The 58816-nt window shown below is 40.7% G+C and overlaps 1 protein-coding gene across 2 annotated transcripts; it reads left to right on the top strand.

The window, feature by feature from the left end:
- The first annotated feature begins 1395 nt into the window (after positions 1 to 1395).
- On the top strand, positions 1396 to 37455 carry noxa1 (NADPH oxidase activator 1). 2 transcript variants are annotated; one of them, XM_060907386.1, is made up of 16 exons: positions 1396 to 1543; positions 7356 to 7566; positions 7661 to 7743; positions 7940 to 8048; positions 11303 to 11434; positions 12042 to 12149; positions 12257 to 12316; positions 18180 to 18217; positions 20761 to 20899; positions 21014 to 21082; positions 21522 to 21600; positions 23943 to 24025; positions 28221 to 28363; positions 28466 to 28571; positions 31998 to 32121; positions 36945 to 37455. In XM_060907386.1, exons 2-16 carry the CDS (start codon positions 7393 to 7395, stop codon positions 37070 to 37072), a joined length of 1575 nt encoding a protein of 524 aa, XP_060763369.1. In that variant the 5' UTR covers positions 1396 to 1543; positions 7356 to 7392; the 3' UTR covers positions 37073 to 37455. The 2 variants fall into 2 exon arrangements, with proteins under 2 accessions (XP_060763369.1, XP_060763370.1); XM_060907387.1 differs by having other exon boundaries at positions 1413 to 1499.
- Positions 37456 to 58816: the final 21361 nt, after the last annotated feature.

Genomic DNA, 58816 nt, shown 5'->3' with positions numbered 1-58816 from the left:
GTTCTTGATATAATAGGGTTTACTACAGTTGTGGAATAGGACTATTTACTGTATTTTTATTGTTTATTATTTACTGTTTGATCTAAAACACATTAAAGTGCATATCCTGGACCAATTTCATTTTTTTTAATATGAAAGTATGTCCCTTTACACACTCATCCAGAAGGGTAATTTTGCACAAGGCCATCTGTCTACAGCAGAAAAAAAAAAAAAAACTCGTCTGGAAAAATCCCAACGGAGTCTGGAGCCAGATTTGTGACGTCACCTGCGGAAGCGCCAGCAGGCTGCGTGAGCTTTGCACGGTTTCAGTGCACAGCCTGTGTAGACCAAGTGCTCCCATTTCTCTCTCATTGTCTGGTCTTTTGGAAAACGATGAGTACTAATCCCATCATAATTGGTGTTGCTACACCCTCCTACGATACATCTGTTAACCATTTTAATAATTACATGATAACGTTGAAGAAATTTGCAGAAAATGTTATTGATTCCTTGGACCAATAGACAGTAGACGAAGCAGTACAAAAGCATCAGTGATCATATTTTTGCAGTGGGTTTTGGGGACTTTCTCTGTATGCAGTCCTCCTTTTCTCACCAATCATGGTTATGATTTTAATAGCCCAAACGTACAATTTTGGTCTTATCTGAGCACAATATAAAATTCCAATTGGATTTCCAATGGTGTGAAAGTTTGTACGTTGTGCTCAGAAAGAGTTTCTATCATGGAGTCCTTGCAGCTGGTTTCTTATAGTTGATTTTGGTTGGTTTCCCAAAGGTGAACGGTTTTACATGTGTCCAAATCCCAACGAAACAGGAATCAACTGTTCAAATGTACTGTATAAGTTGTTTTCAGAAATGTTTGACAGTGAAACATGTATATTTTAGGAACAAAGGGATGGAAATGTTTCTGGTTTTGGATGAATGGGTAACTGAGTTACAGATATGTACAGATACATCTTGTATGTAATGTCATAATACAGATACAGCAGTCACTGTGTTCAGTATTACACATGTACGTCAGAACAATAACAAAAAAACCACTCATACTCAGAGGACAAAAAAATCCTTGTCAAGAGAACTGTTAGACCAAGAACAGCTTTTTTCCCCCTTCCACCAGGTTGGTTGGTATATTCACACTTGAATCAGAAGTCATGTAGATAAAACCTTTCACCTATCAACAAGGAGAGTCTTTGTTTTGAGAACAACCTGTTTATTCTGAATAAGGTTCGCCATTGAACAACGGCATTCTTTGTTTTGTTCTGTTGATCTTACACTCACACACTTCACACACACACACACACACACACACACACACACACACACACACACACACACACACACACACACACACACACCCACTTGGGAATGTCACAGGCAGAGTTTCCTGTTTCCCTGAGAGGTGTGGGCGGGAAAAACAGTCTTGCTTTTCTCTCAGGTAGGAGAGACGGCATAAATGACCTGCTGTGTAACTCTGGACAGCTCCAGATCAGCTTTTCAACGAGGTGAAGACTTTTCCTACCTTCCTTTTCTCTGTCCTTGCCTGCTGGTGAGTAACTTGTGTTTACTGATATTAAAACGATAGGTGTATTTAGACACACCTGTAATTTCGAGGCTTGTTTCAGCTTAACCAGGCTTTCAGATGAACAACAACAACTACTTCTTCTTCTTTTGTACTTTCTGTTGTACAAACCTTCTACTTCTGTTTTTGGGAATTTCCTTCTCATTCAGCCAGATTAGCAGATACACCAATCAGCTATAACATTAAAACCACTGACAGGTGAAGTGAATTACACTGATTATCTCATTACAATGGCATCTGTCAAGGGGTGGGATATATTAGGCAGCAAGAGTAGAGCCAGTTTTTGAAGTTGATGTGTTGGAAGCAGGAAAAATGGGCAAATGTCAGGATCTGAGTGACTTTGACAAGGGCCAAATTGTGATGGCTAGATGACTGGGTCTGAGTAACGGTGAGCCAGCGACAGGGTCATGGGTGTCGAAGACTCATTGATTCGGATGGGGCACGAAGGAGTAGCCCATATGGTCCAGTCCTACAGAAGAGCTACTGTAGCACAAACTGCTGAAAAAAAGTTAATGCTTATAATAAGATGGAACAATATGGGATCAGGGGAGTTGTATTAAATTGGATAAGAAGTTATTTGAGCAACAGGACACAATTTGTGAAGTTGGGTGACTGTGTCAACTCGTTTGAATATTGCTTGTGGTGTCCCCCAGGGACCCCCATATTGGGTCCTAAACTGTTCAGCCTTTATATAAATGATATGTGCAATGTATCTAAGATATTTAAGATGGTATTATTTGCAGATGACACGAATATGTTTTGTTTTGGAACAAATTTACATGCGTTAGAAAACATAATCTCTTCAGAATTGTGCAGGTTAAAAAGTTGGTTTGATCGAAATAAATTATCATTAAATCTGTCTAAAACAAAAATCATGTTATTTAATAATTATAAAATAAGGCAATAAATGTACATTGAAAGAGTTTCTAATAATACATTTCTTGGGGTAATAATAGACGATAGAATTACTTGGAAATCACATATAAAATACATACTAATTAAACTATCAAGAAGCATATCTGTGTTGAGTAAAGCTAAGCACATCCTGGACTATAATTCACTCCACATTCTTTACTGTTCCCTGGTTTTACCGTACTTAAATTACTGCTCAGTGGTGTGGGGAAATACGTATAAATGCTCACTTCATGCAATAACTATACTTCAAAAAAGAGCTATAAGAATAAGTCATAGTGCTGGCTACTGAGATCATACTAATTCACTATTCTTAAATTCAAAATGTTTAAAATTCAGGGATATTATAGAATATAAAACTGCCTTAAAAATGTACAAAGTAAGGAATTATAAAGTACCAAGGAATATCCAAACAATGTTCTCGGATAGAGAGGGGGGCTATAATTTTAGGGAGAAATTGAAATTTAAAACTCGCAGTGCTAGGACAACGTTAAAAATGTTCAGTATCTGTATTTGTGGAGTAAAGCTATGGAACAGTTTAAATGTGGAGCTGATGAAATGTACAACTATAAACCAGTTCAAAGAAAGGTATAAGGAACAGATCTTTATGAGGTATAGGGAGGAGGAATTACAATAACATTCTATTGATAATATAAGTGTACAGTGGTGCTTGAAAGTTTGTGAACCTTTTAGAATTTTCTATATTTCTGCATAAATATGACCTAAAACATCATCAGATTTTCACACAAGTCCTAAAAGTAGATCAAGAGAACCCAGTTAAACAAATGAGACAAGAATATTATACTTGGTAATTTATTTATTGAGGAAAATTATCCTATATTACATATCTGTGAGTGGCAAAAGTATGTGAACCTTTGCTTTCGGTATCTGGTGTGACCCCCTTGTGCAGCAATAACTGCAACTAAATGTTTCCGGTAACTGTTGATCAGTCCTGCACACCGGCTTGGAGGAATTTTAGCCCATTCCTCCGTACAGAACAGCTTCAACTCTGGGATGTTGGTGGGTTTCCTCACATGAACTGCTCGCTTCAGGTCCTTCCACAACATTTCCATTGGATTAAGGTCAGAACTTTGACTTGGCCATTCCAAAACATTAACTTTATTCTTCTTTAACCATTCTCTGGTAGAGCGACTTGTGTGCTTAGGATCATTGTCTTGCTGCATGACCCACCTTCTCTTGAGATTCAGTTCATGGACAGATGTCCTGACATTTTCCTTTAGAATTCGCTGGTATAATTCAGAATTCATTGTTCCATCAATGATGGCAAGCCGTCCTGGCCCAGATGCAGCAAAACAGGCCCAAACCATGATACTACCACCACCATGTTTCACAGATGGGATAAGGTTCTTATGCTGGAATGCAGTGTTTTCCTTTCTTCAAACATAACGCTTCTCATTTAAACCAAAAAGTTCTATTTTGGTCTCATCCGTCCACAAAACATTTTTCCAATAGCATTCTGGCTTGTCCACGTGATCTTTAGCAAACTGCAGACAAACAGCAGTGTTCTTTTTGGAGAGCATTGCCTTTCTCCTTGCAGCCCTGCCATGCAAACCATTGTTGTTCAGTGTTCTCCTGATGGTGGACTCATGAACATTAACATTAGCCAATGTGAGAGAGGCCTTCAGTTGCTTAGAAGTTACCCTGGGGTCCTTTGTGACCTCACCGACTATTACACACCTCGCTCTTGGAGTGATCTTTGTTGGTCAACCACTCCTGGGGAGGGTAACAATGGTCTTGAATTTCCTCCATTTGTACACAATCTGTCTGACTGTGGATTGGTGGAGTCCAAACTCTTTAGAGATGGTTTTGTAACCTTTTCCAGCCTGATGAGCATCAACAACGCTTTTTCTGAGGCCCTCAGAAATATCCTTTGTTCGTGCCATGATACACTTCCACAAACATGTGTTGTGAAGATCAGACTTTGATAGATCCCTGTTCTTTAAATAAAACAGGGTGCCCACTCACACCTGATTGTCATCCCATTGATTGAAAACACCTGACTCTAATTTCACCTTCAAATGAACTGCTAATCCTAGAGGTTCATATACTTTTGCCACTCACAGATATGTAATATTGGATCATTTTCCTCAATAAATAAATGACCAAGTATAATATTTTTGTCTCATTTGTTTAACTGGGTTCTCTTTATCTACTTTTAGGACTTGTGTGAAAATCTGATGATGTTTTAGGTCATATTTATGCAGAAATATAGAAAATTCTAAAGGGTTCACAAACTTTCAAGCACCACTGTGTATATGTGTGTATGGGTATGTACGGATATTTATATCATAATGAGTATTGTGTATATATATATATATATATATATATATATATGGGGCGGCACGGTGGTGTAGTGGTTAGCGCTGTCGCCTCACAGCAAGAAGGTCCGGGTTCGAGCCCCGTGGCCGGTGAGGGCCTTTCTGTGCGGAGTTTGCATGTTCTCCCCGTGTCCGCATGGGTTTCCTCCGGGTGCTCTGGTTTCCCCCACAGTCCAAAGACATGCAGGTTAGGTTAACTGGTGACTCTAAATTGACTGTAGGTGTGAATGTGAGTGTGAATGGTTGTCTGTGTCTATGTGTCAGCCCTGTGATGACCTGGCGACTTGTCCAGGGTGTACCCCGCCTTTCACCCTTAGTCAGCTGGGATAGGCTCCAGCTTGCCTGCGACTCTGTAGAACAGGATAAAGCGGCTACAGATAATGAGATGAGAATTATATATATATATATAATGCATAATTATATGATGTATGGATATGTGTATAGTTATATGTACAGTATGTGTGTATATATGTATAACATAATAAGTATCTGTATATATGATTTGATTTGGTCTATATTATACCATGTTGGTATGTTTTCTTTTTTATTTGTTGCTTTTGTTTTCTTTTGTATATATAGTTTATTATGGTGGAAAGTGATGTTTGATTAGCGGTGGTATAGAGGGTTAGGATTTGATAAGTTATTTACTTCTTCCTAATCCTTTCTGAACATTATGATGTTATTGCCTTGTGGCTACGCTATTCTGTTTGTTCATGACAATGTTTTGATTCTTGTTTTTTTTTTCTCTTCTTTACTGTTCGGAATCAATCAATCAATCAATCAATCAATCAATCAATCAATCAATCAATCAATCAATCAATCAATCAATCAATCTTTCTGTTTTAGCCAGCATTAACTTTCTCAGCAGTAGCTCTTCTGTAGGACTGGACCATATGGGCCAGCCTTCAACACCCATGACTCTGTCACTGATTGTCCTTCCTTGGACCACTTTTGGTAGGTACTAACCACTGCAATCAAAAATGACTTGTATGCATTCTTCCCCCCTACTCAAGCTGCTTACCAACCTGGCAGAGGAACCATAGAACAGATCTTTGCTCTTGAACAAATAATCGAGAAATCCATAGAATTCAACAAACCAGTATATACAGTATATGCTTCATAGACTTCTCCAAAGCGTTTGATAGTGTGAAGCTTCCATGTCTATGGAAATTTCTTGAAAGCACCAGAATCAACAAGAGATACATAAACCTACTAAAACTCACCTACGATAATTCAAAAGCATTCATCAAGACTGATATTGGCACCTCCAGATCTGTCAATATCTTTAAAGGAGTGAAACAAAGTGATGTACTCTCAGCTATACTCTTCTGCATTGTAATCGCTGCAATACTCTCTAAAACTGAAGATGAATGTCAATCTGGATTCTCAATCGGCAGTCATCTTTTCTCCAATCTCAGCTACGCTGATGATATTTCTGGAATAAATGAATCCTGTCAGGACTTACAATCTTTTGTTAACTCTCTTGCTAAACATGCTACAGAAGCTGGACTTTCTATCAACATATCAGAAACAGACTGCATGACAACAGACAAATCTAATCCAGACCTCAACCTTACAATATATGGCAAACCAGTAAAGCAAGTTTCTGAATTCATCTACCTCGGACACAAACTCTCTTCAAAAAACGACGGAATGATAGCTGTGAACCATAGAATCGGACTTGGTTGGGCTGCTTTTGATAAGAACAAAATTGGACTAACTTCAAGACGGATCCCATACCACATAAAATCAAGCATCTACAACACCTATGTTCTTGCTGTAGTTTTATATGGACTAGAATGTGTCAACTAGACTTCTGCTGCACTACAGAAACTAGAAGTCTTTCAAAATCACGTAATGCGACTTATGACTAACATCAAACTCTCAGACCATGTCAAAATTGAAGATTTTAGACAAATAACCCAACTGTCACTAATCTCCTCTGTCATCAAAAGTAAAGTACTCAAACTGGCCACATAAAACGAACAGATCGTGGCGTCAGCAAGATCTGTTTGGAAGGCATGATTAATGGAAAGAGAAACAGGGGTCAACAACCTAAGAGATGGAGAGATAACATCACAGCGTGGACAGGTCTTGATATAAATCCTCTGAACGCTCTTGCCAAAGATCGAGATCTATGGAAGCAACTAACTCATGTTAGTGCACATTCTGCCGCAGGCGGAGATAGCGGTTAATGATGAACCACTGCATACTGGGAACACGCCACAAGATGTGCCATTTTGGAGATGCTCAGACCCACTCATCTAGCCATCACAATTTGGCCCTTGTCAAAGTCCCTCAGATCCTTACACTTGTCCATTTTTCCTGCTTCCAACGCATCAACTTCAAGAACTCCCTGTTGCCGCTTAATATATCCCACCCCTTGACAGATGCCATTGTAATGAGATAATCAATGTTATTCACTTCACCTGTCAGTGGTTTTAATGTTACGGCTGATTGGTATATATACTGCATACTGAAGTGCATTAAGATGTATATTGGAGCATAGTTTATTGCTGTCATTTTAGATTCTGAGAAGAGATTCGGTCTTCTAGAGACAGAGTCATGCTGTACACTGAGCTTATCCAGTTATGGGACAAAGCTGTACGAGCCGTGGATAACCGAGACTGGTACGGTGCTCTTGGCAAGCTCATTCAGATCTCTGAGCCCACGTCTCGCACTCTGTTCGTCACCGCGTCTGTCCACCTCGCCCTGGGCCAGGTTGAAGAAGCGATAAAAGTGAGACTCTCAAAACCACAGACTTTTAAGCGAAAAGGAAACTACTTCTTGTAGCGTGAGATTAATTTACTTCAGGGTGTAACTGATGTTTTAGGCTCTGGATCGGGTTATTGCCAAGGATGAGAGGCTTGCTGTGGGCTTTTTCCAAAGGGCTGCAGTGCACATGATGGCAGGAAGGTAAGATCAGTTTAAACCAGCAGAGATAGAAGCTTTAACAGTGAGGGATTGGTCATGATAAACTCTCACCAATTCCTGCTGGTTGAAGCTTTATTTTTTTAGAAGAGACACTTATTGTTTTATTGTACGAATACAGCATATCCAGCATCATCAACTTTCGTCATACATTACATCTCTCTCTCTCACTCTCTCACAGACTGGACGAGGCTCTCGGCGACTGCATTTCAGCACAGACGCACATGAGAACCAATGCCGTCATTGACTACAAACAACTGGGACTGCGCTATAGACTCTACAGCTGGCAGGTTCGAATTCCTGTAGTTTTGCCTTTATGGCATTTACATCGTTGTTACATCCACACATGGTCATTTGCCAGATAGCTAAAGACACAACACTACAAATTACCTGGAAAACCAGAAGGTCTCATAACCTGAAGGATTGCCATGAACTCCAATTTCATTGCTGGTAAATAATTACCACATGCAATGAGTGGCATTTTTTTCCAGCAAAGTTTTATTATAAGCCAATGTTTGTTCACATATGCAATCTTTTCTTAAGCAATGTGTATTTTTGGCAAATTTTCCCACAAATAACATTTGAGGAAGCATCCTCTAGAGAGAAGAACAGTGCTGTGCCTCCTCGTTGTAACGTCTAACAAGCTTGGAGGAACTTGTAGAGCATCTTGGACTCTCCTCCAAGCAGAACACATATTATTAGCTTTCATTTTCATTTTAGATCACCATTTTAGCTCAAATCCAGCGGCTAAAATGGTCATTACAATGGTCAAAATGGTTATTTTGTGTCCCTGCAAACATTTCTGTGTTTGTTTGGAATCATTATATCATTGAAAGGTCCATCTCCAGCCAGGTCTGAACCTCCTGGCAGAGGCAAACAGGTTTGGGGCTAAAATATCATGGTGCTTAGAAGAATTCCTGGTGCCATCCATTGTTATTGATTCCTTGGACCAATAGACAGTAGACGAAGCAGTACAAAAGCATCAGTGATCAATGTCCATATTTTACAATGGGTTTTGGGGACTTTCTCTGTATGCAGTCCTCCTTTTCTCACCAATCATGGTTATGATTTTAATAGCCCAAAAGTACAATTTTGGTCTTATCTGAGCACAATATAAAATTCCAATTGGATTTCCAATGGTGCGAAAGTTTGTACGTTGTGCTCAGAAAGAGTTTCTATCATGGAGTCCTTGCAGCTGGTTTCTTATAGTTGATTTTGGTTGGTTTCCCAAAGGTGAACGGTTTTACATGTGCCCAAATCCCAACGAAACAGGAATCAACTGTTCAGTGATTTCCCAAAGATTGGACTACATATATATATATATATATATATATATATATATATATATATATATGGGCGGCACGGTGGTGTAGTGGTTAGCGCTGTCACCTCACAGCAAGAAGGTCCTGGGTTCGAGCCCCGTGGCTGGCGAGGGCCTTTCTGTGTGGAGTTTGCATGTTCTCCCCGTGTCCGCGTGGGTTTCCTCCGGGTGCTCCAGTTTCCCCCACAGTCCAAAGACATGCAGGTTAGGTTAACTGGTGACTCTAAATTGACCGTAGGTGTGAATGTGAGTGTGAATGGTTGTCTGTGTCTATGTGTCAGCCCTGTGATGACCTGGCGACTTGTCCAGGGTGTACCCCGCCTTTCGCCCGTAGTCAGCTGGGATAGGCTCCAGCTTGCCTGCGACCCTGTAGAACAGGATAAAGCGGCTAGAGATAATGAGATGAGATTATATATATATATATATAAATATACACACACACACACACACACACACACACATTTTCAAAAACATCAATAAATCCAAAAGCACAACTCTATGATAAAAAAGGACATTGAACTAGAGGAGAGTCCAAGATCATCTACGAGTTTGATCATCTCCAAATTCTTTAGACATTACAGGAAGAGATTAGAAGTGTCATTTTTTTCTGGGGAAAGGCCTCGTCCAAGAGTTATTGGGGTGCCAGTACTTTTAACACGGTCGTTTTGCCAAAAATGGACTACTTAAACAACCTTGTTGGGGGGGGGGGGGGGGATGTTAAAATTAGAGATGCCACTGATCTGATACCAGCAAAACATGGTGGATCAGATTTCTGAGAGAAAAAAAAGAATAATTAATTGGAAAGGAATTGAGAAAATTTGGAATTGGGTTTGGAAATTTTTATGTTTTTTTTTTTTGGAACTGGAAACTGGGTACTTTATATTTCTTATTTTAGCAACGAAAGAGATTTTTGCATGAAAGCTGCAGTTTTGTGGAAATCATTCTTTTAGCTATGAATGTTTTCCTATATTTTTTTAAGTTTAAAAAAATTTTTTTTTCAGCTCAGACGTCTCATCTCATCTCATTATCTCTAGCCGCTTTATCCTTCTACAGGGTCGCAGGCAAGCTGGAGCCTATCCCAGCTGACTACGGGCGAAAGGCGGGGTACACCCTGGACAAGTCGCCAGGTCATCACAGGGCTGACACATAGACACAGACAACCATTCACACTCACATTCACACCTACGCTCAATTTAGAGTCACCAGTTAACCTAACCTGCATGTCTTTGGACTGTGGGGGAAACCGGAGCACCCGGAAGAAACCCACGCGTACAACATGCAAACTCCACACAGAAAGGCCCTCGCCGGCCCCAGGGCTCGAACCCAGGACCTTCTTGCTGTGAGGCGACAGCGCTAACCACTACACCACCGTGCCGCCCAGCTCAGACGTTTTTAAAGAAAACATTTAAAATGGGTGTGGTTATCAGCTGATATTAAAGATTTCAGCTTCAGTACCGGTACTGGAATAGAAAAAGTGGCATCGTATCATCACGAGAGATAAATAAAAATAAAACTATACTGCATCCAAAATGTTTAAAAGTCTGAATATGGCATTACTTGAGTTAGTCATTAATGCTAAGTTTCAGGAAGTGTTCTAATAATTCTGGAGCTGACTGTAGGTGACTCATCTGTGATTTATAATTTCCTCATATATTCAGCTCTTTCTTTCTAAGCTAATCTAATCTATCCATCCTTGCCCGAATGTCCAAGGAAATTGCTCACATTCTCTCATTTTCCTTATCAACAGTGGTCTTGGTTTCACTTGTCAGCACCGTTCTTCTCTGACTTATGCAATGTCAGATCCAGTGCTGGGGGAAGATTAGACATATCAGACATTCCTCATTTGCAAAGAAGAGCGTTCCTCAGCCCAAACAGGTGGAACGACTTCAGATATCCAGTGTATCTGGATGAAAAATATCTGCGTGTCTTTTTGCTGATTCATAAGCAGAATGACTGGATTCTGTTGTTCATTGAAAGGAGAGCAGTGCTGGGAGTTTTGTGGTTTATATCCTGCTTCCTGGTTTGTGAAGGAATGGAATTTCTGCTTACACACAGACCCGTACAAATGTGGCTACTTGAGAAAACGTGTTGCCATTATTAAACACATTGTGTTCACAGGAGACGTGACAAGCTGTACGTTGTACTATTACAGAGAGATAATAAGATCAAGCAACAGTACAGCAATACGTGTGTGTGTGTGTGTGTGTGTGTGGGGTCTGACAGGTTCTCTATAATGCAGCAGCTGTGCACTGTAGACTAAAACAGTGGAATAAAGCAGCAGAGATCCTCCAGGCTGCTTTACAGGAGGGAGGAGAAAGAGGAGGTCAAGTCGACGCAGCCCTGCAGAGTGTAGCGGTAAGAACGCTCATACAGTATACTGATATTACATAACATTACTGCCATTTAGCAAACGCTCTTATCCAGAGCGACATACAACATACCCAGAGCAGCCTGAGGAGCAGTTGGGGGTTAGGTGCCTTGCTCAAGGGCACTTCAGCCATTCCGGCTGGTCTAGGGAATCAAACCGGTGACCTTTTGGTCCCAAAGCTGCTTCTCTAGCCTTTAGGCCATGGCTTCCCCATGATATATTGATATTACATGCTGTTAGAGGGTTTAAAAGTCTGAATTAACATTCAAGAACTCATTATACATATACACCCACTGGCCACTTTATTAGGAATATCTATACACCTGCTTATGCACTAAGCTTCACCTGTCCAGTATCGGTCATCCTGTGGCCTCAGATTCCTGTTCTTAGCTCACAGGAGTGGAACCTGATGTGGTCTTCTGCTGTGGTATCCAGGAACAATACATTAGAAGATGGATATTCTAGATTAAGCTATCAGACGTTACATATAAAAGGCCAAAATTCTCTAAACAGCACACTATACAATGAATACGGCATGATTTTGGACATGCAGGTACGGTAATCACCCGCTTTGCTCTGTTGTGTGTGTGTTAGAAGAGGGAGCTGATCGCACCTCTCCTGGTCCCAGAGGGAGTGGTGTTCCGGCCCAGGAAACAGGACGTGGAGGAGCTTCAGCCCAGAGACTTCCTGGGCAAAGCGGAGGTACATATCACTAAAATAGTAGCCAGTCTCTTTCCCTAAACAGCTTTGAGAAACTAAAGTGGGCAGTGATTGTATATTTTATTTATTGTATTGTTTTCTTCTTCAAGGTCATCATTTCTGACATCCCGAATGATGACTTTGGTGGTTTTGAGCCTCTTAGGTTGCAGGTACGGATATAATTTTTACAATATTTTTAAATTTGATGAATTATAAATGAAGCTGAATCCATACTAGGAGTAGATCTAAGCAGTTATGGGTTTTGCTCAAAGGGTTGACAAGCGCTCAGAAAATAAAGTGCATTATTGTACCTTTAGTACAACCCCGATTCCAAAAAAGTTGGGACAAAGTACAAATTGTAAATAAAAACGGAATGCAATGATGTGGAAGTTTCAAAATTCCATATTTTATTCAGAATAGAACATAGATGACATGTCAAATGTTTAAACTGAGAAAATGTATCATTTAAAGAGAAAAATTAGGTGATTTTAAATTTCATGACAACAACACATCTCAAAAAAGTTGGGACAAGTCCATGTTTACCACTGTGAGACATCCCCTTTTCTCTTTACAACAGTCTGTAAACGTCTGGGGACTGAGGAGACAAGTTGCTCAAGTTTAGGGATAGGAATGTTAACCCCTTCTTGTCTAATGTAGGATTCTAGTTGCTCAACTGTCTTAGGTATTTTTTGTCGTATCTTCCGTTTTATGATGCACCAAATGTTTTCTATGGGTGAAAGATCTGGACTGCAGGCTGGCCAGTTCAGTACCCGGACCCTTCTTCTACGCAGCCATGATGCTGTAATTGATGCAGTATGTGGTTTGGCATTGTCATGTTGGAAAATGCAAGGTCTTCCCTGAAAGAGACGTCGTCTGGATGGGAGCATATGTTGCTCTAGAACCTGGATATACCTTTCAGCATTGATGGTGTCTTTCCAGATGTGTAAGCTGCCCATGCCACACGCACTAATGCAACCCCATACCTTCAGAGATGTAGGCTTCTGAACTGAGCGCTGATAACAACTTGGGTCGTCCTTCTCCTCTTTAGTCCGAATGACACAGCGTCCCTGATTTCCATAAAGAACTTCAAATTTTGATTCATCTGACCACAAAACAGTTTTCCACTTTGCCACAGTCCATTTTAAATGAGGCTTGGCCCAGAGAAGACGTCTGCGCTTCTGGATCATGTTTAGATACAGCTTCTTCTTTGAACTATAGAGTTTTAGCTGGCAACGGCGGATGGCACGGTGAATTGTGTTCACAGATAATGTTCTCTGGAAATATTCCTGAGCCCATTTTGTGATTTCCAATACAGAAGCATGCCTGTATGTGATGCAGTGCCGTCTAAGGGCCCAAAGATCACGGGCACCCAGTATGGTTTTCCGGCCTTGACCCTTACGCACAGAGATTCTTCCAGATTCTCTGAATCTTTTGATGATATTATGCACTGTAGATGATGACATGTTCAAACTCTTTGCAATTTTACACTGTCGAACTCCTTTCTGATATTGCTCCACTATTTGTCGGCGCAGAATTAGGGGGATTGGTGATCCTCTTCCCATCTTTACTTCTGAGAGCCGCTGCCACTCCAAGATGCTCTTTTTATACCCAGTCATGTTAATGACCTATTGCCAATTGACCTAATGAGTTGCAATTTGGTCCTCCAGCTGTTCCTTTTTTGTACCTTTAACTTTTCCAGCCTCTTATTGCCCCTGTCCCAACTTTTTTGAGATGTGCTGCTGTCATGAAATTTCAAATGAGCCAATATTTGGCATGAAATTTCAAAATGTCTCACTTTCGACATTTGATATGTTGTTTATGTTCTATTGTGAATACAATATCAGTTTTTGAGATTTGTAAATTATTGCATTCCGTTTTTATTTACAATTTGTACTTTGTCCCAACTTTTTTGGAATCGGGGTTGTAGTACAATGGCTTATCACTGGGGCAGGACCCGCTAAGATGTTTATTTGTACCCTTTATATACTGCTTGGGAAGATGCATGTACCTTTGTGGCCCTAGAAAGCTACACATAATTACCTTGAGGTCCAATAATAAGCCCTATGGGGTACATTAGTGTAGATTGTACCTTGGAGAAAAGAAATGGACTCCTACTGACAGTGCAGGAACTCTGTGGCAGTCCTGAGAACCTTCTGGTCAGTAATACTGAACCATAACTACTGAACCAACCAGTGTTGTAGTCGAGTCACTAAACCTCAAGTCCGAGTCCAGTCTCGAGTCCCCAGTGTTCAATTTTGAGTCAAGTCCAAGTCAAATTTTGAGTCGAGTCTGAGTCGAGTCCACTATTAATCCAAGTTGAGTCTGACACAAATGACACAGCTGTCACACACACGCACACTCTCTAAAACATATTAATAGCTTTGAGTAGTGTGAAGATGTATGTCCCATACCATAGCCTACAATAAATTCACAAAAAAGATGTCTTCTATCAGGAATATTTAGGAAAAGCTGGTGGCACTAATATTAAGCATTCATGTCAGATAAAAAGCTTGCTCATCGCTCAGCAAGCCCTGCTATCATCAGGGCAAATAATATGAGAGAGGGTTAACACTAGCTAGTTCATCGGTCAGCAAGCAAGCCCTGCTATCAACAGAGCAATGAACATAGGATCCGTGGTCCTGTTGAACCTCACCTTAGATTCAATCAGAATGGATTTCGGGAAGGCAGATCTACAGTGAGCCACATCCTGGCACTACGCCTCATCCTTGAAGAAGTACAGAAGAACAATCTCAGCAGTCATCACATTCTGAGACTTCAAGAAGGCTTTTGATTCCATCCAGCGTGACAAAATGTTCAAGATCCTAAAAGCGTACGGTATCCTACCGAAGTTGCTTAGTGCCATCAGAGCAATGTACACCAACACTAGAGCCAGAGTTGTCACTGCTGATGGCATTTCCGGTGAGTTCAAGATCACCACAGGCGTGCTCCAAGGGGACACACTCACTCCATTCTTGTTTGTGATGGTTCTTGACTATGCTCTCAGGAAAGCCATTGATGGGAAAAAAAACTGAGCTTGGTCTTATGCTCACTCCCCGAATATCACGAAGGTACCCTCTGAAGGTGCTTACAGATCTGGACTTTGTCGATGACATTGCCTTGCTCTCTGATGACATCCTGCAGGCCCAGGAACTGCTGCTACATACTGTATAGAAGAAGAGTGTAATGAAGTTGGACTCTTTGTCAACGACCAGAAAACCAAAGTTATGACCTGCAATATTCCCCTCACAGCTTCACCTAGGACAAAAACTGGAAACCCGCTTGAGGTCATGAGCAATTTTAAATATCTCGGCTCATGGATTGGCTCCACCGAACATTACATGAAGATCTGAAAGGCTCTTGCGTGGAAGGCTCTTAATGACATGAGAGCTGTCTGGAAAGCCGCCATATCATGAGAACTCAAGATCAAGCTGTTCTGTGTAATGGTGGAATCCATACTCCTGTATGGTAGTGAGTGCTGGGCCCTGAACATCTCCTTCCAGAAGTTGCTGGATGGCTCATACACCCGCATGCTGCGTGTTGCCTTAAAGGGCTGATGACACGAACATGACTCTATGCAATTTCTTAAATAAACTATACAACATGGCAAACATGTTAGATTTCTGTTATAATTATGTGAAAAGAAGCTGTTGTTATGCGAATATCCAACTTTTAATTGCACAGCGCAAGAAAACTGGGTCCGTGGCTCGCGGCCATGTTGTGACGTCAGTGGAAGAACACGCTGCGGTTCATTGGCTGTTCTACTCTGGTTCTACTCAATGGAAATGGCGCATGAAAACGCTGGTGAACTCTCTAGTGCTTGCTCTTCCTCTTCTGGGAGTCTAGAATTGTGTTGATCTCTTCCGAATAGAATTTATGATAGCCTACCCTCTTTACCCTTTGCCTCTCGTTGCTAGGCGGCAGTTACATGAAAGCCGCAAGCTTTCACAAGCAAATACATGACTGATATCACGCCGACTTTATGATTACATTTATGATTATCATGTAGAATCTACAGCTCTACGTACCTTTATCTTATGTCGTTTCACAACACATGTTCTGACAGGAGGACTGTCTTTGGATCCAGCATAGCTACTAGTAGACCCCCTCCAGAATACTGGCAGTGCTGCCAGATTGGGAGGTTTCCCTCCCAGTTGGGCGGTTTCAAGTGCATTTTGGTGGGTTTTGAACATATTTTGGGCTGGAAAACTTCAGCAGTATCTGTTGCCAGATACTGCTGACGTTTTCCAGCCCAAAATATGTTCAAAACCCACCAAAATGCACTTGAAACCGCCCAACTGGGAGGGAAACCTCCCAATCTGGGAACACTGTGTAGGCACTGCTGATGGTAGTAACACACGTTTGTGCTGAACTGAACACCCAAGAAATTCTTTTAAGCTGGGAAGGGTGTCAAAACAATCCAAATTGAAGTGTTCAGAGCACAGGACAGATGTTGGTGAGGGCTCCCACTTGTCACGAGTGCGCCTGACTTGCCTCACCCACTTCGCATGCAGCTCGGGATCTCTGGGAAACTTGAATAAACTTACCCCATCCTTGTGGGTTTTGGAGCAAAAGCCGGCAACACAACGTGAAGGCATAATATATATATATATATATAAAATGTATAATAATGTATAATAATGACAAACTGAACACCTGTCGCATCAACAACAAACTGGTAAGTTAGGAAGAAGGTTCTTTCGCTGACGTCATATAGCTCCTCCTCCTCTTTCGTCTCCTGGGTGCTGCAGCCCTGTCAAATTTGCCCAGATAGCTGCGTTTTTTATCATAACTTGTAAAATAGGCGCCTTCGTGAATTAATATATGGATCATCGGGAATTACTTTTTATGTTAGAAAACATCGCCAAAGATGTCAAAAACGTGTCATCAGCACTTTAAACATCAGTTGGCAGGATCACATTCCCAACAAAGAGCTCTACAGTGACCTCCCAAAGATCTCTGACAAGGTGGCCTGGAAGAGGCTTGGCCTGGTGGGTCACTGCCTCAGGCACATGAGCTCCCCTCAAGTCAACTCATTCTGTGGGAGCCCACGCATGGACAACCACACAGCGTCCTGGTCATCCAGCGACTACACTAGTCGATACACTCATGAGGGACTTTGGGGTGGTCAACAATGCTGAGCTCGCTGCCTGCATGTCCGACCGCAGAGACTGGTCTTTGAGGTGTGCAGCTCGGCTGAGGCCACCTTAAGTAAGTAAGTAATGAACATAGTGTGTCACTAACTTCTCTGGGTGGAGTCTTGCCAAATGACAATTGAAGTTCGAGGTTGTCCCTGTCGTCTCCTCGATAGTTCTTCTACATATGGAACACAATCCAAGGGACGTTCTCTCCAGGCATTTTAGTGCCATTAATGTTAGTTTGTTCCTAAGAAAAAATATGAGTCCTTGTCTCCAATTTACGACTCCGAATGCAGTTAATGCACGAGTCCAAGTCATCAGTGCTCATGTCCAAGTCAAGTCACGTGTCCTTAAAATTAGGGCACAAGTTGGACTTGAGTACTACAAGCCTGGAACCATCACTGCCTCTCCTTCTGGCACTGCTATTACAGATCAGAAATGTTAATCCTTAACAGTCACCAGAAATTCATGACATATCACCATACTGGTAACTTAAACAAAATCTGATTGGAGAAAGAAAAACTAGCTCGTCTGAGTTTACTGTGTAAATATAACCTTTACCCAACATGATAACCATCTTCAGATTTCAGGCTCCGTCCCACTGATTGTGTGTGGCTTTGATTTACAGGATTATTAACGATAAGTTGCATCAAAGTGACTTTTTATTACACAACTATAACTTAGAAAAATATTACATGTTAATTACAGATATATACTGTAGGTACATTTGTTTATTGCAATTTTCCTCATGGTAAAAAATACCTAAAAATGGTGGAGTGGGCGGGGTCATCACTGATGCATGTGACTTTGGTTTCTCATACAGAAAACAAGAATGCTGAGGATAATAATTTTGTGAAGTTTGCTAATTTTGTCCTATCATTATTGCCATCCGTTGCAGAAACCTGGATATTACGAGCCACAGGTTGAAGAGGGCCAGTAAGTACACTCATCAACATGAGAATCTGAAGGACACTCCCTATTACTGAAAAGATTAAGATGGGAAAAAACCCACTGATCCCAGATGTACGCCATCCTGTAGGACTTCGTTCCATTTCAATTGGTCTAAAAAAAATTCTGCTTCTAACATACAGTACCAATCAAATGTTTGGACACCCCTACTCATTCATAGGTTTTTCTGTATTTTGATTCTGTATTTTCTACATCGTAGAACAATAATGAAGACATCAAAACTATGAAATAACAACAACAACAACAACAACAACAACAAAGTGTTCAATAAAATGTTTCAAATTTTAGATTCTTCAAAGTAGCCAGCACCTTGGTGATGTTTTGATGATGTTTTGCACATGATTGGCGTTATCTTAACCAGCATCATGAGGTAGTCACCAGGAATGCTTTTCAATTAACAGGTGTGCCTTGTCAAAAGTTAATTAGTGCAATTTCTTGCCTTCTTAATGCATTTGAGATCAAACAATAAATAGTAAATAATAAAAATACAGTAAACAGCCCTATTCCACAACTGTAGAACCGCTTAACTAAGTAAAGAGAAACGACATCCATTATTACTTTAAGACATGAAGTTTGTCAGCTATAGTTGACTGTTTGTTTTACTCAGGAGAGCTACCCAGAGTGGATGTACTGTAGAGCAGTTCCCACCTATAGGCAATTTAGAGTAGCTAGTTAACCTAACCACATATCTTTGGACAGTGGGGGAAACCGGAGCACCTGGAAGAAACCCACACAGAAAGGCCCTCACTGGCTGCTGGGCTCAAACCCAGAACCTTCTTGCTGTGAGGCAACAGCGCTAACCACTGCACCACCATGCCACCACTTGGATCTTTTGACTTCTGGGCATTGACTAGGCTGAGATTTTGAGATAGATAGATAGATAGATAGATAGATAGATAGATAGATAGACAGACAGACAGACAGACAGACAGACAGACAGACAGACTAAAGTCACAGTGATTTGCACTAGCTCTCATAAACCAGGACGTCTGGTCACCATACCCTATAGATCCAGAATGGTAAGAGATAGAGAATGACGCTTAGTGAGGAAAAAAGCCTGTTTTTCATGGATCATTCCGGTTCGGTGATCCAGATCAGCACCAAAAGTCATAGCAACTTAATTCAGCCCAGAGGTATTCTTCATATGAAATTTGGTGATGACTGGTTGAAAACTGATGGAGTGTCCTCAAAAACGTTAGGATAATAATAATAAAGTAGAAAGATCCTGAGGGATAGTAATGATTTGTGCTACTGCTACTAGTGCAAATTAATTAATAAAAAAAATGTATGTTTTCAATCGGGTGGTGTAGTGGTTAGCGCTGTTGCCTCACAGCAAGAAGGTTCTGGGTTCGAGCCCTGTGGCTGGCGAGGGCCTTTCTGTGTGGAGTTTGCATGTTCTCCCCGTGTCCGCATGGGTTTCCTCCGGGTGCTCCGGTTTCCCCCACAGTCCAAAGACATGCAGGTTAGGTTAACTGGTGACTCTAAATTGACCGTAGGTGTGAATGTGAGTGTGAATGGTTGTCTGTGTCTATGTGTTGGCCCTGTGATGACCTGGCGACTTGTCCAGGGTGTACCCCGCCTTTCGCCCGTAGTCAGCTGGGATAAGCTCCAGCTTGCCTGCGACCCTGTAGAACAGGATAAAGCGGCTAGAGATAATGGATGGATGGATCTTTTCAATCATTGGTGCAGTGCAGGAATCAACCCAGTTAACTGATTGTTTTAGGTATCAAGCTTGACTCAGTCTTGCTTCGTTTGGAATTGATCTTGACTTGTCTTTGACTCCTGTAAGACTCGTCCTGGTTTTGGACATAAGAATGATGGTCTTGACTGCAGCTCTAATTCGAATATCAGAGTCAGGGGACCGTTGCACCAACAGGTGTGTGTATGTGAGATAATCAAAAATGTAAATACTAAGATAAAATTACGAAGAAAGTCTTCATGGTTAAATAGCTTGTACGTCTAAGGCTTTTTTTTAAGAAGACACATAAGTTACACCGACCGTTCATCACTGTCTACGTCCATATCCGATAACACATTACAGTACACACGAAGTTGCTAAAATTATAAAATTTTATACAACAGCACAGAGATGTGTAAAAAAAAAAATCTCACTAATTATTGGCACCCTTCAAGAAAATGAGAAACCATGATTGCATAAAATAGACCGTACACACAATGATTACAATTTTTCCCTCAAACAATCAGAGTGACGATGAAGAAAAATAAATTGTTTCCATCAGCCTGTTCAGTGTAAATAATATATGATTGTGTTATGTGTTATGAACTAGCAACAACTTACAGTAGTTACCATAGAAACAGTGTAGAAATTGAACTCATGTTCCAGACGAGCTGCAAATTGTCCTCTTTTCTGCTTTAGTGTATGATCAGGCGTGTAAACTGTATCTCCGTGGAGTCAGAGTTTAGCTTTTAGATGCAATTCCACAATCACGGTCTGACTGTTTCGAGATGTGTGAGTTGACCCTGAGCATTGTGACGATCCTTGTGTCCAGGGACTCGCGTTACATGCGCATGAAGAATGCGTACATTGGGAGGAATGCAGCTGAGCTCACTGTGCCGGCTGGTGCTTATGTGTACGTGTTCAGCGAAGAAGACACGAACGGATTCGTTATGGTCATACACGACGGCCAGGTAAGATTTGTTTCGTGTTGTGCCTTGTTTCTCGCTACTTTTCAGTAAAGTGTGAATCATTTCTCTTTGACTCGCCGATGCATTTTATGGCTCTCTTTGTGTCTCATGCTTCAGAGGGGCCTGGTGCCAAACTTCCTGCTCGAAACAGTGAGTAAAAAGACAAAAGACAAGAGAAGGAAGGAGGTAAGAAGAATGCAGAGAGCTTCATCACAATCGAGCAACACAAATGACTTATTTATTCATGATACCATTTCATCTAATCGAAAGTCATCTTTTATCCTGCTTCCCCCCCCTTTTTTTTTTAAAGAAACTCCCTTTTTTTCAGAACCCCAGACATTTCAGTATTGGATTACACTTAAACTTGGCAGTTTTTTTTTCAATACAAGCCTTAAACAAAGGTTGCTTTATCCAAAGTTCTGTGAAAAGGAAAGAGGAATTATTGTGTCATTATGAATGAATGGCGCACACAGAGAGTTTTATAGCCATCTGGTTTCCTGCAAGTCAAAGGTTTTACGACACAGACCTTATAATGGATTAGACAAATGTAGCATTGTATTGTACAGACGTGACAGACGTCCCTGGCTCTCATAGAGCACTCGTTTCTCTTCTGTATCCTTTAAAGAGCTACGCTAGTGGGATTCCTCTCCCGCCAAGCATGAAGCCCCCGACACGCCCCGAGGCTGCTGTTCCTCCTCTTCCAGGTACAATCAAAGCTTATCAGCAGTATTTCCCAAACAGGTCAATAAGGAAACAATGCCAGGGTGTAACAGTTAAGATGAGTTATTATTATACATACAGGACACTTTTTCGATGGAATAAAAACATGTGTTCTATTCCCTTCTAGCATTGGTTTGATCAAGTCAAAAAAGTCCTTCCCACGCCATGTGGCGCATAGGGCGGCGCCGATTTCCGTTTCCGTAGCCCTCGGCCTCTCGCCTATTACATAGCTAGGGTTACAGTGGGGTTACGTAGCAGGTCCTCTAGTAACCGCGAGAGTTTGACTCCACACTCACATCTGCCTTGCTAGACAGCAGTACGTAGGTACCATTTTTATGATGGTCTTTGGTATGACCCGATAGCATGCAATATTGTTAGCATATCACTTATCCTACGTGTATTACGTCACTCTACCCAATGGAGAATGAGCGTTGAATATCTCATTCTCATCTCATCTCATTATCTCTAGCCGCTTTATCCTGTTCTACAGGGTCGCAGGCAAGCTGGAGCCTATCCCAGCTGACTATGGACGAGAGGCGGGGTACACCCTGGACAAGTCGCCAGGTCATCACAGGGCTGACACATAGACACAGACAACCATTCACACTCACATTCACACCTACGCTCAATTTAGAGTCACCAGTTAACCTAACCTGCATGTCTTTGGACTGTGGGGGAAACCGGAGCACCCGGAGGAAACCCACGCGGACACGGGGAAAACATGCAAACTCCGCACAGAAAGGCCCTCACCGGCCACGGGGCTCGAACCCGGATCGTCTTGCTGTGAGGCAACAGTGCTAACCACTACACCACCGTGCCGCCCAGCGTTGAATATGGTTTACGATATTGCATGGTTGTCAAGACAACATGACATCACATGTCAGAGCTAATGCAAATATCCAATGAGAAAGTTTCCTGCTGCGCATGCACACAATAATTTCTTTGTTCGCTGGGAAAGAGAAAGACACATTGAACACCTGAAAAGCTACCAAAACCTCATTAGATATTCTTTACGTGTATTTACAAGCAGTGGTGAACTGGTTATTATTAGAGCTGGGACTTGAGCTCAGCCAAAACTTAGCCAGACACCAAAAAAAGCAACAGGGCAAAGGATTTTGCAAGGGATTAGCGGCAGGCTGCCAGGTTGCTCCGTTGTGTGTAGCTGCTGATGTTAATTTTAAAAATAACTTACAGAGGGAAATGAAGACTTAAGTCTGAGTGAAAAATACTGTAGCGAGTGTGCGTGGAAGAAGAGTCTGGAGACAGAAATCTTAGTTTCTCAGTCGTTAGCCTGTGCTACTTGCTCTCGATAGTACTACTTTATTAGACCGCTTTATTCGCATTCGCTAACACTACTGATGAACACTACACCGGCTGGAAGGTGACTTCACTGCTGCGCTGACAACGATGACTTCTCTTTGACTCGTTCAGTAGCATGCTAGCTGAATGGAATATATCTGATATACCACTCAACGCCAGCTAATATTATTTAAATATTCATATTCACATGCTGTATGTATACTGTGTACAAGGTGTATACATTACAGCAGCGGATATAAAAAGTAATGCTTTCATTACACACTGGGATTTGACGAGTACAAGCACTAAAACCACTCCAAACGTAAAATGCTCCTAATTTTTCCGGAAGTGTTCCGAGTTTGCAAATGTGATTCCATGAAGACCTGTTGTGGAAATGTTGCTGAAGCAGTGTACAATTTTTGACAGGAAATACTATATTTAGATATAGAAAGATATAGAAAGCTTCAAAAGGCAACTTAAGACTTTTTGATTTAAATGTTTGATTTCTTATTATTTATATTAATGAGGGAACTTAATAATTTATATGTATATACATATTTTACTTATACACACACATTTATATATATGTGTGTGTGTGCATGTATGTATGTGTGTATATATATATATATATATATATATATATATATATATATATATATATATATATATATATATATAACAAAATAAAGAGAGAAAATACTTCAATTTATGCGCATGAAATGAAATCATGGGTATAAATTGAAGTATTTTCTCTCTTTATTTTGTTGCATTATTGCTCCTAGTTTGAGCACTCTTGTGTCTAAGGATCACTCTATTCTTTTTTATATATATATATATATATATATATATATATATATATATATATATATATATATATATATATATATATATGTGTGTGTGTGTGTGTGCATGTATGTAAGGCCATTGAAAAAATTTTTTGGAACACAAGAAATAAAATTATTATTATTATTATTATTATTATTATTATTAAATAGCTAGTTTACATTTGATTTACCCCTGTATATAGAACTGCCCTTGTTGTACACCAGCAACACACCCACTACACCTTCTACACAGGACAGCAGCACAACCCTGAGTCCTAATGCCCAGGTAAGACTGATCAAAGACTGATCCTGAAGAAAGGCATGACAAGAACTTTAGACGTTCTACAAGGTGTCCAAAAAGTCAGGAACCCTTTAAGAGCAAAAATACATGGACTTCATTTTGTATCCTTCATTTATAACGAACTCCTACAGGTTCATTCTTACCCTCGATGCATTTTCTTAGCTACTGTAACATGTTAAAACATCCTGTAGATTCCTAAATGTTCTACATATTGTAGCGCAGTGGATCTTGAAGTCGAGTATATGAAACATAGCATGGCGATTTGTGAGTTTTTAGTTATGAATCTATTTGGCTGGTCACTGGAGTTGCACAGGTTTAATCCAAACATCATTAACTCAAAAACAAGTAACCGGATAAATAATGTACAGTTGAACCTAATGTGTGTTTCATCTGTGACAGGTTCAACAAGTATATATACAGTGGGGCAAAAAAAGTATTTAGTCAGCCACCAATTGTGCAAGTTCTCCCACGTAAAAAGATGAGAGAGGCCTGTAATTTTCATCATAGGTACACTTCAACTATGAGAGACAGAATGGGGGGAAAGAATCCAGGAAATCACATTGTAGGATTTTTAATGAATTAATTGGTAAATTCCTTGGAAAAATAAGTATTTGGTCACCTACAAACAAGCAAGATTTCTGGCTCTCACAGACCTGTAACAACTTCTTTAAGAGGCTCCTCTGTCCTCCACTCGTTACCTGTATTAATGGCACCTGTTTGAACTCATCAGTATAAAAGACACCTGTCCACAACCTCAAACAGCCACACTCCAAACTCCACTATGGCCAAGACCAAAGAGCTGTCAAAGGACGCCAGAAACAAAATTGTAGACCTGCACCAGGCTGGGAAGACTGAATCTGCAATAGGTAAGCAGCTTGGTGTGAAGAAATCAACTGTGGGAGCAATTATTAGAAAATGGAAGACATACAAGACCACTGATGATCTCCCTCAATCTGGGGCTCCACGCAAGATCTCACCCCGTGGGGTCAAAATGATCACAAGAACGGTGAGCAAAAATCCCAGAACCACATGGGGGGACCTAGTGAATGACCTGCAGAGAGCTGGGACCAAAGTAACAAAGGCTACCATCAGTAACACACTACGCCGCCAGGGACTCAAATCCTGCAGTGCCAGACGTGTCCCCCTGCTTAAGCCAGTACATGTCCAGGCCCGTCTGAAGTTTGCTAGAGAGCATTTGGATGATCCAGAAGAGGATTGGGAGAATGTCATATGGTCAGATGAAACCAAAATAGAACTTTTTGGTAAAAACTCAACTTGTCGTGTTTGGAGGAGAAAGAATGCTGAGTTGCATCCAAAGAACACCATACCTACTGTGAAGCATGGGGGTGGAAACATCATGCTTTGGGGCTGTTTTTCTGCAAAGGGACCAGGACGACTGATCCGTGTAAAGGAAAGAATGAATGGGGCCATATATCGTGAGATTTTGAGTGAAAACCTCCTTCCATCAGCAAGGGCATTGAAGATGAAACGTGGCTGGGTCTTTCAGCATGACAATGATCCCAAACACACCGCCCGGGCAACGAAGGAGTGGCTTCGTAAGAAGCATTTCAAGGTCCTGGAGTGGCCTAGCCAGTCTCCAGATCTCAACCCCATAGAAAATCTTTGGAGGGAGTTGAAAGTCCGTGTTGCCCAGCGACAGCCCCAAAACATCACTGCTCTAGAGGAGATCTGCATGGAGGAATGGGCCAAAATACCAGCAACAGTGTGTGAAAACCTTGTGAAGACTTACAGAAAACATTTGACCTCTGTCATTGCCAACAAAGGGTATATAACAAAGTATTGAGATGAACTTTTGTTATTGACCAAATACTTATTTTCCACCATAATTTGCAAATAAAAAGAACTGTGGCTGGTTCTGTAAGATGCTCAGTAAAACCTACAGCTCATTTCCTTATCAAACTGCACTCACTGTACCTGAGACTACTATATTTTTTTAAAGCAAAGGGTCGTCTCACACCAAATATCGACTTTATTTCATTTATTAATGCTTACTGATTACTGTTTATAGTATTTTTTTAATGTTGAAACATTTCATTTAATTACTTTTTTTAAACCATTTTTGGTCTACAGCATTTCTTTGCAATGGCTGAAGACTTGTGCACAGCGATGTGTGTATTTAGTATAAATATGCAGGTGATTATAGAAAATCATGCATGTTGATTGGTTGAGAGATTTGAACTATTTCTCGATAATCACCTCGAATGACTCAGCAAAATGGCACCCAATCGCTTTACGTACCTCAACATATACGACTCAATTTCATGGAACAACTGTTAAATATAATGTACACAGTTAAATAATATTCATGTGGAATTTTAGGATCCATGTTATTAATGTTAGTTAAAAGAGTCCTAACTATGAAAAGTTTCCGACTCCCTCTATTAGGGATAGTAAGTGAGGAAGAATTAGAAATGATGAAAGAAAATGCTGTTCCTAAAAGCACTAAAGATGCTACGAAGTTTGGTCTAAGACTATTTAAATGTAAGGTGGGATTGTGATTTATTTTATCTGTTTCAAAACAAAGTAGTTTAGGTGAGTTGGTGTAGATAAGTGACAAGTCTGCACGCTTTACATTTGCATGACGCTTTTGAAGACTGAAATAAATTATTTTTTGAAAATACAATTAATTTTTTTAAAATAATCACCTGTGTATTTGTACTAAGGCTCAGTGAATAATTGTTAATTATTCTATCCACATTCACTGGATATGACCAATCGTGTGCTCTGATTGGCTACTCTACTACTAGGATATCAGCTCATGTACTGTGAGTAGAGAAAAACTAAATGGCGGCGCGTGTTGCTGAACCAACCGAGGACGAAATAAAACTCTACTCAAAGACCCCCCCCCCCAAAAAAAAAAAAAGAGCAAAAGATGCAGAATAAAAATATTTGCTGGTAAGAATGTCTTTTTTAAATTTTTTAATTTTTCACGAATTATTATTATAGCATTTTTCACAAATTGTTACTGTCATTTCGCCAATTTGTTTGCATTCTAAGCGGAAATAATTTTGTCGGACATTTTGTATAAAGTTTTTATTGATTGAATTTGCAAAAAATAAAAATACTGCGTTTCTCAAAATCCAGTGAATGTGCATAGAATAAAACAATTATTCCACTCAATCTTGTTGTACATGGCTTACAGCCAACTCGGTGCTACGCGACTCGACATATACGACTCGATTTCGTGGAATAATTGTTAAATATAATATATACAAAGTTAAATAATATTCATGTGGAATTTTAGGATCTGTATTATTGTTAGTTAAAACAGTCCTAACTACGAAAAGTTTCCGACTCCCTGTACTTGGGATATTCAGAGATATTATTCACATTAGAATCAAAATCTGATGTCACGCTGCTCTGATTTTAACCAATATACCACAGTGATGCATCTAGTATTACAGTCAAATTTTCAGATGCACCCTGTTTATTTACATATCTTTCATTTCTCTGTCATGGCATGTCATGCTTGTCATGGTGTTTGGAACAGGAAATGAGTTTGGTGTCTTTTGAATAGCACATTGACCTCATTCAGTCAGAGCAGAAACTCAGGGGAGGGAAAGGATGGCAGATTATAAATATGGCCTGGTCTAATTGAGATCCGAGCACTGCAGTCTGGCGGCGTTATACAGCTTAATATTGTCTGATCATTATATGGTTTATCTAGACGCCCTAAATGATGATTGTGTGTAGAAAGGAAGATAAGCTTCCTGGCTTGATTCACGTTTAATCAACAGTATATGAGAATACAGAGAAAAAAAAAAGAGAAAAAAAAAGTGTGCATTAAAGCTGCAGTTAGGAATGTTTAGAAATGTTTCTAGACTTCTACTAATTACATAATTCTATAGATACCATGTATTAAGGTGTAAATTACAATATTACAATAATGGATCTAGCAATTGTCTTCATTCTTGGCTTCTGTTAAAAAAAAAAAAAATTCTGACCCAGAAATTGGCTTCACCCCTAGCCAGAGCAGAGGAGTTTGGCTTTACTCCTTTTCTCCAAAATGTCAAATGACTCAGCTGATATAAGGCTTGATGTTCTCACTGACACTGAGATTCATCTCACAAGCTGCAAACACTTAAAAAAAAACCCCAGACTGCTGCTTTAAAATCGAACAATTCAATTAATTATGTCACCCTTCTGGACCTTCTTCCAGATGACTGGAGCAGACTCAGTCATAGTTAAGGTGCACTACAGTTACACCATTGCTCTGAGTGTCCCACTCGAGACACCGTACCAGGAGCTGCAGGAAAGAGTCGCTCAGAAACTAGGACAGCCTGCTGAACGCATTCGTCTGAGGTGATTGTGCCGACCTGCTTTTTCTCAGATGTAGTTTGAAATCAAGGCCACTTAAGGGGGAAAAAAATGCTTCCTGCTTGTCCTCTGTCTCTTCTCTTCCAGACATAAGCAGCGTGGTTCCTCTGTCCTGACACCTCTGGAGGAGGATGGAAGTTTGAGGAGCCTCGCTGAAGTGGTAGAAGCAGACCGAGTCACTCTGTGGTGTCAGGTACTTGATTAATCATTCACAAAGATCACAACCTTTGGTATTTACTTTGTGAAAGATGCAGGGCCTGAACAAAATAGCTGCATTTCAGACATTTAAGTCGAAAAGCGCACTGATTTTTGATCAGGGTTTAGCTGTATAAAGCCCTGTTTGAGCTGAAATGTTGTTTGTCCAAACACAGCACTTTAAATAGAAATGTTTAATGATGATATCTATACTTTTAATTCACTATCAGTCAGTGCTTACAGTATTAGGTCTGAAGAATAAAAGCAATCATTCTATCCACATTCACTGGATATGACCAATCGTGTGCTCTGATTGGCTACACTACTACAAGGATATCAGCTCATATACCGTGAGTAGAGAAAAACAAAATGGTGGCGCGTGTTGCTGAACCAACCGAGGACAAAATAAAAATTCTACTCAAAAACAACCCCCCCAAAAAAAAATACAAAAAAAAGCAAGAAAATATGGAATGAAAGTATTTGATGGTAAGAACGTATCTTTTTTTTTTTTACTTTTTCAAGAATTATTATTATTATTATAGCATTTTTCACAAATCGCTACTGTTTACATTATAAGCGGAAATGATTTTGTCGGAAGTTTTGTATAAAGTTTTTTTATTTATCGAATTTGCAAAAAATAAAACTGCTCGGGCGGCACGGTGGTGTAATGGTTAGCGCTGTCACCTCACAGCAAGAAGGTCCGGGTTCGAGCCCCGTGGCCGGCGAGGGCCTTTCTGTGTGGAGTTTGCATGTTCTCCCCATGTCCGCGTGGGTTTCCTCCGAGTGCTCCGGTTTCCCCCACAGTCCAAAGACATGCAGGTTAGGTTAACTGGTGACTCTAAATTGACCGTAGGTGTGAGTGTGAGTGTGAATGGTTGTCTGTGTCTATGTGTCAGCCCTGTGATGACCTGGCGACTTGTCCAGGGTGTACCCCGCCTTTCGCCCGTAGTCAGCTGGGATAGGCTCCAGCTTGCCTGCAACCCTGTAGAACAGGATAAAGCGGCTAGAGATAATGAGATGAGCTGAGATAAAAATGCTCTGTTTCTCAAAATCCAGTAACTGTAGATAGAATAATACAGTTATTCGACTCAATCTCATCATACATGGCTTATAGCATTTTAGCTACATGCCTTGTTGGCTATTAGCTCATGTACGACTCAATTTTGTGGAATAATTGTTAAATGTCCCCTAGTAATAATATCCCTGTTTTATATGATGGATCTTTTGATATTATTTTTGATTAATGCATCATAAAATTCAGCATAAATACACTAATTAAGAGAAAGTAAGACATGTGTATTAATTGGTGACATACATTTCAACTCAATACAGCTGCATTAATGAATGATTACTCCATTCATGACTGAAACTAAGTCCATATAAATTAAAATTACTTTAAAACACAACTGTTACTGTTACCAAACCTCGAATTTGGTTATTTTCCAATTCAGCAAGTCCTGAAGTGTTTTATTCCTCTCACACAATACCAATTTGCAAACAATTATGAATAATTAACAGTTATTCCACGAAACCAAGTCGTACATGAGCTGATAGCCGATGAGGCACGTAGCACCGAGTCGGCTATAAGCTATGTACGATGAGATTGAGTGGAGTAACTGTTTTATTTTATCCACATTCACTGGATTTTGAGAAACTGAGCACTTTTATTTTTATTTTTTGCAAATTCGATAAATAAAACTTTATACAAAATGTCTGACAAAATAATTTCTGCTTAGAATGTAAACAAACCGGTGAAATGACAGGAACAATTTGTGAAAAATGCTATAATAATAATAATAATAATAATAATAATAATAATAATAATAATAATAATAATTCTTGAAAAATAAAAAAGATATGTTCTTATCATCAAATACTTTTATTCCATATTTTGTTGCTTTTTTTGTATTTTTTTTGGGTTTTGTTTTCGAGTAGAGTTTTTATTTCATCCTTGGTTGGTTCAGTAACATGCACTGCCATTTTATTTTTCTCTACTCACGGTATATGAGCTGATATCCTTGTAGTAGAGTAGCCAATCAGAGCGTATGATTGCTCATATCCAGTGAATATGGACAGAATAATTTTTTATGAATTTACTTTTATCAGTTTAGGTATTTTATTTCAAGTTACTTACATCTATTATTGTGTAATGTCCCTAAAACAAGTTAATTCTTGTTATTGATTGTGATAGTGCCTCTAAACAGTTGTTATCTCACTAGACTCTATATTTTTCTTTCTTGAGAATTAAAAAAAAATGTTACTAAGAAACCAGAAAGCACAAAATCCTGAAGCTTTTCCTGCGTTGAAAAACTTACTGATCAATCCAAAGCACTGACACTGGAGACTCCTTCTGAAAGTGTTAAATAAAAGTGTCTTTACAGAAAGTTTCATCGTATCAATGATTATATGGTTTGCTTTGTTAAAATAACCACAATTTAAAAAAATAATAATAATTATTGAGACTGAAATGTTTCACTGATATTTCGCCAAAATGCTTTGCTATTAAGAAGTACACATAATAAATTTGATCATAACTGGATAATTATGTAAAATAACCAGATGTTAAGTATAAACAGTCATTTTCACTGTAATGCCACATGGTAAACCTGCGGATCTGTAAATTTAGAAAAATTGTACTTTATCGTTTTTTCACCCTAATTAACCAGTTGTATTTGCATGATACAAATATCTGCTTAATAACTAGAACTGGGCGGCATGGTGGTGTAGTGGTTAGCGCTGTCGCCTCACAGCAAGAAGGTCCTGGGTTCGAGCCCCGGGGCCAGCGAGGGCCTTTCTGTGTGGAGTTTGCATGTTCTCCCCGTGTCCGCGTGGGTTTCCTCCGGGTGCTCCGGTTTCCCCCACAGTCCAAAGACATGCAGGTTAGGTTAACTGGTGACTCTAAATTGACCGTAGGTGTGAATGTGAGTGTGAATGGTTGTCTGTGTCTATGTGTCAGCCCTGTGATGACCTGGCGACTTGTCCAGGGTGTACCCCACCTTTCGCCCGTAGTCAGCTGGGATAGGCTCCAGCTTGCCTGCGACCCTGTAGAAGGATAAAGCGGCTAGAGATAATGAGATGAGATAACTAGAACTTGGCCCACATCTCTGTCAAAAGCTTTGGTCTGCTGTTTTACCCAAAACAGTTATTAATCAGTATTTAAGGGTTTATACCACACACTTTGGCAGTTAATATGTCATACTTAAGGGACTGTAAATGAAGAATTATGATAAAGTCTTGAGGACGGTGGATCAATATTTTTGAGCTACAATTTAATCAAATTAAAATTGACGTTCTGCATTTTAACCTCATAGTCATTGTTTCTTTTCAAAGCCAACATCCCAGGTTTAATATAAAAAAAAAAACCCAAACAAACAAAAAAAATCCAAACAGCATCAAAACAAACTGTGTCACTGTCCAATTTCAGGCCGAGCATCCTCTGGCCAACAGGACAATTCTCTACCAGATGGTGGCACTATATGACTACATGGCACAAGGGCCTGAAGACCTGGAGTTCAGTGAGGGGGACACCATTGACATCCTCAGTGAAGGTATATCCATCCATCCATCCATCCATCCATCCATCCATCCATCCATCCATCTATCACAGGGGAACCGTCAGAGCCTTCTAGGCATTCAGAGGAAGCCCAAACATATCAGCATTTCAAATGTTATATTTAATTTTGTTCATTCTTTAAATATCTTTCATAACTTCATTATAATTATTCTCTTCTAATTTTAATTTGGCCTCATTTTCTATCAAATTTGCTTCAGAAATGAAAGGGTTACTGTCCTGAAAACATTAAAATCGAGTTATCCAATGAGATTTTTTTGTTTGTTGTCTCTAGGCTGAGAAGAGTTTAGAGCTGCTCACTCATTGGTTAGGACTTCATTGCCGGGACAGAAGGCCATGGCAGTGTATGTTTATGTAGGAAGTGACAGACGAATTAACCAATTAGATTTTGATTTATTGTGGGAGGGACCAACAATTTATCACCCATGGCCTTCTCTAAGGCCAACGCTAGCTTAACTGTGAGTTGGCACTGTCAGTGCAGCAGTGAAGTCACCTTCCAGCTGGTGTAGTGTTCATCAGTAGTGTTAGCAAATGCTAATAAAGTGGTCAAGCCAGTGCTATCGAGAGCAAGTAGCACAGGCTAACGACCGAGAAACTAAGATTTCTGTCTCCAGACTCTTCTTCCACACACATGTAGCAATGTCATCATTTCATATGAATAAAGTTTTGCAGTTTTTGTGAACTTCCCCAAATCCCTCTCTTATAAAATATGTTAATTTGTTGGGTTCTGTGCGGCACGGTGGTGTAGTGGTTAGCGCTGTCGCCTTACAGCAAGAAGGTCCGGGTTCGAGCCCCGTGGCTGGCGAGGGCCTTTCTGTGTGGAGTTTGCATGTTCTCCCCGTGTCCACGTGGGTTTCCTCCGGGTGCTCTGGTTTCCCCCACAGTCCAAAGACATGCAGGTTAGGTTAACTGGTGACTCTAAATTGAGCGTAGGTGTGAATGTGAGTGTGAATGGTTGTCTGTGTCTATATGTCAGCCTTGTGATGACCTGGCGACTTGTCCAGGGTGTACCCCGCCTTTCGCCCGTAGTCAGCTGGGATAGGCTCCAGCTTGCCTGCGACCCTGTAGGACAGGATAAAGCGCCTAGAGATAATGAGATGAGATGTTGGGTTCTGTTAATAGTTCCAATATTGTTTCTGATGGGGTGTTAATTAATGTAACACACTTGTGGACATTATCGTGCTTGGGATGTCTGGAAAGGGCTAAGCTGGCTTCGTGAATCCTGCATGGACAATATTCATTAATACAGCATATTTTTTATTTTTCCCAAGATATGATGTTTATTTTTTGATGTAAGAATGTTTTGACACATATCTGCTGTTTGTATCGGCTCAAATATGGAAATTAACGTCGTAAAATTCCGTGTGAAAAGTCGAGTGTTTATCTGAGTAGCTGTTTGGCTGGGCGCTAACTGGTGTATTCTGTTGTAGCAATGCCAGATTTCCTTCCCCTGTCTCTGTGTGTTGATCGCCCTGTCATTCATTGTTTTCCTGAATAAATGCTGACAGATCAACTCTTCGCCTCCTCTGCATCATCTATTAGCCACACAGAGACTTTTAGTTATCATTAGAGTAACTGACTGGTTATAGTCGCTTACACACACTTGCCACAGTATTTTTCACTCAGACTTAAGTATTCATTTCCTTGTGTAATTTACTGAGTTACTTTTAAAATCAACATCGACAGCTACACACAATGGAGTGACCTGACAGCCTGCCGCTAATCCCTTGCAAAATCCTTTGCCCTGTTGCTTTTTTGGTGTCTGGCTACGTTTTGGCTAACAATTCTATAAACACCAATAAGCCATAATAAACGAAACAAAGTCAATATTTGGTGTGAAACGACCATCCAACCATCCATCCATTATCTGTAGCCGCTTATCCTGTTCTACAGGGTCGCAGGCAAGCTGGAGCCTATCCCAGCTGACTACGGGCGAAAGGCGGGGTACACCCTGGACAAGTCGCCAGGTCATCACAGGGCTGACACATAGACACAGACAACCATTCACACTCACATTCACACCTACGGTCAATTTAGAGCCACCAGTTAACCTAACCTGCATGTCTTTGGACTGTGGGGGAAACCGGAGCACCCGGAGGAAACCCACGCGGACACGGGGAGAACATGCAAACTCTGCACAGAAAGGCCCCTGTCGGCCACTGGGCTTGAACCCAGAACCTTCTTGCTGTGAGGCGACAGCGCTAACCACTACATCACCGTGCTGCCCTGTGTGAGACGACCCTTTGCTTTAAAAAAAAAAAAAAAGTAGTCTGAGGTCCAATGAGTGCAGTTTTATATGGAAGGAAATGAGCTGTAGGTTTTACTGAACATCTTCCAGAACCAGCCACAGTTCTTCTGGACACTTTGACTGTCACACTCGCTTCTTCATTTTGCACCAAAACCCAGCAGCCTTCATTATGCTTTCTTTTTTAATCTGAAAAGTGCTCTCTTATGTAATATGCTGCTCAGATACATTTTTGTTTCTGTAACATTTAATTTTGTGCTGGAAAATGAACGTTTGGAACCCTTTTGTACGGACTCGATAATGTAGAATTCATAAAATAGAAATCTATAACAAGTCAAGTCAAGTTTATTTGTATAGCGCTTTTAACAATAAACATTGTTGCAAAGCAGCTTTACAGAATTTGAACGACTTAAAACATGAGCTGATTTTATCCCTAATCTATCCCCAATGAACACGCCTGTGGCGACGGTGGCAAGGAAAAACTCTCTCAGATGACATGAGGAAGAAACCTCGAGAAGAACCAGACTCAAAAGGGAACCCATCCTCATTTGGGCAACAACAGACAGCATGACTATAACATTAACAGTTTTAACACGAAGACGGTTTCGTTGATGTTGTAAACTCTTCATTGATGGAAACTTGAGTGCAAAACTGTTCATGACAACTGCAGTCCTAAAGTTAGCAAGTCAACTGTCGTCCTCAGCCATAAAAGCATTACTGTAAGAGTCCAGAACGTCCTCCAGGTGTAACCCTCAACTGTCCTCATGGGGCTGTCCTTCACAGGAGCGATGCGATAAAACTCCAACCAGACACAGGGCACCAGGATGGATCAAGCAGGTCCAAGGGGCAGAAGAGGCCAGCATCTCAATCCCAGGACCAACATGTAACTCAGATGCCCCTTTTCCACCAAAGCAGTTCCAGGACTGGTTCGGGGCCAGTGCTTAGTTTGGAACCGGGTTTTCTGTTTCCACTGACAAAGAACTGGCTCTGGGGCCAGAAAAACCGGTTCCAGGCTAGCACCAACTCTCTGCTGGGCCAGAGGAAAGAACCGCTTGTGTCAGCGGGGGGGGGGGGGGGGGGGGGGGGGGGGGAGTTGTTAAGACCGACAACAATAACAAGACCGCGAAAGATCGCCATTTTTAAACGACGAGAAGCAGCAGCTGTACAAACGCGAAGTCATCCATTATTATTATTATTGTTGTTGTTGCTGCTGCTTCTTCCGCGTTGTTTTTGCTTCGATATTCGGGCCAAGGTTTATGCAAATGTAGTGACGTAACTGACATATACAGCGACGTAATGACGTATACAACGATGTAACTGACGTATACAGCGACGTAATGACGTGTCTTCTCTTAGCACCGCGAGCGATGGAAAAGCAAGCTGGTTTTCAGCTGGCTCGCAAGTTGAACGAGTTGTGAACCAGCACCGGCCCCGAACCAGCCCTGGAACTGATTTGGTGGAAAAGGGGTAAGAGGGGCAGATTGGAGGGGGGGGGGGGAGAGAAAACACAGGTTGTTAGGTATGCCCTAAAAATGACACAAGTATTAAATCTGTGTGGTAGGCTCGCAGAGACGAGAGTCTTGACATCAGGCATAATACACAACAATGGCATGTTAATATGGTTAAAAAATATCATGACCTGCTCTGGCTGGATGCTTGATTGGGTGATGGGAGCACACTCCTCAGCAATGATGGGATGCAGATGGGACCCTTAGGGCTGACCAAGACAATTCAGTTACATTTCACCGGGTCTGGGACATGCGACAGAATGTCTGACGGCCGATTCCCTGCAGGCTACGATAGCCAGTCGAGGTCTCCACCCTCTCCACCAAAAGATTTCCTGTTGACTCCATGTAACTCAGAGGGACAGATTTGGGGGGGGGGGGGAGAAAACGCGGGTTGTTAGGTATGCCCAATGTCACCTGAATAAGTAAGAACAGTATACATATTGCACTGAGTACAAACAGGGACTCCGGCAACTAACTATGACAGCATAACTGAAAGGGCAGAGCCAGAAGGTAACACAGGCATGAGGGAGCCCCGGGACATAAAGCAGCAGCCACTACACCGTCAACAAACTCGAGTGAGCAAGCGAGTGGGGGACTGACAGCATCCATACATCCCAGTTTACCAAAACACTCTGTCTGAGGATCCTCTAGATCTACACCTTTACGTCTAACAAAGTTTGTATGAAAAAATAGTATGCCTAAGACTTTTACACAGTACTGTACATCAGTGTACAAGTAAATAGAATTATTTTATTTATCAGCTGCACACATGTGGAGATGTATATAATTACACACACACACACACACACACACACACACACACACACACACACACACACACACACACAAACCGCTGTCTTGAAGTGAATTAGGAATCAGAAGTAGCTAAAAATGACCCATTTCCTTTGTTCTACATTAATTTCTTCTATATTATAATGAAATGCGTGTTATTTCCTGTTATACAGTGAGCTTCGTACCACTCCTTCACTTTTCCTCTCATACACTGCTACAGTGTCCTGTATCTCAAGCAGTTCTTCCTTTTTGCAGTGAATGAAGAATGGCTAGAAGGACACACAGCTGGAAATATTGGCATTTTCCCAAGATGCTATGCCTACAGAGACTCTCCAGAAAACGCCACAGTCAGTGAAGTGACATCACAAGAAAATATTAAATAGTGCCTGTAAATATATGAAGATATGTTTATTGGGTAATATTTTGCAGTCAAAGAAAATCTATTGCAGAACATTAACGAGTATGCAGTTCTATATTTAATACAGAATTTCACATTCTAATCATATTGATTATATGAAAACACACCTGATGTTTGCATGTTCCCATTAGTCTCAGTGTAGATTTGTTTCTGGAAATTCCACATCATATGACCTTCATTTATGTTAATATTAGCTATATTGTTTGATTATGTCCTGTATATTATTTCACTAAGGTTAAATTTGTCTGCCAGGCATAACTATCAGTAACTTATTGTATGAGATTAATACCGTAGGCGGGGCACCTGGATGTATGTAATTTCACATAAAACTGGATTGCCAGACTCTCAGGTTGTCTTTTGTGTTTCATGTCCACAACACTGACACTACCACAGTTCAGGATGATACCAGTATGGTGTGTCGAGGTGCGAATCAGGACTAGGATCCCAGCATAAACTTATCCCACATGACCAGGCATTATTTACTTTCATGTCAGGGATTAGATATGAAGCTTGGCCATGTTTATTGACCCTACATTCACACTAACTAGCAATAGGTTCTTGGTGATGAGGGTAGACTGGTCAGAATTCCTTCAGCAGCGTATGGGACTGGTCAGAATTCCTTCAGGGGCGTATGAGACTGGTCAGAATTCATTTTGGGAGCAGGCAGAATTGGTCGGAATTCCTTCAGGAGCGTATGCGACTGGTCAGAATTCCTTCAGGAGCATATGGGACTGGTCAGAATTCCTTTGGGAGAGTTAGGATTTGGCAAGAATTCCTACAGGTGCAGGACTTGTTTAGCCTAGTAAACTAGACCCACCCGCCTAGTGGCCAAAAATATTTTTGCCTAGCGAATGGGTCTAGCCTCGCACCATATAAACAAAAACACCCCGGGCATCAAATCGTGCCCGCCAATCACAACGCAGGGTTTTTGTTTGGATTCTTTGGGCGGGCTTTTGCAGGAGTGATGACAAAGCTGCGCGACGCTGGAGAAAGCACAACAGGAAAGATGGCTACGGCTAGTGAACAGCGCGCGTTTGACTCCGCTTTGGAATCAGTTTTAGAAGAATTAGACTTGGAGTTTTCATTGAAACATGAGCAGGAAGAGGCTCTCCACTCATTCCTTTTCAAGAAGGACGTTTTCGCTGTTTTGCCGACCGGCTATGGCAAAAGTCTGATCTACCAGCTAGCTCCGCTCATAGCCAAAAGGATGGGGCTAGTTTGTGCAGTACGAAGAATTAATAAACAGCTTTGAAACATTACTTTTTGATTGTTTCTTATTTTCCCGTTATTTTAAATTTAAGGGAAATTATTTCACCAAACACCACTAAATAAAAACTCTCAAAAACAGTTTAAGCAAACCCTTGAAAAACACTTGAAAAAAATAAGAGTGTATGTTAAGTATGTGGTACAGACTCCAAACTTGTGGTCATTATCTCCAAACTTCTTAATACCTAGAACCTGTTTATTAATTAATACGCATTTTGAAAAATTATTTATTTCAAGGTCTCCCCCACTGCGCGCTCTGACTACGTCACAGTCACTGTTGCGCTGATTGGTCAGAGCGTTGGCCTATACGCACAGAGACAGTTTGAAAGACAGCGGGTTGTTCCTCCCACACCCATCGGAAATGTCTACGGATCGAGGCCAGACTAAATATTCACATTTAATCTGGCTTGCCAGGCTAGGACTTGTTAGAATTCCTTTGGAGGTGGGATTTAAAACACAAAAACAAACAAAAAAAACCCCAGTCTTGTGCATATGTCGTGAAGCTCGCAGGAGAAATAAAAGCTACGTTTCTCATCATGAGAGTGTACTGGGTGCTCGCGCGAGCTCGCAGTGTTTAATTTGCTTATAGTTTATGAAACTGCTTCAGCTATGTTCATTAGAAAATATAGCAATGCAAAACTAATAACTGCAGTAGAAAGTGGAATTGAAGAGAAATCCTGTAGGAGTGGGAGTAAAAGACAAGTCCTCAGTACACTGTAGGCCAATCTGTGTGTGATTTGTGTAAGAAGCAGGATCTAACACCAGCCTGCAAAACCAGCGGATATCAATCCGACAAAACACCTGTGGGATTCTTCAGAGCAGCGAAACCGACTCCAGGTCGAACAGTCAGAGGATGTGTGGGCTACAACGAACAAACTGACATCTCAAGACATTTGTTACAAAGTACTGTATTAGATATGGGTGGAAAATACATGGTTACTGTACTTAAGTACTTATTTGTCGTTGAAGTTTTGTCCTTTACTCCATTATTATTAAAACTATTGAATCCTTGTTTACTTATTCTGAGAAAAAACAATACTTTCTCATTACAATTTTATTTAGTACTTGATAAAAACCTTAAAGTCTCTCTCACTCTATCTATATACAGATATAGATAAATACATACACAGTGCGGGCGGCACGGTGGTGTAGTGGTTAGCGCTGTCGCCTCACAGCAAGAAGGTCCTGGGTTCGAGCCCCGGGGCCGGCAAGGGCCTTTCTGTGTGGAGTTTGCATGTTCTCCTCGTGTCCGCGTGGGTTTCCTCCGGGTGCTCCGGTTTCCCCCACAGTCCAAAGACATGCAGGTTAGGTTAACTGGTGACTCTAAATTGACCGTAGGTGTGAATGTGAGCGTGAATGGTTGTCTGTGTCTATGTGTCAGCCCTGTGATGACCTGGCGACTTGTCCAGGGTGTACCCCGCCTTTCGCCCGTAGACAGCTGGGATAGGCTCCAGCTTGCCTGCGACCCTGTAGAAGGATAAAGCGGCTAGAGATAATGAGATGAGATGAGAGACATACACAGTGCCCTCCACAATTATTGGCACCCCTTTTAACGATTAGTAAAAATGTTTGGAAAAAATCCACCTTCTTGAAAAATAATTATTTCTTGATGAGGGATTTGTTTTCATCTGAATAAATTTATTTCAAGTAAAGGTTGGATTTTTCTCATTTATTTTCAGTGTCAGATGAAGCTACTTCACCAAATGGTGGATTTTTTTCCCCCCTAACCCTTTGTACTCCTCTTTATGGGGGTGCCAATAATTATGGAGGACACTGCATACATTGTATATATTATCCAATCAAATTCACACCGATGTCAAAAGAAACTGTGCTAGCTAAGTGGACTTTGGCCTAGTGTTCTTTTGTTAGATTTACTAACAGAATGACGTGTCTCCTTTGCTTCCTATGTGGAAATTAAAAAAAAAAAAAAAACATTGCCAACAAAGCTGAAGCATGTTGAGGTAAATTAGTTATTGGTTTGGTAAATTTGCGAGATGTTTTTGTTGCTAATGCCTTACATTAATTCCAACAGGCTTATTAAACAATAACTATTAAAGGTGCAAAATTATTATTTAACAAATCCTTGTAAAATTAACCATGGAAGATATGTAGAATATGATGGAAAACATGCACATAAAAGGAAAAACAAACAAACAAACAATGAACTGAATGAAGCCTTTGCAAAACTGTATTAATTCACTGAGAAAACTGATTTGGAAAACAGACTTCCGGTCCAGACAGAATATTTGTGTTTGGATCCGCCTCCGGTCAGTTATTTTATAAACACGCTACAGGCCACCATAGATGCTTTGGAGCTTTGTGAACATGGGCGGGAACTGATTAAATATTGAACCCACATAACTGTTAGTACCGACTGTCCTAAGGGTCATGGTTTTGCATCCCTTCGCAATACTTTTACATTAACCCAAGACATTAACCCTACATTACATTATGTTAACCCTATTACTCTTAAGCTGCTTTTACAGAGACACAAGTTGTTCCCGGAACAAGTTGCCATGGCGCAACTGCCCATCTAAACATGATTTGTTCCAGAACAATTTGACACCAGTGGGCACAACTTGTTCCACTTTACGAGGTGCTGCAACTTGTTCCAGAACATCTTTTTCCAGGTGCAACTTGTTCCCACTGACTGTCTAAACACAACTGGTGGCAAGTAGGAGGGCTTATGCGTGTGTGGTAGCGTTCATCCTGGTCATTTATTGTCCGGACAAGACCACTTCGCGGCAAATTCAATGGTCAGTTCTTCTCGAGTGCTTTTCCTTGTCAAATATGTCTGTGAAGGTTCTCAGTCATCCAGGTCATAGTAAACCGTTGGTGCTAAAGAAGGCAACTGGACTTGCTTGAAGTTCTTGAAGACATTTCGCTTTTCATCCGAAAGGCTTCTTCAGTTCTGTCTGACTAGTAAAAAGTTCCAGGTATGTATTTATCCTCTAGTGGACCAAAAGCAACCCTAAGGAACGTTGAGATCACATGGGTCGTTGAGTCATCCTGTAGGTGTAGGTCACTGGGGGCCGGGTGTGAATGGTGTTAGCAGCCTAGAGAGTCTTTTGGGTGATCTGTGGGTCATTGGCTCTTTCTACCATCATGTGAGTCATTGAAGTCAGCTGAGTTTTGGTGTGGTTGTGTGTTTTCAGTTTTCAGTCCTTGGCACACTTCCCAGAAAATTGAACACACAACCGGATGACAGATGAAACATCTTCAAGAATTTCAAGCAAGTCCAGTTGCCTTCTTTAGCACCAATGGTTCCTTGTAAAACTTCTCCACCTTCAAACGATGGAGTCAAGTGATTCCCAAGCCAATCACAGTGATAACTGGACTAAAGAAGAAGTTCTTACCCTCATCCAGTTGTCAGGAGATGCAGACACGCAGTTAGATTTGGAGAAATTGGGCCGCAGTGAGCTAACTTACCGCTGAATCGCTGAGCATTTAAACAGAAATGAGCAGCGAGAGGATATAAAGCAAGTTAAAAGCAAGCTTCTCATCACTGATTTGCACAAGTGCACTTTTGTGTTTACCGGAGTCTCTAACCTCTGGTTTGCCACTGATCGACAGTGAGCATGTAAAAACAAAGGAAAGTGGATGCAACTTGTTCCTACTGTCCATGTAAAAGCAGCTTTATTACCAGGGAATGCAAAAGTAGCTCCATAAATTCCCCATCATGATCCTTCGGGGGTGTCATACATTAGTGATCTAATCTTGGAGGTTAAAAAAAAAAGAAAAAAAGACTAATCTTACATAATGCACCTTTAAACCAAATTCTACTTTTGTCTGCGTTTGAAACATAAAATATGTAATAAACAATTTATAAGATGAATAAAAAATACTCTCAGAAGTGTTAATCATTAATCAGGCAGAGCAATATGAAAATATAATATTGATATCGTAATAAATTACATCACAATATTCTTTTACTGAAATATCGCACATCATGATATTGTTTTATAATTTAAAAAAATTACAAACTGACTAAGCAGTGTCTGATGTCAATGTTAAATATTTGAACTCATCTCATCATCTCTAGCCGCTTTATCCTTCTACAGGGTCGCAGGCAAGCTGGAGCCTATCCCAGCTGACTACGGGCAAAAGGCAGGGTACACCCTGGACAAGTCGCCAGGTCATCACAGGGCTGACACATAGACACAGACAACCATTCACACTCACATTCACACCTACGCTCAATTTAGAGTCACCAGTTAACCTAACCTGCATGTCTTTGGACTGTGGGGGAAACCGGAGCACCCGGAGGAAACCTACGTGGACAACATACAAACTCCGCACAGAAAGGCCCTCGCCGGCCCCGGGGCTCGAACCCAGGACCTTCTTGCTGTGAGGCGACAGCGCTAACCACTACACCACCGTGCCGCCAATATTTGAACTGAATCTTTAAAATATTTTTAAAAAATTTTTAAGGCTTTATCATGTTTTCTCCTTCAGTCATGGGCGTCGCCACCACTGAATGTGAAGTGGGCGTGTCCCCCTCACATTTCATAATTCTTCGTTTGGACCCGCCCACATTTAACATAAAATATGAGTTCACCCAGCGCCGTTTCTGTTGCTACGTGAAAGAATCCATTCCACTTGATCGATAAGAGAATACACAGAGCACTGAAAATCCACTCCGGGTTTTCCGGGCGTTCCCTACAACAGCTCACCGCGCACGAAATGTTGGTGCAGATGCTGGAAAGTGGAGGAGGTGACGTCAGCCCCATTGCCACCTCACAATGTCTAGCTTTTGCTAAAACCTTATTCTTTTGTTATATGCCCTCAAAATTAACCCTAGGCCACGTTAAATTAATGTTCAACTAAACAGTGAAATAAGCCTAATAAGACAGTGAAATAACCCTAATGGGGTATTCTTGGTTGATGATGAATTGTTTGCAGTATTTGCTCCTCCCCAGACACAATGGACATAAGGACATTCTTTACAAAGAAGCGGAAAGTCAGTCAAAAATTTCCCCACAGGACAGGGTTTTTTGTCCCAATGGAAATGTTAAGGCCCGGTCCCACTGCACTTACGGATGCAAAGAGGATGTAAAACGTAAAAAAACCTTTGCCATCCGTTGGAAAACGCTATGCATCTGTTGTGTACTCATTGCATACGTGCTTCATACGCTCTATCCATCGAGCATCCGTCCACTGTGATTTCATCCGCGCAAAAAGTTTTGAGCTGCACAAAACTTTTAGAACGGATGAACTTTCCGCCGTGTACGATGTAAATCCACGACATATACGAGCAACAAACGTTCTATGTCCGTCATCATCCGTTAAACGTCTGCTGTATCCTCTCTGCATCCTCTGGGCATCCTCGCAACTCACATCCGCTCCAGCTGAAAACGGAAAGAGGGAGGAAACATAAGGTACATGAAACGTCTATTCGTCGTTAGTAGCACGGAAATAGAAAGGATGTAAGCGTGTGCATCTCGTATATAAAGTATTCAAAACGGACAAAGCGTTTATATCTGGGATGTATCTCGTATATTTAGGATGTCTGGAGTATGTCTAGAGTATGCAGAAGGACACCTAGCGCAGTGAACGGTCTGCATCCGATATACATCTGTGCAACATCCCCTTTGTTTCCGTTAGGCGTACGTGATGCATCCCCTTCATCTGCTATGCATCCGCTCTTTCTGCTATGCGTCCGCTTCTCAGTTATCACCGGTAACCCCTTCGGAGCTGTCATCCACTTCCATCCGCTTTCATCCGCTAGGCTTCCTATGAACATGCGTTTAACATCCCCGCTATATACTACCCACGACCGTTCTTTTCCGTTCTGTTTTCGCAAATTTTCGCCAATTTTGTCCATTTCTGGAGCGGATGAAAACGGATAGAGCCACCCCCGAAATTTTGCTCGTCCGCTGTGTCCTTTTTGCATACGTTTTGTGTCCATCGGCCAGTGGGACCGGGCCTTTAGTGCAGTTAGCTGGCTAGTCAGTGTTAGGAGATGGCTTAACGTTAGCTATCATTTAATTCAAACCCTGTAGGCCTGCCTTACTGTAATGCCAAGAATGAGGTCAAGTCTGCTCTGATGATATTTATTGATTCCTTGTTTTGTCTGGTCTTTGGCAGTTTTCTGGAAAGTAAGATGGGAAATCAGTGTATGGGGAAGGAATAGTAGAGAGGAAAGCGATGGAGAGAGATGGATGTTATTCCAGGTGGATTGTGAAGGAAAGGGGGATAAAAGTTATGAAGTGGTAGAAATTGTGGTGGCACCAATATAAGAAGGAGTTATATCTATAAATCTATTTGTTATACTGATCTGTAAATGCTACTGTAGTACCACCATTGCATGTAGGTTGACAAAACTGCACTTGTTCATTGTGTGAAGTTCTCTTTTATGTGTCATTGCTAGACCCAGTGTAATTTTGTGTTATGAAGACTGCATGATGCCATGCCATTTTTGTTATGAGTATCACTAAATCGGAAAAAAGTAAAATGCACCCACTAAAGTCACTGTTGGTGGTGAACAAAATTGCACCTGTTCATTGTGTGAAGTTATTTTTATGTGTCACCGTTGCTTGACACAGTGTGATTTTGTGTTATGAAGTTTGCATGATGCCATGTCATGCCTGTTCATTGTGTGAGATTATGAATATTCTTATTTTTAAACATACAGTTGAGTGTCACTATTGCTTGGCCCAGTGGCATGTTGTGTTACATCTAAAACTAAATCTCATCTCATCATCTCTAGCCGCTTTATCCTTCTACAGGGTCGCAGGCAAGCTGGAGCCTATCCCAGCTGACTACGGGCAAAAGGCGGGGTACACCCTGGACAAGTCGCCAGGTCATCACAGGGCTGACACATAGACACAGACAACCATTCACACTCACACCTACGGTCAATTTAGAGTCACCAGTTAACCTAACCTGCATGTCTTTGGACTGTGGGGGAAACCGGAGCACCCGGAGGAAACCCACGCGGACACGGGGAGAACATGCAAACTCCACACAGAAAGGCCCTCGCCGGCCCCGGGGCTCGAACCCAGGACCTTCTTGCTGTGAGGCGACAGCACTAACCACTACACCACCGTGCCGCCCCTAAAACTAAATAGAAAACACAAAATAAAAAGTAAAATGCACCCATAAAGTCATTGTTGGTGATAAATTGTGTCACATTCATCTCATTATCTTAGGCATAGCGGTGGGTTTAAAAACAGGCTGATGAATATATGGACTAGTTGAATGAGGACTTATTGTTGAAAATTAATTAAAAATTTTCTGGCGGAGGACCCCCCGCCAGTGTGTCCCCCCCACATTAAAAATGCTTCTGACGCCCCTGCCTTCAGTGTTTATTTTTAGAAGTACGCTTTTCTGAGATGGAACTGAGATGATATTGTGATTTGATTTGTAGCCTACGTTTTATCATAAAAACTAACTGGAAGAAGATGATCTGCTAAACTTTTGTGCTGAATCTTTCACAGATTTTGTTTTACAGATTTGATCATTTTCTTCTCCTTTTTAGTGTTTTTCAGTATTTCTTTAATGAAGGAGAATATTATTGATTAAATATGAAAAGTAAAACACATTTATTTATTTATTGTTTACTATTATTTTACTGTCAGTTTGTGAAACAGACCTGTTGTGTAGCATAGAAATGTCCTCCAGAGTCGTGTTATGATTGAGTATTTTTATCTTATCATCCCACCCTTCATTAAAAAAAAAAAATTCCTGCTGAATACTTTTCTTGTTGACTTTCCATCCAACTGGATGTTTGACTCCAGACTTTGACTTGTAAGTGAATAAGATTTTGACTTTGATGAATAAGATTTTGATGGCAGCTTTAGAGACCATTACACAATGTACAACCCCGATTCCAAAAAAGTTGGGACAAAGAACAAATTGTAAATAAAAACGGAATGCAATGATGTGGAAGTTTCAAAATTCCATATTTTATTCAGAATAGAACATAGATGACATATCAAATGTTTAAACTGAGAAAATGTATCATTTAAAGAGAAAAATTAGGTGATTTTAAATTTCATGACAACAACACATCTCAAAAAAGTTGGGACAAGGCCATGTTTACCACTGTGAGACATCCCCTTTTCTCTTTACAACAGTCTGTAAACGTCTGGGGACTGAGGAGACAAGTTGCTCAAGTTTAGGGATAGGAATGTTAACCCATTCTTGTCTAATGTAGGATTCTAGTTGCTCAACTGTCTTAGGTCTTTTTTGTCGTATCTTCCGTTTTATGATGTGCCAAATGTTTTCTATGGGTGAAAGATCTGGACTGCAGGCTGGCCAGTTCAGTACCCGGACCCTTCTTCTACGCAGCCATGATGCTGTAATTGATGCAGTATGTGGTTTGGCATTGCCATGTTGGAAAATGCAAGGTCTTCCCTGAAAGAGACGTCGTCTGGATGGGAGCATATGTTGCTCTAGAACCTGGATATACCTTTCAGCATTGATGGTATCTTTCCAGATGTGTAAGCTGCCCATGCCACACGCACTAATGCAACCCCATACCATCAGAGATGCAGGCTTCTGGACTGAGTGCTGATAACAACTTGGGTCGTCCTTCTCCTCTTTAGTCCGAATGACACGGCGTCCCTGATTTCCATAAAGAACTTCAAATTTTGATTCGTCTGACCACAGAACAGTTTTCCACTTTGCCACAGTCCATTTTAAATGAGCCTTGGCCCAGAGAAGACGTCTGCGCTTCTGGATCGTGTTTAGATACAGCTTCTTCTTTGAACTATAGAGTTTTAGCTGGCAACGGCGGATGGCATGGTGAATTGTGTTCACAGATAATGTTCTCTGGAAATATTCCTGAGCCCATTTTGTGATTTCCAATACAGAAGCATGCCTGTATGTGATGCAGTGCCGTCTAAGGGCCCAAAGATCACGGGCACCCAGTATGGTTTTCCGGCCTTGACCCTTACGCACAGAGATTCTTCCAGATTCTCTGAATCTTTTGATGATATTATGCACTGTAGATGATGATATGTTCAAACTCTTTGCAATTTTCCACTGTCGAACTCCTTTCTGATATTGCTCCACTATTTGTCGGTGCAGAATTAGGGGGATTGGCGATCCTCTTCCCATCTTTACTTCTGAGAACCGCTGCCACTCCAAGATGCTCTTTTTATACCCAGTCATGTTAATGACCTATTGCCAATTGACCTAATGAGTTGCAATTTGGTCCTCCAGCTGTTCCTTTTTTGTACCTTTAACTTTTCCAGCCTCTTATTGCCCCTGTCCCAACTTTTTTGAGATGTGTTGCTGTCATGAAATTTCAAATGAGCCAATATTTGGCATGAAATTTCAAAATGTCTCACTTTTGACATTTGATATGTTGTCTATGTTCTATTGTGAATACAATACCAGTTTTTGAGATTTGTAAATTATTGCATTGAATTTTTATTTACAATTTGTACTTTGTCCCAACTTTTTTGGAATCGGGGTTGTATTTGTCTGATATCTTAATCCTTTTACTGATTAAAAGTAAAAGAAAAAAATCCAGAAATGTTAATTTCTGCAGAACCTTCCATTACACAGGGTTCCCGCGGGGTCTTAAAAAGCCTTAAAAGCATTGAATTTAAGAATTTGGAAATAATATCTTAAAAAGCCTTGAAAAAGCCTTGAATTTTAATGTGTAGGTCTTAAAATCTGTGCACAGTATGTAACTTCTCCGTATAGAATTTCTCATTATTTTTTTTAATATCTTAACCGCCATTATTTTGGTAAATAATGTACCGGCGGCCTAAGTAAGTAAATAAGTGGCGGAACTGGAGCTGTGGGCGGAACCATGCTATCGCACGCACACCCCGAGGGCAAAATTCTTCGAGAACACATCCCTGAACTTGTTTGGCGCGCGGTAAAAGGTAAGTCTGCAGAATTAAGTCTAAAAGTATAAACGAAAAGTCTATAGCCTACATATAGGACTATCTATGGAAAAATGGGCAAATGTAAGTTTAACGAGGCATGGAGGCATCATATTTCATTTCGTGAGTGGGTAAAACCTGTCGATGGCAATGTATTCGAGGCGTTTTGCTGTGTGTGTAAAAGGGCATTTAAACTCGGCACAATGGGCGTGAAGGCGCTAGAATCGCACGCGAAATCATCAAAACACATAGCATGTATGAAAGAGAAACAGCGAACGCCTTCCATCGCCAGTGTTTTTCGGCCAGCCGAAGCGGCAGTCAACGTTAGCCAACTACCTAGCATGGCTAATGCCAGCCAGCCCGTTGCTAGTGTACAGTGGGGCAAAAAAGTATTTAGTCAGCCACCACCGTGCAAGTTCTCCCACTTAAAAAGATGAGAGATGCCTGTAATTTTCATCATAGGTACACTTCAACTATGAGAGACAGAATGGGGGGAAAGAATCCAGGAAATCACATTGTAGGATTTTTAATGAATTAATTGGTAAATTCCTCGGTAAAATAAGTATTTGGTCACCTACAAACAAGCAAGATTTCTGGCTCTCACAGACCTGTAACTTCTTCTTTAAGAGGCTCCTCTGTCCTCCACTTTTTACCTGTATTAATGGCACCTGTTTGAACTCGTTATCAGTATAAAAGACACCTGTCCACAACCTCAAACAGTCACACTCCAAACTCCACTATGGCCAAGACCAAAGAGCTGTCAAAGGACACCAGAAACAAAATTGTAGACCTGCACCAGGCTGGGAAGACTGAATCTGCAATAGGTAAGCAGCTTGGTGTGAAGAAATCAACTGTGGGAGCAATTATTAGAAAATGGAAGACATACAAGACCACTGATGATCTCCCTCGATCTGGGGCTCCACGCAAGATCTCACCCCGTGGGGTCAAAATGATCACAAGAACGGTGAGCAAAAATCCCAGAACCACACAGGGGCACCTAGTGAATGACCTGCAGAGAGCTGGGACCAAAGTAACAAAGACTACCATCAGTAACACACTACGCTGCCAGGGACTCAAATCCTGGAGTGCCAGACGTGTCCCCCTGCTTAAGCCAGTACATGTCCAGGCCCGTCTGAAGTTTGCTAGAGAGCATTTGGATGATCCAGAAGAGGATTGGGAGAATGTCATATGGTCAGATGAAACCAAAATAGAACTTTTTGGTAAAAACTCAACTTGTCGTGTTTGGAGGAGAAAGAATGCTGAGTTGCATCCAAAGAACACCATACCTACTGTGAAGCATGGGGGTGGAAACATCATGCTTTGGGGCTGTTTTTCTGCAAAGGGATCAGGACAACTGATCCGTGTAAAGGAAAGAATGAATGGGACCATGTATCATGAGATTTTGAGTGAAAACCTCCTTCCATCAGCAAGGGCATTGAAGATGAAACGTGGCTGGGTCTTTCAGCATGACAATGATCCCAAACACACCGCCCGGCCAATGAAGGAGTGGCTTCGTAAGAAGCATTTCAAGGTCCTGGAGTGGCCTAGCCAGTCTCCAGATCTCAACCCCAAAGAAAATCTTTGTAGGGAGTTGAAAGTCCGTGTTGCCCAGCGACAGCCCCAAAACATCACTGCTCTAGAGGAGATCTGCATGGAGGAATGGGCCAAAATACCAGCAACAGTGTGTGAAAACCTTGTGAAGACTTACAGAAAACGTTTGACCTCTGTCATTGCCAACAAAGGGTATATAACAAAGTATTGAGATGAACTTTTGTTATTGACCAAATACTTATTTTCCACCATAATTTGCAAATAAATTCTTTAAAAATCAGACAATGTGATTTTCTGGATTTTTTTTTTCATTTTGTCTCTCATAGTTGAAGTGTACCTATGATGAAAATTACAGGCCTCTCTCATCTTTTTAAGTGGGAGAACTTGCACAATTGGTGACTGACTAAATACATTTTTGCCCCACTGTAGTCCCTCATGTAACGACTGCAAGAGTAGATCTGCGCACAACATTTGGGTCTACACAAACAACGAAAGCGGAGGTGTTCTGGACTCTACACACAATTGCGCAACATCAGTCCTATAATTCGAACGAGGGTATCTCGGAGTTGTTAAGGTGTATGTTCCCGGACTCCGATATCGCTCAGAGCTTCAGATGCGGTGCCGACAAGACAGCCTACATCGCAAAGTTTGGTCTCGCGGAGAGTGAAGTAATGCTTATGAAATGTGTCATTAATAAAACGTGGTCTGCTGAACATTACGTGATTTTTGTATTGTGGTGTACGGTGAGTACTCAGTACTGTGATGCAATAAGGTTACACTATTCATCCTCCTTTGCACATTTTCACATTTGTTTGAGAAACAAGTAAACACAACTTTGAGACGTTTCTTTGCCGGTGAAATCAGCTGCGAAATTAGGTCTTGAATTTGTGTATAAATGGTCTTAAAAAGCCTTGAATTTCACTTGAAGAAACCTGTAGGAACCCTGATTACAAGTTTTTCTATGCTATAATCTATAGCTTTGTCCTTAACTGATGTTTCAGTTTTATGATTTTTTTTTTCTTCCCTCAGATTAGAGCCAAGTCCAAGCAAGGAAATGCTCTTAGCTGGAACATAATGGCATTTGGGAATTTAAATCTTCTGCAGTGAAATCTGCATAATGCCAGGAAGATGACTGGATTGTGTGTGAATTAAAATAAAGCTGAGTTGGAGCCTGAGCATGTTGACTTAACAGAATATTAATGAATAGGAGCTATGATTTCGGATTCTTTTAGGCACTACAAATGAGTTTAATTGAGTTTAGAAGAGTTGAAAGGGATTTAGTGTTGCGTATGCTGCCACTTCTTGTTTGCATAATTTTTTTACCACTTCACAGTTATCACCAAGAGTGATTTATCAAATGCATTCTAGCAAAAAAAAAGGAGCTTTAGAGTAAGTAGAGGCAGTCAGACATACATACATAACACTTTCAGCAGCCATTCATAGTACCTTCACTACTACTATGTACAGTTGAGTGCAAGTGTGCACCCCCCAGCCCTCATATCTCAACTTTCCAAGGGGTGTTTGTATCCTGAAACACACACAAAAAAAAAAACAGGAAAACATTGGAAAATGAGACCATCAATGACAGCATAGCTCACTCCGGCCCTGTCTAGTCCAGAAGGAACGATCTAAAGTGGGCCACCTTGCACAATAAATGTTGCAAGCTATATACACTATATACAAGCAATCTACAGAAGCTATATACACCCTAGGAATACCGACCTATTTGCCAGAAAGAATCCAAAATGGTGAGGAAATTGCATGTCAATCATGTAACATGTCGAGTTACATGTCAATCCTGAGATCGAGATGCTGACCTCTTCTGCTCCTCGGACCTGCCTGATCCATCCTGATGCCCTATGTCTGGCTGGACTCTCATCACCTTGCTCCTGTAGAGGATGGCCCCATATGGACAGTCGAAAGTCACACTTGGAAGATGCTCTGAACACTAACAGTAATGTTTTTATGACTGAAGACTACAGTTAACTTGCTAACTTTAGGACTGCAGTTGTCATGAACAGTTTTGCACTCAAGTTTCCATCAATGAAGAGTTTATAATATCAATGAAACTGATTTCATGTTAAAACTGTTAAAAAATGTTATAATCACGTTGTCTGTTATCACCCAAATAAGGATGGGTCCCCTTTTGAGTCTGGTTCCTCTCGAGGTTTCTTCCTCATGTTGTCTAAGGGAGTTTTTCCTTGCCACCGTCACCACAGGCGTGCTCATTGGGGATAGATTAGGAATAAAATTAACTCATGTTTAAAGTCATTAAAATTCTGTAAAACTGCTTTGCGACAATGTCTATTGTTAAAAGTGCTATAAAAGTAAACTTGACTTGAGGAAATGACTAAGAAGAAGCAATTTTTGTTGAACTGTTCATTAAGGCTTAATTAGTCCATGACTTCATTAATAATTGTAATTAAGCAAATTTGGGTAGAAGTTATAGGCACCTTAGGTACCCCTACCTTCATGCCAAAAAGAACCAAAATTGGTGAAGAATTGAGGGAGAAGAAGCGATTTGTGTAGAAACTGCTCATTTGGGCTTAATTAGTCCATATCTTCATTATTAATTGCAATTATGTAAATTTGTGTAGAAGCTATATGCACCCCAGGCAGACCTACCTTCCTGCCAAAAAGAATAAAAATCGGTGAAGAATTGAGAGAAAAGAAGCGATTTTCGTGAAATGTGGACAATGGATGATGGACAACACATGATGACATAAGCTCATCGCCTGTCGGCCGGATGAGCTAATAAAAAAAAGTAAAAAATTTGTAAGTATGGCTAAGTTGTCAACTGATATACAGTACTGTGCAAAAGTCTTAGTCACTCTATTTTTTTCATCCAAACTTTGTTATAGATTTTTCTCTTATGACTTCTACATTATCAAGTCAGTATAAAAACATTTTAGAATTCCAAATGTTCGTTTCCCAGCACAAAATTAAATTTTACAGAAAATAATATTTGTATCTGAGCAGCATATTCCATAAGAGAGCAGTTTTCAGATTAAAAAAGAAAACATAATGAAGGCTACTGGGTTTTAGTGCAAAATTAAGAAGTGTGACAGTCAAAGCGTCCAGAAGAACTGTGGCTGGTTCTGGAAGATGCTCAGTAAAACCTACAGCTCATTTCCTTATCAAACTGCACTCACTGTACCTGAGACTGCTATTTTTTTTTTAAAGCAAAGGGTCGTCTCACACCAAATATTGACTTTGTTTCATTTATTATGGCTTCCTGTTTACCATTTATAGTATTAATGTTGAAGCATTCCATTTCATTATTTTTCAAGCCATTTTTGGTCTCCAGCATTTCTTTACGTGTGCCTAAGACATGGTACTAAGTACACAGTCCTGTATTTTTCAATATTAATATTTAAACTCTATTTGTGACTATTGGTATTGATTATGAAGGAACATCTCTAAACCTCAACACAATAAATTATTGGTTATTTTACTCTCATGGGTGTACAAACTTTTTCCTTTAAAATTTACCCTGTAGTTTTGAGCTAAACCAAATTTCCATATATATATATATACAGTATATTCATTTGTTCAGCCATTACACATCAGATTCAATTCAGATTGACATATTTCAGTCATTACCCCTTTATACGGAGATGAAATGAGGCTGAATGTATCTCAGTGAGGTATCAGCAGTATCATAATTAATGGCGTGAATTCCTAGCCCGGCTTCAGTCCACTATGCTGTTTGAGTTTTGGACAGCCAGAGTGCAGCATAAGGTCCCTCTCTTTTTTATTGTACGGTAATCATGGGGTTGGCAGAGCTCACAGTGAAGCACTTTCCTGCCTTACTTCCATTAAACATGCTGTCGTTAATCACACAGCAGCCTTGTCCTCACGCCAGCCCTGTAAATCAGTTACTTCCTGCCTTCCTCCTCTTCAATGTTTCATGTATATACAGTAGTGACAATTTCCTATAGCATACTATGTAGGTTGTTCCAAGTTTAAATAAAATAATTTTAACTAAACTAAATACTCATTTAGTGTTGTACACTGTATAAACTCTGACTTTACTATGAAATGTAATAAAACATAGTCACTGTTTCAGATATCTTTAAAGCTTTAAGGAGTTAATAGCTTGATCTTTGGGAAAGCCAATAATGTGATAAAAACCAAATTGTATGCTTCTATCCTAAATTTATCTGACAGTGTATTTCGCCTTTATTAACATCAAGCTGAGGGAAGAGCAAGCCGGCTTTAGGAAAGGAAGAGGCTGTATAGACCAGATATTCACTCTTAGGAACATCATAGAGCAATGTCTAGAATGGAACTGCCTGCTTTACGTCAACTTCACTGACTTCAAGAAGGCCTTCGAAAGCCTGCATCGTGACACTTTATGGAAGATCCTAGGGTCTTACAAAGTTTCTCCTAAGATAGTCACCTTAATAGAGTTGTTCTACCAACATTTTGAATGCAGTGTTGTCCTTGATGGAAGCTTGTCCGAATGGTTCCCTGTAACATGTGGGGTATGACTGGGCTGTATCATTTCACCGACACTCTTCCTATAGTTGCCATGGATTGGCTTATGCGTAAAACTACAGCAGATAATCAAGGGGTATCCAGTGGACTATGTTTTCCCAGCTTGAAGATCTAGACTTTGCCGATGGTCTAGCCTTTTTGTCAAACCAGTGTTCTTATACGGCTCAGAATGTTGGCAAGTCATACAAAGTAACATGAGAAAATTGGAGGTGTTCCACAATAGATGTCTGAGAAGAATCTCTGGTATATTTTGGCCGGTAAAAATATCCAACCAAGATCTGTACAGAAGGACAAGAAGTTGCAGTGTTGTCGATGAAATCAAGTGCTGCTGTTTTCATTGGCTTGGCCATGTCTTGAGAATGGACCAGCATCACATCCCAAAGGTTGCTCTAAGGTGGACCCCACCTGGTAAGAGAAAGAAGGGACATCCAAAAACAACATGGAGGAGAACAATAATATCAGAGCTGGATGAGTTAAACCTAACCAACATTTTGAATGCAGTGGTATCCTTGATGGAAGCATGTCCGAATGGTTCCCTGTAACATCTGGGGTACGACAGGGCTGTATCATTTCACCGATGCTCTTCCTAGTTGCCATCGATTGGATTATGCATAAAACTACAGCAGATAAGCCAAGGGGTATCCAGTGGACTATGTTTTCCCAGCTTGAAGATCTGGACTTTGCAGACAGTCTATCCTTTTTGTCCTCCATCCATAACCATCTCCAAGAGAAAACCAAAAGACTGCATAACTTTGCAAAACAGACTGACTTAAACATCATTACCACCAAAACACGAACTATGTACATCAACCCAACTACAGTTACACCTATCATAGTAAATGATGTACCTCTTGAAAAGGTGGAGGAATTCATGTACTTGGGAAGTATTGTGAGCATCAATAATGCAGCAAGCAAAGACATTGTCGCGCATCTCAGGAAAGCCCAAAGTGCCTTTGCGAGACTACATCCCATCTGGAAATCGAAACAGTACAGTTTTCCTTGTACTAAGCTTCGACTCTTTAACAGTAATGTCAAATCAGTGCTCTTATATGGCTCAGAATGTTGTGGAGTCATACAAAGTAACATGAGAAAATTGGAGGTGTTCCACAACAGATGTCTGAGAAGAATCTGTGGTATATTTTGGCTGGTAAAAAAATCCAATCAAGGTCTCTGTACAGAAGGACAAGAAGTTGCAGTATTGTCGATGAAATCAAGTGCCGCTGTTTTCATTTTGGCCATGTCTTGAGAATGGACCAGCATCACATCCCAAAGGTTGCTCTAAGGCGGACCCCACCCGGTAAGAGAAAGAAGGGACATCCAAAAACAACATGGAGGAGAACAATAATATCAGAGCTGGATGAGTTAAACCTAAGCTGGGGCAAAGCACAACATATTGCTAAGGACAGGCAAAAATGGAAGCAATTAATGGCGGCCTTATGTCCCACATGGGATAAAGAGGACAGAGTGAGTGGGAGCTTGGTCTTTGGGAAAGCCAATAAGGTGATAAAACAGAAATTGTATGCGTCTATCCTAAATTTATCTGATTGCCTAAGACAGCACCAACTAGTGAGCGTCGATTTTGGTGCAGAATGATGACATTAATAATGACCTAGCCTCAAAGTAATTTAAGTTGAGATGCTATCACATGTAACTGATAGCTACTATCTAGTGCAATTTTAAAGTAACCCTGTAATGTTCCCTCCCAGTATGGCTTTAGGAAAAAGAGTACAACATGTATGGCAATGATTGATCTAATCGAAAAAATAAATGACTGCACTGAGGAGGGGAAATGTGGTATCGGTATCTTCCTGGACCTGTCAAAGGCTTTTGATACCATAAATTTTGACATTCTCTTACACAAACTACAGCACTATGGTATCCGAGGTGTCGCACTTGACTGGTTCAGGAGCTATCTGTACAACAGAGAACAATATGTGTATGTAAATGACCATAACTCTTCTTGCAAGCCTATAACCTGTGGAGTCCCCCAGGGGTCTATTTTGGGGCCACTCTTATTTATTCTTTATATAAACGATTTTGTTAATTCCTCCACAATCTTTCATAAAATCATATTTGCTGATGACACTAATTTATTTGCATCACACAAAAACCTAGAAATATTACAAGATTCTGTTAACTCTGAACTAATTAAAGTAGACGCATGGTTCAAATGCAACAAACTCTCCCTAAATATCAGTAAAACCAATTTTATGTTATTTACCTTAAATAAACAGTTTAAAACTGTAGAGCACTGTCAAATTGCCATAAGTGGGGAAGTAATAAAAAGAGTGGATGCCACAAAATTTCTGGGGGTCCTCATAGATGACTCACTCAACTTTAAATGTCATATTGATCACCTTGTATCCAAATTATCTAAATATGTTGGTTTATTTTACAGAGTCAGACATCTTCCTCAGTCGGCTCTTTTTACTTTATATAAAACTTTATTTGAACCTTATCTCAACTACTGCAATGTTATATGGGGCAACACCTTCTCTAGCCATCTCAAAAAACTTCAATCCTTACAAAAGAAAGTCATTAGGGCCCTGTCTTGGTCTGAGTTAAACTCTCCATCTCGCCCTCTCTTCCGCCACTTTAAGTTATTAGGACTAACTGAACTAAATGAATTTCATAATGCTTGTCTCATGTTTCAAGTTGTTAACAAAAGAAACCTCAAATTATGCAGTCTCATCCCCATCACTAGCCCCCAGCATTCCCATCACACGCGACACAAAACACTCATTCTAGGCAAATATCGCAGGTGTGTACGCACCAGTATGAGTGTTGCTTGTAGGGGGCCACAGATTTGGAACAAAATTGATGAAGCTTTGAAGGTGATGCCATCTATCTCCAACTTCAAAAAACATCTTCTTAGTCATCTATTACAAACCTATAGTTAAAATTTCCTCTTCCATGGTTAGCTGGGTTGAGTGTCTGTGTGTGTGCATGTGAATGTGTATCTGTGTGCCTGTGTGGGTGTGGTTGTGGGTGTATGTGGATGGTTTTGTATTTCATAATTGTGCCAAATGTCTTATGGACCTAGATATGTCGTATGGTGATGACTAAATGCAGGTTGTCATAACTGTTTTGCATATTATATGCCTGACTATTTTTCTTTGCTGTAATACCTATTACTTACTGTACCATGGGCCCCAGCTTATAAGCTTATTCTTAGCTTCACTTGGGGACCCTTTTCTCCATGCTGTTAAATTTTTTTCATTACATGCAATTGAAAGTTAAATAATGGTGTGTGTGAAATAAAATAAATCTGAAATCTAATAGGCAGTTAAGAATCAACAAGACTTGAATAAAACAACGATGCACACCAATCTTTTAATGAGAGGACAGGAGTCTGGTCTAAAAGCGTATGTCCCAGAACAGATGAACAGCATCATAAAAATGACCATCTCTAACAGAACACTTTTTTTTTTTTTTTGGTTCTAACCAACTACTTAAAAGATCTCCAAAACCAGTATTGTCATTCACAGGAACTGATCTAGAATCAGGCTTGTAGTACTCGAGTCTGACTCATGCTCTAATTTTAAGGACTCGTGACTTGACTTGGACTTGAGCACTTATGACTTGGACTCGTGCATTAACTGCATTGTAAATTAGAGATGAGGACTCTGATGTTTTCTTTATTTTTATGTAACATGCATTAATAATTTGGCATAAGATATTTATATCTGCATTAATTTTTATACAAATTTTGTGCAAGAGAATGCATAGTCACCTGAACAAACTAATGTTAATAGTGCTAAAATGCCTGGAGAGAACGCCCCTAGGATTGTCCGCTTTGCTTATACAGACTTCTCGTGCAGCGGGGAAAAAAATGCACTGCCATGTGTTGCATATGTAGAAGAACTATCGAGGAGACGACGGCGACAACCTTGAACTTCAATCGTCATTTGGTAAGACTCCACCCAGAGAAGGAAGTGACACACTGTGTTCATTGCTCTGTTGGCTTCCTTGCTGAGCGATGAAGTAGCTAGTGTTAGCCCTCTCTCATGTTATTTGCCCTGTTGATAGTGGGCGGGGCTTGCTGAGTGATGAACAAGCTTTTTATTTATAGGCTATTAACTAAAATGGGGCAGTCAAGCAATAACGTTAGTCCAACACAGTAGCAGAGACGCTTTCACATAAAGGCAGCAACAGCCACCGTCAAATGGTGCGGCTGGAGTCTTGTTCTCTGACTCAACTCAAAATTTTCTTTAATGACTTGGCTTTGACTTGGATTTGAACACTCAAGACTGGACTCAGACTCAAGGTTTAGTGACTCGACTACAACACTGTCTAGAAGTTACAGGTTCTTTCAAGTACCTAGGTTTGACCTTTGATCCTACTATGACCTGGCATAATCATATTGACAATCTCTCTGGAAAAGTAGCTAAAAGATTAAACCTTTTGAGGAAGATTAGAAAGTATCTCACTGTGGACCAGTGTTGTAGTTGAGTCACTATACCTCGAGTCCGAGTCCAGTCTCGAGTCCCCAGTCTGCAAGTCCGAGTCTAGTCCAAGTCATTAAAAAAATTTGGAGTCGAGTCCGAGAA

This window comes from Neoarius graeffei, chromosome 24 (genome assembly GCF_027579695.1).
Source record: "Neoarius graeffei isolate fNeoGra1 chromosome 24, fNeoGra1.pri, whole genome shotgun sequence".
Classification (NCBI taxonomy): domain Eukaryota; kingdom Metazoa; phylum Chordata; class Actinopteri; order Siluriformes; family Ariidae; genus Neoarius; species Neoarius graeffei.
This window is presented reverse-complemented; position numbering and strand designations above follow the sequence as displayed.

Coding starts and splice junctions, on each gene's coding strand:
- noxa1 (XM_060907386.1), top strand. CDS start 7,393: ATGCTGTACACTGAGCTTATCCAGTTATGGGACAAAGCTGTACGAGCC. Junction 21,083..21,521: donor AAGACAAGAGAAGGAAGGAG/GTAAGAAGAATG, acceptor TATCCTTTAAAG/AGCTACGCTAGTGGGATTCC. Junction 28,364..28,465: donor GCTGAACGCATTCGTCTGAG/GTGATTGTGCCG, acceptor CTTCTCTTCCAG/ACATAAGCAGCGTGGTTCCT.